Source organism: Clarias gariepinus, chromosome 8 (genome assembly GCF_024256425.1).
Source record: "Clarias gariepinus isolate MV-2021 ecotype Netherlands chromosome 8, CGAR_prim_01v2, whole genome shotgun sequence".
In the NCBI taxonomy this organism is placed as follows: domain Eukaryota; kingdom Metazoa; phylum Chordata; class Actinopteri; order Siluriformes; family Clariidae; genus Clarias; species Clarias gariepinus.
This window is the reverse complement of record NC_071107.1, coordinates 28384747-28443496: the sequence shown is the minus strand read 5'-3', so window position 1 is coordinate 28443496 and position 58750 is coordinate 28384747. Positions and strand designations below refer to the sequence as shown.

The 58750-nt window shown below is 36.8% G+C and overlaps 3 protein-coding genes across 4 annotated transcripts; 2 read left to right on the top strand and 1 right to left on the bottom strand.

The window, feature by feature from the left end:
- Window positions 1–12050: 12050 nt before the first annotated feature.
- mtrf1l (mitochondrial translational release factor 1-like) lies at window positions 12051–17433 on the top strand. The gene is made up of 7 exons (XM_053501381.1): window positions 12051–12596; window positions 12673–12752; window positions 14106–14289; window positions 14392–14555; window positions 14732–14849; window positions 15471–15607; window positions 17169–17433. The coding sequence occupies exons 1-7, from the start codon at window positions 12167–12169 to the stop codon at window positions 17364–17366; spliced, it is 1311 nt and encodes a 436-aa protein (XP_053357356.1). The 5' UTR covers window positions 12051–12166; the 3' UTR covers window positions 17367–17433.
- Window positions 17434–18878: 1445 nt separating this feature from the next.
- On the top strand, window positions 18879–21736 carry fbxo5 (F-box protein 5). Of its 2 annotated transcripts, none has more exons than XM_053502499.1 (5): window positions 18879–19069; window positions 19786–20424; window positions 20547–20643; window positions 20742–20918; window positions 21139–21736. In XM_053502499.1, the coding sequence occupies exons 2-5, from the start codon at window positions 19808–19810 to the stop codon at window positions 21394–21396; spliced, it is 1149 nt and encodes a 382-aa protein (XP_053358474.1). In that variant the 5' UTR covers window positions 18879–19069; window positions 19786–19807; the 3' UTR covers window positions 21397–21736. The 2 variants fall into 2 exon arrangements, with proteins under 2 accessions (XP_053358474.1, XP_053358473.1); XM_053502498.1 differs by having other exon boundaries at window positions 18880–19064.
- Window positions 21737–41810: 20074 nt separating this feature from the next.
- Window positions 41811–46298, bottom strand: vip (vasoactive intestinal peptide). The gene is made up of 6 exons (XM_053502494.1): window positions 46176–46298; window positions 45597–45701; window positions 44919–45023; window positions 43027–43158; window positions 42754–42862; window positions 41811–42383 (listed from the first exon to the last, which is right to left on the bottom strand). Coding segments are annotated over exons 1-6 (462 nt in total). The 5' UTR covers window positions 46178–46298; the 3' UTR covers window positions 41811–42374.
- Between the last annotated feature and the right edge of the window lie 12452 nt (window positions 46299–58750).

Here is a 58750-nt window from a genome sequence, read left to right as displayed (position 1 = left end):
TATTGACTAGGCCTTTCTTTGAAAGTCTTTATCGCATAATTGCTTCACCTGTTTAACAACACTTGTTTCTCATCACCTTGTAATTTCTACTAGTCACATTGTTATTAGTCTAGAATTGTCCCTGTCCCAACTCGTTCTTGAAACGGTATTGAGGACACCAGATTTTGTGTCCCAGTGCTAAATCCTCTGGACTCATGTCTTTTGTTTTAGGACCAGCCAGTTGTCATGTTATTTGTTTATACATTTTGTTTTCCCCATTCTTATTAGATGAGGTAGGTACTGCGTGCTTGAGAAATAGTGGATGTTTTTGGACTGTTGAGAATAATAACTTGCCTGCTCTCTACATATCATGCCACTTTTTTGAATAATATATATTTGAATAAAGTGCAGACTTTTAGTTATAATTTAAAAAATATTCCATCAGTTGTTTAGGAATTACAGCTTGTATGGTTTCCTCTATTGTCACAGGTTAAAATGTAATTGAACAACATTGGACAACAACAGACTCATCGAATAATTTCATAACAAATTAAAATGTTATTTCCTAATTAGAAACAAGGTACTGGCAAACTCAGCAACACCACAAGGTCTGTAAGTCCACAGAAGACAATGAAGATGCATTGCAATTAAGATTTTAGAATTCTTTCCTTGGTGAAAAGAAAAAGCTTCACAAAAACTAATCAAGTCAAGAACACCCTGGAGTAAATGGTCATATCACTGTCCAGTTTATAACTGTGAAATGCTCCAATGAATATAAAGACAATTTTTCTATCTCAAGATGGAATCTACTTGCAATATTCAAAAACAGAAAGAACAGATTGAAAATCTGTTTTTCAGTGATGTTATCTAGAAAGAACAGACTAGAAAACATCTAAAAAGACAGAAGAAAACAAGAGTATCTTGTAAGAGGGTGATTGGAAGAGAAGTGCTATTGATGGGGCAGGGGTAGATTAGCGGTTAAGGTATTGAGCAGAAGGTCCCAGGTTCAAACTCCAGCATCACCAACTTACTAATGTTGGGCCCTTGAGCAAGACCCTTAACCCACAATTGCTCATATATATATAGAGGCAGTGTTACAGTATGTGTTGTATGGCTGCCTGTGTTGGTGTAAATGCAGATAAAAATAACAGGATGACTTCTGAACTGCATAGAGCTCTTCTTTCTGCTCAGATTCAGCCAAACACTGGAAAATGGATAACAGTACAGATGAATATTGGACCAGGGTTTATCTTAGAAACATATAATAATAGTATATAGTATATGAATGGTATAGTAATCACTGTATTATTAATGTATTATTTTTTAGTTTGTCAAGTTACCTGTGAGCCTGTGAAAATGGAATGAGTATATAAATAATGACTACAAATCCTAAATGGCTAATGTAATATTTTTTTGTTAAATCCCTTAAATAAAAGTCTAGTTAGTCTAGTAATGACCAGACTGTATATTCAATTTGGTAAATTCAATATATTACATTGTAAAGATAAGATAAGATAAGATAAGAGATAAGATAAGATAAGATAAGATAAGATAAGATAAGATAAGATAAGATAAGATAAACCTTTATTTGTTTCATAGTGGGAAAATCTCTACTGTATGTTACAGCAGCCAAGAAAAAATTTGCAAATATAACGTCCCTACAACACAGTGTATACATACAGTAGTATACAAAAGAAAAGGAAAAACAATACAATAGTTAAACTTTAATAGAACAGATTTAAATGGTGTAATTGCGAGGGTTCACTGTGAGCAGCTCTGATTGTACAGTCTAATAGCAACAGAGAGAAAAGACCTTTGGTATCGCTCCTTCAGATACTTAGGATGTAACAGTCTTTCACTGAAGGAGCTGGAGGGAGCTCCATTGGCATCAGTCCACAAAGTTCTGGATCAGTCCACTCCATCATCATCATCATCATCATCCTCTTCCGTGATCATGCTGAATGCATTATAGCTGCATTTTAACTCAGACAGGAAATAGGAAGTCAAAATAATTTCTGTTAAAACATTTCTTCTGTTTAGATTGGGAGTTATGGAAGTTATTGTTTTTCTAGTTTCCTTTTGTCTTTTCACATGCATGGTGCCACACTCACATTCACAGAGAGGTTTGGATTTTGTTTGTTATTTTGACATGGTCAGTCTCTGAAGTCAATCTTCCCGATTTAGATAAAAAAACATACAAGTCCAATTCTGCTCCACCCACATAAACCAATTATTACTATTTTTGTATATTATGGACCCCACATCCCATCGCTTGATCAAAATCAGAGTTTATAACATAATTACTTGCTAAGTAGAACTGAGAAGCCTTTACATTTATTATTGCAGCTACAGTATGCATGTAGGGAATAATTTAATAATCTCCCACAGGTTGTCCAAACAGAAAATGTCCTTCCTGAAATCTTAAAATCTATTTCTCCAGGCCTCCGACATGAACACTGCAGCTATGTGTGTGTTGCTTATCGTTTTCACTAATTCCTGTTTCTGGTAATAACAGGTTGTTGATGACTTACATTTGTTTTCTTCTCGTATCGAATACCTTTTTTAAAATTTTAACACCCTTACACTAATGGAATAATATATAATATATATTATTAATATACTATTATTAATATACCTAGTCACTTGTTTAGCCGGGTAGTGGATAACAACAGCAAAGCACACGGTAAGAAAAGCAGATGAGTGAACTTTTTACAATTTACATTTTGAATCAGGTACTCCATGTTCGTGGGAAAATATTTCTGACTTAATGAAGCTTGTCAGCTGGGATACAGTAACAATATATTGCATAAGCCTAAGTCTATTAAAGCAAAGATTACAAAAAATCCCAGCAGAATCACTGTGCATGACATGAACAAGACAAGACAGCACAAATTCCCACTTCCTTAGTTTGGAGTCATATCAGCATTGCATGGCAGGTCGAAACAGTTCTCAAACATCACAAAGGGCAGAGCTGACCACAGCTTTAAAACCTCCAGTTTTAGTTTCAGTAAAAGTATAACATAAGCCATACATTTATTACCATACTGTATATTGCACACTTATTTGCTGTCATCATTAATTGCGCACATGTATATGGCATACAGTTTAGTGTGTAGTTGCATAATTAAAGCCAACTAGTGTTAGTGCAGAGGTGGTCGAACAGTTAAGGTTCTGAGTAACTGATCAGAAGGTTGGTACTTTAGTGAATAAAAATGTCTAATTGTGTAACCACCATCATCATCCTTTCTTATTTAACACTAATGTAAGCTAACCACTTAATGACATGACAACACTCCGACATGTGTGTCAAAGTGTGGAAAGCGTAATTAGTGTAATTTTTAACCTGTAGTCTATTCTTTATATTAAAGTACATAGCACAGTGCCAAGCGTTAACATACACCTAGGTTAAAAATATTCATCTATTCATCTAATCTCATTTTTTTTACACTTTCACTCACATGTGATATCACCATTTTTTTTTGCCAACTCAACTATGCTCTTTACTTGAGCAGGTTATTTTAAAACAATTGATTAGAACCGGAGGTCTTGGCTGAGCTGCTTGGATTTTTCCACAGTGTCAAGGGAAAAAAACACTGTCTCTAAAACAAAGGCCTGTTACAGCCAAAAGGTCAGTCCTAGTGAACTCTCCAGCATTTATTTAACACTTTCAGAGTTTGAGTCTGGCTGGAGCTATACAGTACATACCCTGTTTTGTTTCAACCTGGGTGTTAATTCAACACTGAGAATTTTGCTGTGAATCAACTCCTAATCATGGCATAAGCTCATATCATAAGCTTCTAAATGGCTGGAATCTTCTAGACAATCTGTGTGGTGTTTGTAAATGTTTGACCCACTGAAAATCTGATACTGTTAATAGGAACTTAAATAAATTTGCCCCCTACTTAACATTATGAAATAAAGCAGATACTCTAGGTGAATTAACATGGGAAATGTACACTGATCAGTTGCAACACTGCAAACATTATGCCCAGTATTTTGTAGGTTCTGGGGGTGTGCTTTAGTGTCAGGCGAATGTGGGCAGTAAATCCTTTGGTTTCTGTGTGATGTGCATCAAACTTATTTGTCTGGCACCTACCATGGGTGCATGATTAGATTGCGCTCTGTGAAGTTCAGATGCAGGGTCAACAGCCTTGAGGTCTTTGCCTACCAGACCTTGTGCACTGGCCATTTTGCTGCCTTTCTCCAGCACTGGCTTTTATCTGCGATTTGTGCGACATTGGCTTATTTTGTGTGCCCATGATCCTGTCACTGTTTGCTGGTGTATAATTGATTACAATATTAATGTGTTAATTTTGTGGCTGATAATGGTTTATGGTAACATGAAATTTGAATGTCCTTAACCTAAGAAAATGTAAACCTAAACTGCACAGTATTTTACATTATATTCATGATCCTTTAAGTGGAAGAATGGGTAAGCTTTATTACATTCCACTTTTGGTCATACTGGCTATATTATTAAATTATGGATTTAATACCTTAGACTACAATAATCTTTCTAGGGCACTGGTGGCATAGTGGTACAGTAGGTGTTTTGCCTGCCATGCGGAAGGCCCGGGTTCAATTCCCAGCCAGTGCACAAACCCCCCACCCACTGGATGCAGTGCCGGTCCCAAGCCCGGATGAAATGGGAGGGTTGCGTCAGGAAGGGCACCTGGCGTAAAACCTGTGCCTAGTTGTTGTGCGGACTGGATATTCCGCTGTGGCGACCCCTTGCCGGGAGCAGCCGAAAGACTAACAAAAACTACAATAATCTTTCTAAAACTAAGTTTATTCTCATGTTTTTCTAATAGTTGCAATCAAACATTTACATACACTCATCAAGAACATGTCATGCCAACTCAATTTCAATTATTTTTATGAATTGGCCTTTATCTGTGTGTGTGTGTGTGTGTGTGTGCGTGCGTGCGTGCGTGCGTGTGTGTGTGTTTTTTTAAATACAATAATCAATAATGCATGGGCTCCCCATGTCATGGTTCATGGTCACAACTGTGCAGTTTTAAAAGTGGAATCCGTCCAAAATATGCTCATGTGCTCTCCTCCTTTTCATGTTTTTTTTTTTTCTGGGGATTGTTCCAACATTAAGGTGGCACAGTGATGCAGCAGTTAGCACTGTCTCGCACTTCCAGGTCCGAGAGTTCAATTCCTGTCTCGGATCGGAGTGCGAGGAGTTTGCAAGGTCTCCCTGTACTGGAGGAGACATGCAGAGTAGGATAATTGGCATTCCCAAATTGTTCCTAGTGTGTGAAAGTGTGTGCATGTGTGCCCTGCTTTATTATTATTATCAAAGGTTTATCATCCTTTTTGTGTAAATGCTCCTATAAATTGCTTCAGAATAAATGAGTTTGTTTCCAGCTTGATAGAATGAGAACCATTACAGTATATAATAAATGCTTCTGAAATTGTCTTCAAAATTAACATCTGTCAAAACCTGTGTTTTGTTTGTCATGATACAGCAGTGCTGTGTTCTATAACGAGAGTGCTTTCACCCATAATACATTTTAATTCAGACCACTCAAGAGTCATACACTCAAACATTTCACAAATGCTTGTTATTGAACGCAGGCCTGCTGTACTGTCACATGCGCTCTGTCCACAGTGAATGTACCTGGATGCCAACAAGCGGCTGGTGAAGTGATTGTAAAACAACAGAAGTAATTACTTTAACATTTAATGTGGTAGTGTTTTCTGATAAGCGTTTATTTCAATGATGTTAAAGAAGCTTTTGAAGCTTGCCCAGTTCCATGCAAATTAAGTGCGGTGACACAGCTAATCTGGATAGCTAGCCAAACTTAGATAAGGTTAATCATCGAACATCGACAACTGACAAGAAAACTAAAGAAAAATCTCGACCTTTGTCTCACTTCCTGCCTCTCTAAACTCCATTCATCCAGAGGCTAGTGACCAGTGAAAGTCCTTAGGTATATTCATCGAAGCCGGACTCACTCATCATTAACAGATAATGCTAGCAAAGCACAGCTAATTGTACGCACTGCTCCAGTTTCAATCAGAGTGGCTGAATGAGCTCGCCTGATTACTTTATAAAAAAGATTACATTTTGCTCCTATAAATTTTAATTAACTCATGAAAATATATATATATATTTGAGCACCTGTCTGATTTCTTGCAAGCTCTAGCATGCGTGAACTCCCTGTGGGGCTTTTAGTTGGGTGTGGAATAATTTTCTGTCCAAAATTCTTGACATGGATGTCAGAAGCAAAGCCCAAATTTTTCTCTTTAAAAAAACAAACAAACAAAAAACTTTATATGTTTCTGAAGTGCACAGATCTTCATGTATGCAACCGAACATCCACACTGGACGTCACCTTTCTTAGCCTGTATGTAATCAACCTGCTTTATAGTGTCCTCAAAAAGTTTGTTGAACAGCCAAGACATTCATTCTCACAATAGACTGGGTTACAGCCAGAAAAGCAGAGAGATACAAGAACACTGTGCTACAGTCTGAGAAAATTCATATGACAGATAGCCATGTAGACATGTACAAATATACAGTATTCAAAGAGAAATCTATTTTTTTAAACTAATGCTTAACTTTACAGCACAAGTGGACTTTATACACTGCCTGGGCAAACATAAAAAGTCATCGCCTGGAATTAACTGAGCAAAAAATTATTACAGTGATTAATATGGTTTAGCTGGCAAAAAGTAATTTATCCCTAACTAATGAAGCAAGTAGTTTTTCATTTCTTAAACAACCATGTCATAGGACATATCCTGTGGCTGTGGCAAACACTGTGGCTGTTTCAAAAGGGTCAACTTATTGGCCTACATAGCAAAAAGGCAAACAACTAAGAAGATTTCTAATACTAATAAAATTGGGTTGAGGACTATAAAATGTGTTATTAAACCTGGAAGGTTTGTGGTGAACCATCACCTTTAAAAATTAAATGTGATCATAAAAACATCATGAATAAGTGTGATAAGAGATGGCTTAAACTAAATCACTTTTTTTTTTTAAAGCAACCAAAATAAAAAACAGCTATATTTATTAGAAAAGTATTTCCACTGCATTTCCACTGTGAGGAGAACTCAAGGGATTGGGACTAAGCCTTAAGTAGCCATAAGAGAAACCACTTATTAGTGAGGCTAATCTAAAAAAAAAAAAGGCTTTAATTTGCTAGGGGTGAAGAATGGACTGTGGAGCATTGGAAAAGGTGATGTTTTCTGATGAGTCCAGACTTACCCTGTTCCAGAGTGTCTAGTGCCTACTGTACAACTCATGTGACCAAAATATTTGGTCAGCTGACTACCTGAATATACTAAATGATCATATTTTTCCATCAATGGATTTTTTTCTTCACTGATGGCACGTGCATATTCCAAGATAAGAATGCTAGGATCCATCAGCCTCAAACTGTGAAAGAGTGATGCAATTATTGTGCAGCCCTACACATACCCTGTGTGACCAACAGCTGAATATCCAATAAACAGCTTTGTGCCGTGAAAGTGAAATCACAACACATGAAGCTTTAAAGCCTTTTAAAATGCATTTTATCTGAAGCATACTTTTGGTGTATCTTGGCTTTACTGCTTACATTTTTCATGCTCATTTCCCATGGCCCAGTCATCCAGACAGTGAGTTCCAGTGTCACATGATGCACATTCTTGTGGAAAAAAATCTGAAATCAGCCAAAGGGATAACAGGCTTGACATTTGTATCAAGTAGAATTTACAGAATATATTTACACACAGTATCTCACAAAAGTGAGCACACCCCTAACATTTTAGCAAACACTTCATTATATAGTCTTTGGGGATAATACTACAGAAATTAAAATTGGATATACTTTAGGGTATTTAATGTGCAGCTTGTATGGCAGAACAGATTAACTGTCCTCTAACAATAACTCAACATGCAGACTAAATAACTGGCAAGGAAAATGAGTGCACCATGAATGAACATGTCAAAACTGTGTGTCAATAGTTTGTCAATAGTGTCAATAGTTTGTGTGAGGACTATTGTTATCTAGCACGACCTTAATCCTCCTCGGCAAGGAATTTACCAAAGCTGCACATACAGTTGCTGGGATCCTCGTCCACTCCTCCATAATAAGATCACGGAGCTGCTGGATGTTGGACACATGGCACTTCGACACCTTCTGCTTGAGGATGCCACACAGGTGCAGTAGGGTTCGATCTGGAGACATACAAGGCCACTGACAAAATCATGAACACGATGAATAGGACATGTGACTTTGCATGGTTAAAGATGTACAGCTGTTATCACTTAGGGTGTTCTAACTTTTGTTGCTAGCTATTTTGACAATAATGGCTGTATGTTGAGTTATTTTCAGAGGACAGTAAATCTACACTGTTATACAAGCTGCACTTTGACTTATATATATTAAATGTTTGCTATAATTCGAGGGGTGTGCTCACTTTTGTTAGTGGGTATAGCAGTAAATAGCAAATAATGTTTGCATCATTATGCAAATATGTGCTGTGTATGCACATTAACTTCCATAACTATTGTACAAGGGCCATTCAAGTCAAACTGGGACATGAATAAAGGTGTAAAATCGATTGACATTTAAAGAAGGAGTCAAGTACAGTAGGGTCATGAGACTCAAACATTTAAAAAGAAACTTTATACTTTGAGGGTATCCAGATACTTGAGAAATGGTGTGATGAGTGCATTAGTGGAGCAGGGGATTATGAAGAGAAATAAAGGTAGTTTTTACTTTCATAACTGTAATAATAGAACTGTGTTCTATTATTCTGCACAACTGGGTTCGACCCGAACACTCCCCCTACTTTACTTTTTATTTCCTCTGCTTTTCATAGCCATAATAAAATTACATCTCTGTGTTTGTGCCTAAATATTTTTGTGGGAGGAATTTCTCTTGCACTAAGCATTTAATAACCCAAATCTGTTTTCACGGCTCTACACAAGTGAGGCTGTGATTGATTGAGTGTTGGCTCACTTAATACAGAGGAGAAAAAAACATCATGTGGCATGTGTCCTGGGATATGCTCTGAATACACCAGACAATAACCCTGACCTCGGTAAAAATAATTGTAGTTAAATAAATTATATTTGACTGCAGTATTTATTGGGATTATGCCTCAATACAAGAATTTGCACTGCAGTTTGTCTGGCAAAGTTAGAATAGGAAAAATATTGGGATAAACATAAAGTGAGAAGATCTAAAACTAAGCACACAAATGTAGAAGCTTATAAAACAAATACAGCAAAACCAAAGAGATTGCAACCAAAATCCTAAAAGACAGGCATCACTGCTAATGAGTAACGGCTGTTTATTAAATGATATGTGCTGCTGCCATCAACTGGTTAAAATAGGAACTGCATAGTTATTCTGATGGAGATCAAACTTGAGTAAAAGACATTGTGAAACACTTCAATGGTTTAAACATGAATAGTAGAAGGTGCACAATTCAACAGTGGATACGTAACTGGAAGTTCCACTCTTTAAAGGAAGAGCTAATCATGCATACTCATCATACTGCTACTCAAGCACACCATACACATTTTCTCTATCACAGATGCAGCAGCCAAATATGTGGACAACTAACTAATGACACCAATACTGTATAAACTTGGTGAAACCTTCTTATTAAACGTTCCTGTTATAAAATTCCACTTTTTGGGAAGGCTTTCCACCACAATAGATTCTGAGACATGTCTTTGTGTTCAATAAATTAAAAAAGGAAGAAAGCCCATCCAATGGGGTTGAGGTTATTGCTGCTAAGCCATTTCAGTTCTTTTACTCCGGACTTGATAATTGAGGAGTTGTACAGAGTTGTCGTAATGCTAAAAAGAATGATACAGCATATAGGACAAAAGACTTTCTAAATTGGTGCTTTAAACTTGCCAACTGTCCCGTATAACAAGGAATCATCCTGTATTTGAAAACATTGTTTCAGAAATCTCACTCACTCACTCACTCACTCACTCATTTTCTACATCACTTTATCCTGTACACAGGCTTATGGGGGCCTGAAGCATAATCTGCCTTGCTGTGTTGCTAGCTTACATAACATTAGATATACTTTCATATCCAAAGTTTAATTTTATAACGTTAGCAACATTAAGGCACATACACCATACACACTAGAGCCCCTGTCCGAGGGAGAAATGCCACAGCACCAGAGAAAAAATTACAGCAAAAGTCAACAGAACAGAACTTAACGCTTTGTAATCAGGAAAATAAGTCTGCAATAACTGATTGATACACTATGATTAGTTTACTAGGAATTTAAATGTAAACCAACTGAGTAGAAAATAATATTAATAAATAATATTGCATAACTATTATTATACATACATGCCATAGACCACTTTACAAGTATGTTAAGTCTATTTTATATACATAAACATTTTATATACATAAACCTTTCTCTAAGAAAGAAAAAGTGCTATTTCAAGTCAAACCGAGATTTGTTTGGCTTAAAATCTATTGCTACCTCCCATTGACCAGAAATATGATTTGACCATAAAAGAAACAGTGAGCTAACGTGGGATTCTTCTCCGTGGCATCTACAAGATCATTTCACAGAAAACTCGAAGGGCATGTGAAGAACATGTGATACTCATACAGTAACCTGAGATCAGGTCGTTTTGCTGCATCATTAAGTGCATCAAGATATAAAAAACTATATAAAAGACTGAAACATGAAGATTTAAAAAAAGTTAAATCTCCATCCCCCTCATGCTTAACAAACTGCATGGATGAATAAATAAATCAAAGGCTTTCAAACACAGTCCTATCCCATACACTGGACACTACTGTGCCTAATAGAACACAGCTGATTTTACTTATGCAGCATTCACAACCACTAGGATTTGGAATTTTCACCATTACAACTTTCACACAAACTCATGTGAAATCGAACATAAAATTAATGCTCACTGTAAAGTGTCTACAAAAACATGTTGCAATTGTTTAATTGGAGTTAGACTGAATAATTCACAGTTAATAACACTGAATTAACATAAAAGAACAATTTTTGTTTTAAAAAAAATCTGCATAAAGTGAATTTAAATAGTAAAAAAAAAAAATACATATATCATGAGGTGCTTAGCGATTTTCCAGAGAAAATCACTAAAAAAGTTATTAAATAGCCATAAATTGCTTGTTTGTTTTATTGACAATGTTTTAGGAACTTAGCCAATACAAGATCCAGGTGCAAAGCTGATGTGTAAGCTCGTTTTATGAGTAGCAGACCGAGAATAACAAAAAATAGAAAACAGAAAATAAAGGTGTGGAATAAAATAAAAAATAAGGAAGAAGGAAAATAAGTGGAGAAAATAAAAAGGCACACTATTTCATTGGTAAAAATTACCAAATAGTTTAATTAATAACAAGAATAGCAGTTACAAAAGATTAAATGTATAAGTATCAAATATGGTATTAAACGTTTTGTGACTAGTTTTGTAACACTCTGTGTGAAACAAATCTGGGAAAATCTGTCACAGAGAGGTGGCAGTCTCTCCCCTGCGTGTTTAATGTGTTTTATAGAGTGCTTTGTCTGCTCTCACAGTGTCAAAACTGTGCGCTCAAGATTGTGGCATAAATATAACGTAGTTTTTTTATTATAATTTTTTTTTAACAGGGTGTGTTAGAGCAGAGAAAATATATTTTTAAAAAATCAATACATAATGGATAAAGCAAATTTAATAATTCCAGTTCCAGGCGGCACAGTGGCTTAATAGTAGTTAGCATTGTTGCTTTGCACTTCCAGAGTCCTGGTTGATTCCCACCTCGGGTCTGTGTGCATGGAGTTTCTATGTTCTCCCCGGCCTTGGTGGGTTTCCTCCAGGTACTCTGGTTTCCTCCCACATGTCTAAAAAGCATGCAGATTAGGCTAATTTGTGTTCCCAATGAAAGTGTATATCAGATGACGGAACAAGTCTGAGTTGTCAAAGAACTTCGAGAACTTTCTAAATGGGAATTTAGACTGAGGGACACTTTGCAGCATGGCATTGTTGGGCATATTAGAGCAGGTAATAATATATAAAACTTCGATACGCAATGAATAAAGCAAAGTTAATAATCCCGTTCATAAAACTGTGACTTTTATTTTGAAGTACGACTAACACGGAAGTAAGCGCATGACCGGATTGTTGTCCTGTAATAAGAAAGCGTGGTAGGTGATGGACTGTAAACGTTATTAAAAACCTTCCCGCATGGCTGTGGCGTGTTTCACTAAGCAGCTGCTCAGACGCGCTGCGTTCCCGCCGACAGGACACCGCGCTAGAGCCGTGTTTAATCACGCGCTCGGTGGTCTGACGTACAGCCGTGCGCGTGGAGCCCCGGTTTACCGACACAGAACCTTTCACACGGCACACTCAGCACTGCTGGCGAAGCTCCTGACGGCGGACGAGCTGTTTAGCAGGAGCTCCGTGCAGGACTACCTGAGGAGAGCGCAGGCGGAGTATGAGGAGTGTCTGCGCGCGGTGAACACCGCACACCTGCACACACACGAGCAGCAGGAGGAGGAGGAGGTGGTGAGGGCGAAGCGGGCGAGGGTCACTGCTCTAGCGCCTCTTGTTCAGAAAATTAGCGAGCTGCAGTTAAAACAAAGGGATTTCGAGGAGACCGAGTCATTACTGAAAGGTACCGAGTGTGTCATCCTGGGGTTTTGTGTTTAAAGTGCCAGCTGAAGTGATGACTAACCTTTATATCTCTATAGAAAATGACCCTGACCTGCGCGAGCTTGCTGAGACAGAGAGGGAGCACTGCCTGGCATCCATGCAAGAAATGAAACAAACGGTACAGAATTCCACCACGCTTTAGGCACAGGATCCTCTCTAACACATGCACATTTGTTTATGCATTCATTCTTCCAATCAGCGTAAAAGCATGCAGGTGCAGCCAAAGAGCTTTGGGTTAATGTTCACAGCAAACATCACTCACTCACTGTCTGTATCGTTTAGTCCTGTATACAGGGTTGCTGGGGGCCTGGAGCCTATCCCAGGAGACTTAGGGCATGAGGCGGGGTACAATATGGACAGGGTGCCAGTCCATCGCAGGACACACACACACATACTCACACACTTGTTCACACACTACAGGCAATTTGGAAACACCAGTTAGCCAAATGTGCATGTCTTTGGACTGTGGGAGGAAACCACAGTACATGAAGCAAACCCACTATGCACAGGGGGAACATGCAAACTCAAACCTGAACGGAAATCGAACCCGGACCCTGGAGGTGCAAGGCGACAGTGCTAACCACTAAGCCACCCTGCCGCCCAGCAAACATCACAACAGGGAAATGTAATACGGGTGACCTGGAATGGTTCCTCAAGAAACTGCTTATCTTTGGGCGTTTCATACAGCCTGTAGAGTTTACAAAGAATGGTGCAAAAGACCTTCAGTTTTTTTGGGGGCAATGTCCAGACTGGTTTGAGCTGATAGAAAGCCTTGCATATGACATTCATTTAAAACAATTAATCAGCTTTCATTTTAATCACTGTGCTGTATTACTTGCCATTACTAATTATAGCAAAAGTTTAATTTTGTGCTCTTTTGAAAGACATTTTGAACAATGTTACTCCTAAGAGAACATCAAGACATATTGGATATTCTTCATCTAAATAATGAATACTTTCCTGTATTATATCTGTATGCATTCACTTTGCACAAAGAATGCTATTGAAACATGAATCAAACTGTATAAATCTGCTCAGATGTTTTGTGGATAAACATCTGGCAGTTAATGTTTTGTTATATAACGCATGAGCTAAATAACTCTGCTAAATTAATGTCAGCTTAGAAATAATAGGAGTGGAGCTCGATGTGGGTTTCCTGCTAATGTAGCCTAGGTTTGACACACGGTGTAATGTGAGATGCCCACCATGGTTGTTCCTAAAATGAAGAATATACTGTAACCTATTATAACTTTAAAGATTTTAGTTAAAACTTTAACTTCGTATGCAAGTTGCATGATTACACTGTTTATTACAAGCATTAGTCACAGTGTTTGATAACTGATAATTGATAATAAAATGTGGTACAATGGGTTCAGGTTTACTGGTCCTACAAACATTTAGGGGACATGTCCTTAAATATATGCTTCAAACCCCCAAAAGCTCTAATACTTATTTTTTAATTCTTATATAGATTCTCTCACTCCTTGTTCCCGAGGAAGAATCAGACTTGAGTGATTTGGTCTTAGAGGTTACCGCTGGAATTGGAGGTCAAGAGGCCATGCTTTTTACAGCAGAAATATTTGACATGTACCAAAACTATGCTGCTTTTCATGGCTGGGGCTTTGACACACTGGAATATATGCGAAGTGATATTGGTCAGTCTCTCTTAATGTCATTGTTAACTATGATAAATGGACTGGCTGCAGCTCCATGAATGCCTCTAAGACTGTGAGAATGCTTTTACCTCTTTAACTCAGGGGGTTTACGACATGCCACGGCCAGCGTCAGTGGTCCACTGAGCTATAAGAAGATGAAGTTTGAAGCAGGTGTCCATCGGGTCCAGAGAGTCCCGAAGACAGAGAAACAAGGCCGCATGCACACCAGCACTATGACGGTGGCAATATTGCCACAGCCTACAGAGGTGCTGTAAATAGAACAGACACTAAGCAATATCTCTGAACAGCTCCTTGCATGAGGTCATAATATTTTCTTTGGCTTGATGCAAGGGTGCAAGATTTCACACTGATGTACATCAGTGTTTATCCATGCTGATGTAAAAATGTTAAGGTTTATAACTATTCTGCATTGCATTCACAGATCTCCTTTACTATTAACCCTAAAGACCTGAGGATTGAAACAAAAAGAGCAAGTGGAGCTGGAGGACAGCATGTTAACACGACTGACAGTGCGGTCAGGATAGTCCATTTACCAACAGGTCAATTCTTTATTAACTTCCTTCATAAGATGCAGGCAAAAGTTTGGACACAAGTTTGGATTTTTTTTTTTTATACATTCTACAACAATGCTGGAGATTTCAAAACTATGAAATAACACGTATGCAATTATGGGATTTAGTAACAACTAAAGTTGCTACTTTAAATCGTGAAGGTCATCTGTTCTGGAATAGTTCTTGCAAAAACAGTGTTGTGTCAAGTGCATTTACAAAACTCATCAAGCACCATGATAACACCGGCTCTCATGAGGACCATCCCAGGAAAACAAGACCAAAACTTACCTCTGCTGCAGAGAAGTTCATTTAGAGTTACCAGCCTCAAAAATCACCAATAAACAAACAGCACCTCAGATTAGGGCCGTTTGATGGCTTTACAGAGTATAAGTAGCAGACACGTTTTAATATCAACTGTTCAAAGGAGATTATTGCAGATTTTTAATGATTTCAGCATTGTTTTACAATGTAGAAATAAATTTAAATCAGTTAAAATTATGGAATTAGGAGGAGTGTCCAACCTTTTGACTAGATCAGGGCAAACAACTCCGACAGGTGTGTACAATATGTTAGCCTTTCTACTGCTGAGGGTAAATGTTGGAATTGCAGGCACAGTGTCTGAGTGTCAGCAAGAGCGCTCCCAGATAAAAAACAAAGAGAAGGCCATGAAGCTGCTGCGGGCCAAGCTCTACGCCGCAAAGCTGGAGGAGGAGACGAGTAAGAGGTACCACGCCCGCAAACTTCAGGTACTCTACTGAGTTTTTTTTTTTATTGTTTTTTTTTCTTAAATGAGATAGTATCTACTATTGCAACATACAAGTATGTAAACCAAAGCATTGTGCTTTCATACTTAGCTATCACTATTTTTAATACACAGCTGTGGAAAAAAAAAAATGGACACCTCCATATTCGTACTAATTGTAATTAACAAGCTAGCCAGCTAACTGTGATGAGTCCTGTATGATTTTCAGCCTCAAAACAACAAATCGTATATTATGTGTAACGATTTTTTAAAGTGATCTAAAGCAAATACTTATACAGTCTTGTGGAAAAGTCTTGGGCACATGCAAATAACTGCTGTAAAGCAAGGATATCTTCCAAAATTTTACTACATTAAAAACCATAAAAGCTGTAAACAGTAATTAATGAAACAAAGTCAATAATGGTTGTGACGACTATATACTTAAAATATAGCCTTAAGTACAATCAGTCTTAACTGTAGGACAAATTTTTTTTTTTTTTTTTTTTTTTTTTTTGTTGCTGGAATACTAATGTGGTACGGTGGTGTAGGTGTTGGCACTGTAGCCTCGCACCTTCAGGGTGTGTGTGTGCGTGTGTGCCTTCCCATGGATTGGCACCCTGTCTAGGGTGTATCCCACCTTGTGCCCATAAAAGGTAAACATGAATACAATTGTTTGGAAACTATTTTTTTTTCTTTTTTGTACTGACTTAAGTCATAAACATTTAAAAGTTTGTTAAAAAAAAAAAAAAAAAGATTATCAGGGGGTAGGAATTCCGAGTCAGAGATTGGAAGTTATGACTTTTAATCAAAAGTAGCAGCATTCTCTGGCTGACCTCCATAATAAAGTTATTCTGCATTTCCACAGTAATAAAAAATCTTGTTTCCAGACAGCAATTAAATTAGCGAGTTTGTTGGAAGTTGCTTTGTTTACTAACCAGGATGTCTGTCATGTTGTTTTAGAAGTGTTATTTGTTTAGATATACAGAACATTATTTGATCATTTACACTGAATGACTTGTTTTCCTTCCACTGAGAGGTCTTGAAAAATCAACAAAAACCGCATAAGCTGACCTGTAAAATCACATCTGCAGCACTTTGCTTCTATCATGATCTGAGATAGATAGATAGATAGATAGAGGGATGGAATCCTTTATTAATCACAGAGTAAAATTGTATTTAAGAGAAATTGTTAAAAAAAAAAGTATTTAGTGAAACATCAGAATTTATTTTGGATTGGTTTCTGATTAAGTTTATGCAACACTGCCCTCTAGTGTATGTGTTGACATTATGCACACTGGACACAAGGTTTCTAGAGTTGGATGTGGTAAATCCTCCCACACAATTTTAATCCTAGGAAAAGCAATAATAAAATAATTGTTTGGATGCATCAAACAAAGACATCAATTCCTTGTACGAGGTTTGATGTTTAAAACTAGATTAGACTTCAAGATTGGCCACTGAGATTAAACAAAAATGTTAACTGTTTGGAGGTTCTTGTTGAAATGTAGAACTTTTTATGACTCTAGACTTACAATTTTTTCAATATTAACTTTCTGTTGTAACAGATTGGTACCCGAGGCAGATCAGAAAAAATCAGGACCTACAACTTCGCACAAGATCGGGTCACTGACCATCGGATTGGGAAAACTCTGCACGATGTACATGGATTTTTATTAGGGGAGGAGCTGCTGGATGAGATGAGCATGTTTTTGCAGCAGTTTTCTGAACAGGAAGTGCTCATGGACATTATCGAAGGTCAATAACAGAGATGAATAATTAAATGACATTGATTTAAAACAATTAATAAATGCTTTTCTTTTAAGTATTGTACCATATCGCTCGACCATTACTAATAATAGCAACCGTTTTATGTTGTGGTTTCTTGAAGGAAGTTTTTGAACAGTGTAACTCTTAAGGGAACATATTCTTCATGTACTGGAAATCAAGATCTCCAGCTTTTGACATTTATATGTGTCATATGGATAAACACCTGGCACTTAATATGTAATTATATAACGCACGAGCTTTGCTAAATTAAGGTCATCTTAGAAATTCCTGAAAAGTATGCATTGGAGAAACTCATCTCGTGCTGTAGTTTACTATATTTCAAACATCACAGGGCACAGGATTGCAAACATACTTGCAGTCATACACTACAGTTTGGAAACATGCCTTACAAAGCATATCTTTGGACTGTGGGAGGAAACACAGAAAGCACACGCCATGCACACAAACTTGAGGTGACACTCGAACCCCCGAGGAATTGTGAAGCGGCTTTTCTGAACCACCGTGCTCCCTGCAAGCAGCCAAAGTGAAATACATTCTCGAACTCGTATAAATCCAGTAAAGCTGGTTCTACGAAATAATTCTGAATGTGTAAGACAACGGCTCTCCTGGTGTTCTCTGCATGAGAACTGCTCTTTGTCATGTTAAACATCAGACAAAATGCTGCTAGATAAGCTGTGTGGGGGTGATGGCCAGCCTGTAGTTTTCTCACAGGGTGTTGGGAACATTCAAAACCACTATTCTAAGCAAAGTAAGGTTTTTATGCACTTTCCACATTCCAGCTCGAGGTGTGAAATACCACGGTAATGGCTCTTCATTTCCATTCGAGGCAAGCCTAAGTTTTAGAGACTAAGAATAGCAAAAAGACTGCTTTCATTATTATTGATACCATATATGATATCGATATGGATCCACGATATGGATTGATGCTCAAATTTTACATTGAACAAATATTTATTTGATCTTATTCATTTATTTTTTTGGGAATAGAGTCTGTAAGCGTTTATGCACAAAACATTTGCAGGCATCCTATTGAGAAAACAGTTATTAATTGTTTAATACATTAAACATTATTAATAGTAAATTGTAGCCTTGTTTAAAAAAAAACGATTAGATGGTAGCAAAAACGAGTTGCATTATTATATTTACTTACTAATTACATATTGCAAAAAAACACCCCAAAATATTTAATCTAGATTTTTAAAAAGTTTTAAAAAAGGCGCCTTCTCTCTCCTACATCACACGTACGCGCCATTTCCTTCCTCTCCAGTACGCGCTCCGAGAGTCTCATACGCCGTAAATCCGGTGTATGAAAACTCCGATTGGGGAACTTCTCGTGAGAACGAACTTGTAGCCAATTGCAGCGAAGTAGGCGGGATTTGTCTGAACATGCACTTTGGAACGCCTGGCGTGCGGGGCTCGCGGACAGCTCCTATTGGCTTTAGCGCGGTTAAAGGTACTATGCCGTATCTGATAGGCCAGCGCTTTTTTTGACGCGAAATTCAAACTATAGAGTAACTGGCGCTTTTTCCCTTCTCTGCTTTCATTAGTTATTGGCGTCTGAGTTTGACCGCGTAAAACGAATATGCTCAGTTAGTGGACGATAAGACGCGGCAGAGCAGCTCTATTCAATCATTTGCAAGGCTCTTGTAAGGACTTGGAGCTTTATTTTTGAGGTAAGGTATGTTCCTTGTCTTGTTGGCGTCCACACACACAAGTTACATTATTGCATTTACATTTAGTGCAACTGAAGATTCCGGCAAGCTTATTCACGAAATATACTCAATTTTCGTGTCCGTAGCAGAAATCAATGCATTGTATTTATATATGTTAAATAGCAGGAAGGTTATAGGTGTTTAATTACCAGCTTGGTCCGGACAATAAACGCGTAGCTAATGCGCTAAGTTAGCCTTTTAATTAGTGCAGCTGTGGCTAGCCCGTTAGCCTTCTTGGGCGCGCGCGCAAACCTTCCAGCTAGGTAATGCTTAATATAAATTAAATCAAGACTAGAATAATTATGATTATGGAAGCAATACGTTTGAAAGTGTGCGAGTGTGTGTGTATGTATAGGATTAGTCGAGGATTGAGTGACAATGTCTTTGAAACAGACTTGGGTTTAATGCATGGTAACTAGTCTCTACCAGGACATGAGGCTCAACATTTAATATAAACGTAACCAAAAATTTTTTTTTCCAAATAAAGTCTTTACACTGATTAGTTGATACGCATTGACCTACCAAAAAAATAAGGTTTTTTTTTTTTATTTATTTTAATTTTATTTGGGTTGTTTGTGGTATGTAGCCTGTTAAATGACTTACGAGCTACTTGTTTTAGTGACCAAATCTTCTTGAAATTAATAAATGCTTATTAAATATTCTGTCCTTTACTGTTTTCTAGACAGTTTTCAGACTTTAGAACCATGAAGTGCCTGAGCCGCAGCAGAGCCTCAGCAGAGAAGGCTGAACCGGAAACGAGCGCCGAGTTAAAGAGCCTGGAGAAAAGCGCGCCATCTTCCTGCGTGTCGTCCTCCATCTCTCAGCAGCAGCTCAGCGAGCCCACAGGACCTCATAACAAGGAGAACTGCAAAAAAAAGCCCTGTGCTGTAGAACTCCTGTCTGATGATGAAGCTCTCTTGGGCAGCCAGAGTCTCACAGAAGACAGCGGCTACCTCTCCCTTCATAACAGCCAGCTTGAGCATTTTGATGGAGATACAAACTGTACAGAGTCTCAGGAGAGAAACACTGAGAAAAAAGAGTGCAGACTGTCCCCGGTTCATTCTGAATCTAAATCAAGGTGCCTTCCTGTTCTCAAGTTTCAGGAGGAGGTGTGCAGACAGCTGGCCAAAGGCTACATGCAAAGCCAAAGCTATGACTGGACTGTCATTAATAAGCTAGCTAAGGACTATGGCCTCCATAACATCATTGGAGTAAAGATGGGACTGGAGTATGTAGATATTCTTTGTGAACTGTTGAAGAAAGACATGAAGCACATCCTGACCAGGATCTTGGGCCTACTTGGGGAGCTCGACTTAATAAAGTATGTTCTTTATTGCCTTATTCAACTTTACAGAATATACTTTTACAGAAATCATGCTATTCCTGTCATTTGTGTTAATAAAATAAAATCCAGAAACTGAACTGACTGAATTATTTCTACAGCTGTAAAAAAGTGAGCAAGACATGGCGTAAAATCATTCACGAAGACCAGAAATCCGTTCAGAGATGCCGAGAAGCAGAGCAATTGGAACTGCTAAAGGTAAGGATGAGTGCAAATTTTTGGAATCAGTTCTTGAGAAATTTTTTCCCCCATTTTATTGGTTTGTCACCTAACTTAAACTCTGCTTTTTGTTTCAGGACTCGGAAAGGTCAACAGGGTCTTTAACCAGAGACTTTGGCCTTAGTAGGGTGGTATTTTCTTGTCTACAGAGGTTAGCTTCAACACCAGTGCACAAACCCACAAAGAAGACCCACAGTCATACAGACAGTGTGCACAGAGCATCCAAACCAAGCCGCTTTGCAGAGTTTCATGAGGTGAGCAGGAGTTCCTTTGTACTTTGGGTGGAAATGATATATTGACTGTAAAATTTACATTTAGGGCTTTGACGGACGCTCTTTTCCAGAGTGACTTACAAAAAGTCCCAAAAAGTTTACATCAGAGATATATAATTTTTTTTTTTTAAGGTGTGTCCTAGTAGTTGGATGTCCCAGGGGTTTGAACAGCATTGCATTCAAGCATCTGTTTTTCTTTCAGGCTACTAAAAACCTAAAAGGGCATGAGTCACTGAGGAGCTGCCGTCTTTGTGGTTCTCCTGCACGGTTCGACTCGGCCATGAAAAGGGCAGTGTGTATGCGGCCCAGCTGTGCTTTCGACTTCTGCTCGACATGCCAGTCAGCATATCACGGGTCCACTGCATGCCAGAGGGGCATAATAAAGGCATCATCGTCACAATGCCAGACTGTGCCTTTAGCAGGTTCTGCTCGCAGCAAACGCAGTGTCCGACGACTCTGAGTTCCACTAACTCAAAAGCACAATTTGCACATTTAAAATTAGTCTTCATTCCTATAAATTCTTTTATGGTTGTTTTATGTGGATTTTTATGTTTCTCAGTGTCCTTAATGTGAATTGTATGTAGGTCACTTTGTCTGTTGTCCTAGCACACATTTGTAAAGTACTGAATGCCAAAAAAAAAAAGAAAAAAGATGAAAGGACTGAACAGCCTTATCCATTGACACAGAAGAAAATTTTATAAGGTTTTATAAATGTATTAATGAAATTACCATTTGTGTGCCTTGTCTAAGCAAAATGTAAATATTTACATGGCTGAATAAAGAGTTCTATATTTTTTTTATACTTGTGTTGGTTGTCTTGCTTTTGATGTAAAAACCAGTGAACCAAATGTAACTACTCTTAAGAGTTATTTTCATGTTTTTTGGCCATAGATATACTTTACTGAAAGTTAGTCCTTATGAAAACCCAATATACATATTTGTATAATTGACAACTAAGCACTGCCTGCAAGTCAATAATATATATATATTTTTTTTGAAAGATGGGTCTTTGCCAGGGTAGTTCCTATTCTTTTCTGAGCTTGAGGTGGAACTTCTTATACATTTCTATGTTTAAAACTTATCATAAAGCAATCTGCAGAAAGACATGTGACTTTACTGTATTGCATGTTGTACCAAAAGTGTCAAATGTTTACCTCCATTACCATTATTACGTTATTGAGATCTGTAGGTGAGTATAGACCTTCTAGTGCTCCTTAAACGCTATACCATATTCAGTAAATCCTATTGTATATGATTAAATAATTTTTATTACTGTCATTTCATAGTGTTTCAGGAAGTAAAATTATAATATAAATGCAAGGGGATGTTTTAAAACTCATAACCGAGCAGCTAATTTAATGTTTCATACTGTTATGATGTCAGGTAAAGTAACAAAGTTAGTATTTAGGGACATCATGCTGAATAATCTCCCTAGCTCCTAAATCCTAAATCCAACACTTCACAAATAATGGAAATAATTATTGCAAACAAAAGGTTTTTAGAAAGCTTTGCTCTTTACTTGATTGAGCAACAAATCATCAATACAGGATTAGGCATTTGTCTCACCGTCCACAGAAAATTCACCACCATGACACCAGAGAGCACCCTCCTCAAAATTTTGAACTCTTCTGCACTAGTTATATTTGTTAACTGTCACAAACTTGTACACAGCACATGGAGCTAATGTCATGTGCAAATCCATTTTCACACATTCTATGCTGTTGTTATTCTGCCTGATCTATGTTTATGACCTTGCCCTTGCCTTCTTGAATTTTAATCATATTTAATTATCAGTTTCTTCTTGTTATCTCTATGCTGTGTGCACACCCCTGCCTGTGTTTACTGACCATGATGTTTGAGCTGACTTTTGTACAGTCTTATTTGGAACCCTTTGCCTGTTGGCCATAAGCTCTTGGAGAACTACATGTTTATAATATGTGATTGTGTGTACAGTGGGCCTCAAGGATGTAGCGCTAAGGATGTGTCTTGTAATAAAGGTTGTACATTCAATTCAATTAAATTTTATTTGTATAGCGCTTTTAACAATTGTCAGTGTCGCAAAGCAGCTTTACACAATCAAAAGAATTATTTAAGTCTGTATGGAATGTAAGTGTGCATGAATCAAGTTGAGCTGATCATCCCTGGTGAGCCCCGGGCGACAGTGGCAAGGAAAAACTCCCTGAGATGGTAATAGGAAGAAACCTTGAGAGGAACCGGACTCAACAGGGAACCCATCCTCATTTGGGTGAAACAGAAAGCAGGAAATGATCTGCATTTATACTGTGTGTTAGCATTTATAACAGTTGATGTTAATTGATGCTAATATGGAGTCCAGGTAAGTATTGGAGACAATTGCAGTCTTGAACTATCAAACAACCGCAGCCTCAGAGAAACAGCTGTCAACATCAGTCGAGGCCAGAACCATCTTTATGGTAGAGTGAAATCATCCCCAGACACCAGACGCATTCCAAAGAGAGACACGGGGCATCCACGCGACGAGATCTCCAACCAGAAGCGGGGCACCAGGATGGGTCAGACAGGTCCGGAGGGCAGAGGGAGTCTGGATCACTGGCAGCTCAGGAACGACATGTGTAGCTCAACAGAGAGGGAAGAGAGAGAGGGGGAGAGACAACAGAAGAGGGAAGAGTAGAAGAGAAGAGTTTGCATGAGCCAAATTGTACAAAATGTTTTAGTCAAATTTTCAAAAGCTTTTTTCTTACATGTTTGCATATTTAAAATGACAGTCATCAATTAAATATTTCGCAATCACTTGCAAGACTGATATGAATTGGTGATGCCAAAACTTACACAGCCTAAATGACAAATAAATGTAAAATGAGACATTCTGAGGGTATAAATAAGTAATTTTTTCACAGACTTCCACATAGGTTTACCTTAAAACTTTTTACTTTTCTGATACTGACACTATTCAACAGACATTTTAAGAGGGAGCAATGGGACATTTAGGCTGACTTGCAGAGACACGTACATGATTCAGTGGTAGGTCAGTGTGTTAAACCTATAAGCAAGGCTCTTAACCCTATCTGCTCCAGGTGTATTGTATTATGGCTGACTGCAGAGCCCTTACATTTAAAGAGGCACAGTGGCATAGTGGTTAGCTCCATGGCATTGCACCTCAAAGTCGAGGGTTCCCCCCCTTAGGTCTGAGTATGCATGTTCTCCCTGTGGTTGGTGGATGTCCTCCGGGTACTCTGGTACGTCCTGCAGTCCAAAGACATGCAGATTAAGCTATTTGGCGTTCCCAAAATCCCCATAGTATGTGTGTGCCCTGCAATGAATTGGCATTTTTTCCAGGGTACCCCGCCTTGGGCCCAAAGTCTCCTGGAAAAAGCTCCTGGCCCCTGTAAACAGAAGTGGTGTAGAGGTTAAATGAATGGATAATATTTTAAGTAAGTCTTAACATTATATGAAAAATGCTGTAGTATTTTGTGTCTTTTAAGAAAACATGAACTATAAAGTATGGTATATATGATGCAGGAAGCCAAAATATTACATTGTTGCTGATAGATAGATCAAATGGCAAGTGAAAAATGACAAAACCACTAATGAAAAGTGTGAATATTTAAGGTTTCTTCCCAAAAGAGACGATATACAATCTCCTTTTATCTTTATGTTTTTTCTGATATTTACAGCTACAGTGTTAAATGACTTTGCAAATAACACCTTTTTGATTTGAACACACCCAAAATATTGAAACATGTGACTGACAGATTGTTGCCCAGGTGTGCCCAGTTAGATAAATTATTTAAATAATAAATAGCTCTGAATTGGTGTGAGCCCTGGGGAAAAATATATGTCATACCACAATAATCAAGATGGACTCTACCAAAGTAATAGAGAGGCCAAATATAGTAAAGAAATAAAAGATTGTCTTACGATCCAAAACATACAAGCTTATTGGTCAAGCATGGTGGGTGCTGTGGCATGGCTTAAGTGTGCATGGGTGCTTCTAGAACGGATTATCTCATGCTTATTAATGATTTACCTCATTATGGTAGTGATGTACAGAAACATTTGTCTGCCACTTTACAGAGAAATTTCATCTAATCTTCTTGGAAATAACTTCATCGTGCAACAAAACAATTTTAACAACTGGCCCTGAAACTCTTAACCTAATGGGCTAAAATGAATAACAACTGAATGAAGGTGTGGTACAAGCCTGGAAAAGCATAATCAAAAAATGCAGTATGCTTTGGTTATTTCACTGGATCACCAGTTTGATGCAGCTATTGCAGCAAGTCATTTATTAGCATTCAAATATTATTTACATTGAACTGCTGTTACAATTTTTTTGATCACCCAATGTTTTGTACACTTAAAAGTTGGGTCGTCCAAGATGACAGATTCTAAACCGTATCTCTCATCCAGATGTACCTATCAAAAAAATAAAAGCTGAAATTCTGATATATTGTCTCATATCTTTAGATTTAAGTGCAAAACAAAATTGGTTTTGCCATTTTAATAATTTTAGAGGGACAGATTCAGATTTTTTTCTCAATGCTGTCTCAAATAGCCTTTAAGGAGGACAAATTCTGTCCCTGAAAGCTGCAGTTATGTTATGATTTGATCTCTGGGTTTTTCACCTTATAGTAGAAGCTTTATCTATTCTGCGGAAGTATGTACAAAACTGCGAAAGTGGAATTAACTATTTACAACAAAAATGTAACTAGTTTGTAACCCTAAAATAGTCATCAGCACAAGGAATCCTCTAAGAGAAAATGGCAAAGACTGGTTATTAGGAGCACATTAAAAATAGCATTGGACTGCCATGCAAGTCATTAGAGCCTGTGCTCCACCAGCCTCAGCTTGAGATGCGTCAGAGCTGAGTGTCCCTGCCACTCTCGGCTCCTCAGGCACTCTAAGATCCATCTGAAATGTCAGTGCATAATTGACAGTTTGGTTGCCATCCCTGCACACTACATCCATTTTGTGGTGACTTTCTATAGCGCTTATGGCCATGCTATAGATGCAGAGACTAACTGTGGCTCTTATATGATTTAGTGACGCCTTTGGGTTTGTCCCTTTTTCAATCTGCTTATGTAAATGATATATTTGCATATATTCTGCATATATGCACATTTTCTTTAATAAGAAAATTTTTTGCACATGAGCTTAAAAAAAAGAATAGCAGTCAAAAAGTTTGAGCCCAAAAGATATTTAAATTTAATTTAATCATTTCATTCTTTCTCACAATTTAATTAATTTCAGTGCTGACCTTTTACATGGCAAGGAGTTCAGGGACTCTTTTTTTTATTCTATTCCATTTGATTTATTAAAATTCATCAGCTCCGATGGACCTATGTAATGGAACAAGCCATCATGGATTACTATGACTTAAAGATGCTGTGCATAACATACACACAAACACATATTCACATGTACTATACAACAGTGCAGGACAAAGCCAGATCCTGACTGATTGCTGTTTGGCCAAAGAAATCTAATTTTGCAGTTGCTAGATATTTTATGGAATTAACCTTTTAAAACAGGAGACATGAGTCTTGAGTAATTGAGTGATATTTTCTTGTGTAATTTGCCCAGTTTCTGTTGTCTGCCTGAATGCACATCCGTCGTAAACGAGCACTAGAATCATAAGTTTATATACTGTCAAAGACAGCAGGTTTTTTTCTATTTGCACTGAACTAAAAAATTAATGTTACGTAGGCAAAGACACAGCACAGATATACATGATTTTAAGATTGTTTTCGGGTTCTTTCTATAAATAATAATAATAATAATAATAATAATAATAATAATAATAATAATATGCTCATTTTGAGAGTTCTACATTTTTTTGACATCATTCCCATAATCTGGTAGTGATGAAATGTACCTATTTACCATTACATTTAAGCATTTGGCAAAACCTTTTTTATCCAGAAGTAAGTTTGATCTTCGAATGTTTTTTTTAAATCATCATTGACCTATACTGTCTTCCCAGCACAGCACGTTGCTGAGTTCCTTAATGGTCCTCTTGAATGGAGGACTTTATCTAAATATCACTCTATATAATATAAATAGAAGATTTGAAATGTGAAAAAACAAGATTTACAATACAAGATTCGAAATTTGAAAAAACCTGTTCATGTGAAATTTAATGCTGCAAGTATATCAGTAGTCAGAATTGTGTGCATTTTCAAACTCGGCACGTTCAAAAGAGGAAGTGAGGAAAGTAGATGTGTTTGCATTTTGCAAGGCTAAAGCTAGGAAGCTTTCCTGGGTTTGTTTGTTTATATGCTGGATGCCCTTTCTGACATAAGACTCCAAATTTATCCAGGCTTGGGACTAGCACTGCATCTAGACAGCTAACTTGGGTAACTGATGTATATTTCCCTTCTCAAACAGCAAACTATATTGTCTGTGTTTTAGGTTAACAAATGTCTTCATGTTGATTAACCTAAAGATTGTACATGTCCCTATATATGCTGATCCAAATTTTCAATTTGGTGACAAGTATCGAAATACAAATACTATTTTTGTCAGGTGTACATAAGTATTTTCCATATGTAAACTTTTTACTTTTACTTACTACATGTTTTTATGATGAAAAAAGCTGTATTAGTGTGGTAAGGATAGGAACAAAACAATTCCAACAATCCTAGTTTACAGAAATGACTGGCAGTATGAATGCACAGATTTGTAAGAAAGTGATTAGTGTTACCTGGGCAACGGATCTTGCTAACTTCTCCTGGATTCTTCTGGCTGCTTTTCAAGCATTTTAGACAGATGTACTTGTTGAAGGAATTCATGTGCTTTTTTGTTTCACATTTGTCTTTTTAGAAGCTTATAATGCATTTTATTATTAAAAGTATTAAAAGCTTATAATTTTGCCACATTCTTTAACCTTATTGTATTGTGTATGCAGGCAGTAGGCCAATGTTAAATTGCTTAGACTATTTGCTTTACAGAGTGGTAGCAACTAGTTAGTTTAACTAACAAAATAATTAAAGACTATAACAATGCTGCTCTCCATACTTTTAATTAATGTCAAATCTTGTCACTATAAACAAGTCATGGCATCATGTCCAGGCCTCTTTTCCATAGCTTTATTAACATATCAATCTCTCAGTTATTATTTTTCACCTGCCTTTGTAAAAACAAATAAATAAAAGCAAAAAGCATATTTCTCTGGGTTTATTTTCTTTTATTTTAAGACTTATTGACAAGCATTAAAGCACTGGCTGTTAGCAGCTGACAAACAAAGTTAATCAACAATTAATTTTTATCTTCTGATGAGCCACAGCTCCCTTGGAAGAAGACAACAGGCACAGCAGAGTAACTGCTGTAAGGTGGTGCTTTCTTTATTGATCAAACTGTCCAATGATGAAAGTTATTCAACATTCTTACTGTAGCATAATTAGTCTAAAAATCTATGCATTAATTACTCCTCTCTGTCTAGCCACGTCTAACCTAGTTAAATAATTAATATAACTTGTTAAATATTCTCAATAAACAAAAACTTTTTTAATTTTAAATACATTGGCGTAAAACATTTTAATCTCTTTTTAATGAATACAAGATTTTATTAAATTGTAAGGCATCTGATCACGCCCAATGAATTGTACATTTATTTCATCATTATTCATTTACACTTTTATACTGGTTGATTTTTTTAACAAGACTTACACATTCCTGTTATCAACAGCATCAATTTCAATTGTGTTTAAAATACAGTTAAAACTAGGATTACGAGCATAATTTGTTCTGGGAGTGTGCTTGTATATCAAAGCACTTGTATATCAAAGCAATATTTATTTATTAAAGTAAAAATAAAACAAATTAATCTGCTTTTTACCTTTGAAAAAATAGGAAGTAAGTGGCTAAAGTAAGATGAGAAAGAAGAGTGGTGTGGGGGGGGGTTGCTTTGTAGGGCGACACACACACACACACACACACAAAGACACTGCTCTGTCGAAAAACTTCTTTAACAAGGAGCCTTTCTAATGACACACGCTTTTACCTCCTTTTGAGGATTTCGCACAAATGTGACGTTACATTGTCATTGAACATATTTATCTTCTTTTCTGCTACAGTTTTATAAACTTTTTTTTTCTTTACTATGGCCAATGTGGCAGTACAGTTACTAAAGAATAGTCACTACATTTGGACAAAAAATAAAAAAATGCTTTACACACGCACACACACATGCTCACAATGTTATAATAAACAGTACATGGGCATGGATGTTGACTATGCGAGTGATGCATGCGCACTGAGACAAAGCATGAAAGATGACACACAATCTCACAGCAGGAGAGAGCGAAGAACCATTGGCTCAGTTGTGATCATGTGACATTTTGCAGACAAAGCGCATATGTACTGCTCATATGCCAAGACCTCACTGACTTATCGAGCTAATACTTATTGAAAAAATTAGCAAAATGCTTGCAGACCAAGTTACTTGCAATCCAAAGTGCCACTGTACTTAAAAAAGCTGATGTTTATCAGTAAACGGTCAGTAATTCGGTCAGACTGATTTTCAAAAAAGAATTATTGTACCTGTAATGTTTTATTTAAAGTACATTTTAGAGTATGTACTTAGTACTTCCATTTGAGTAAAAAATGTTAAGTGTTACTTTAATTGTAGTGGACTACATTTTAGGCAGTTACTTACTTATTTATTATGTACTTAATTAGTGAGTTTGTGTACTTCTGCCTCATCTTTCTGTTTACAGCAGCATAGTGTCCTAGAGGGATTTTATTTTTAGTAAACTGTTTTACTTCCATTTGGTTTGTGATTTACTCTGCATTTAAAACTAGATGTTGATTCATGACCCAGTTCCAGCTCTGCTTGCAGTGAAAATATCTTTGGGTGTAGTTTCTCACTTACAGTTCAGCTAAGAAACTGATGCATGTCGAATGTTTGAAACTGAAATACAACTCGAAACTGTAAACAACTTAAAACAACAACAACAACAACAAAAAGTCATGACAATCAAACCACAAGTCATCAGAAAAAACATGTTAAAAAATAAATAATTGATTGATCATTAAAAATTAATAATAACCAAACATTTCCCCCTCAGTTTAAGCCGTTTAGTTTAAAATTTAAAACAGTTCTAGTGGCACAATCAAGTGTTTCGCATTCACTGATTTGTTTGAGGCAACTCCACCACAGTGTCATCACTGACCTCCACATAGAAATGTTATATGTTTTTATTAATAAAAATTTGTAAAAAATGTTACTTAATTGTGCGTAAATAACTTATTTGCTAAGTCGTCCTCACTCTCATGTCCACTCCACATCTACTTAGACTCGCCCTTCTAAGGACACATCAGCTGTACACATGAAGTACTCATAAAGCACTAAAGAGTGTACATCACTTTATACTGGTGAATTTTTGCTGATCAGTTTTGTGAATTCTGAGCAAAGGTGGCAGAAGGGGAAGTGGATTGCATGCAGGCCAACTGAAGCTAGTGTTCATAATAGGAATTGCAGGGATCCGTTTCTTCAGAAAAGAATAACTTAGCTAACATTAGATTATTGCTGGATTGTCCAGGTTAGAGTAACACTGCAGGCAAAACTTCATAATTTGGTAGAGGAATAACATTCTGTGTCATGGGTGTTGGCGGATTTATTTTTAATATCCTATAACATTTCATATAGATACAATATCACACAATCATATGATTTATTCACATTAGTGTGACCATCCAATGTCTGTTGCTATTGTCATAAACGATACACTGATACAAAGTGTTCTGGAAGTGAAAGGCAGGTATGGAAAAGCAGAAATGAGCCTCAGACTTAGGAGCTTTTCAGACTGACTCAAGGGTATATCTTATCTGATATGGTGGGGCAGGTCATTCAGATCTTGCAGCATGCCTCCCAGGCAATGTCGACTGATCTGTCTCCACCCCTCCATCTCATTCTCTATTGACATAAGAGCTTTGAGGGGGTATTTGCAGCCAATTACCCATTAAAAGGATAACAGATTGTATGTTCTGATTATTATCAATGATGTGGAGTGGAGCTTTTTAATTGGCTGAGGTGAATAAGCTTCAATAATTCCAAGATGCTAGAATGCTTGGTCTTCATTTAATTAAGTCTAAAATTATCATTGCCTGGGTGACTGGGGGAAAATTGTCATACTTACATAACAGTGCCAGTTTGCCTGTGTTTTGGCCCTAGGTCATTTAACGCATCTCTAATAGTGGCAAGGGTTAACACTCCCCCTATTTCGGGCACTGGTGTCATTTCACACTTATATATGCCTCAGAGAGAGATACAGCAGGAAGTGCCCTAACAATTCTGGCGTTTGGCATATCGTATCACCAATACATGTATTGATCACATCCCTCCTTGAGTATCCAACCCTACCACCTGCCTGGGTCTGTGTGCATGAAAATTTGCATGTTCTTCATGTGTGCTTGGTGGGTTTCCTCTAGGTTCTTCTGGTTTCCTTCCACAGTTGGCAATCCCAAATTGCCCATAGTGTGTAAATGATTGTGTGTGTATGTGTCCAATCCAGGGTGTACGCTGTCTTATGCCCTTAGTCTAAGCCTTCTAATGCAAGACTTGCACCATTTTCTTATGTTACCATTTCTTTGCTGTTTTTTTATTATCTAACACCCCATTAATAAACATCTCCCTACAGCTACAAATTATCTATAGTAAAACTAACCTGTACAACTCCATTATTATTAAATTGTTTACAGGTTGAAACAACTACCACTGATCCACGCTTTGTCTGGAGCATTGTTTTTTGTTGCTATTCAATGCTTTTATACTGATTATATACTTATTACTGTATGCCATCTGTGACATCAGTCTACTGTACCTGTTTAAAATGTCATGCATGTTTTTTTTGTTGTTGTTGCAAATATGGCACTCCTTACAGAGGAATATTGGGTCAGAAAATGCAGGTTAGGAAATGGACGCAATGAAAGGCAGAAACCTAAATTATATAAAAGTTCCTAAAAGCCTGTCTTTCAACCCACAAAATCATGGTTTCTGACTGTCTATTTCTATGGGGAATAGTTTTAAGTGGTGGAGCAGCAATTACCAGAGCAGAGGGTCTGGTCAGTGTAGTGGTCAGAGTCCTGTCTATTTTTATGGGCAGCATTCCCCTGGTCCATTTAGCCAGGCAGTAATGAGCACTAATGAGCTGTCTGTGTCCATACAGCTGGGCAAAAGCATCTAGCATCTGAACTCCACCACACTATTTTATACATTGGATTAGTCTTGGGTCCATCTGAAATGCTGTCATACGTGAAAAACTGTCTAGCATATAGCTAATGGCTTTTACAACCTAGGGCATTTTGGATCCAGTGACAATTCAGATGAAGTATCATCTTAGTGAGTATCCCAAGGTCTTATTCTTATGGAGCTTGGTAGCTGACAAACATATTTAAATATGATTTTTTTAATACTTTAATTAAAACACCACATAAGAATATATATGTAATACTAATACTACTGTATGTCTACATTTAGCAAATGTATTTCTTTTTTATGTTCTTTAAGTATTTCTACTGAAATAGTACATGCTTTAAGAATAGTTGAACATAGCATTTACCAACCAAAATGATGTTCTTCTAAAATAGCTAAGGATCAAGGGGTTGATTCTGTGCATGTTTCCTTGTGTCTGTGTTGGTTTCCTTAGGGTTCTTTGGTTCCCTTTCATGACAGAAGGTCATTTAGACTAAGATAAGATAAGATGTGAATGTGGTAATGTGTAAATGTTGTCACATTATTCCTGTTTTCCTGGGTCAGGCTTTAAATGTACAGGACAAGGACAACGTGTGTACTGAAATGAGTGGGAAATCCTGGTAAACCCAAATCTTTTTGACCTACAGTACGGTATCTTACAAAAGTGAGTACATCTTTACAAAAGCGAGTATACCCCTCACATTTATTTTTTATTGTGAACATGTCAAAACTATGTCCAAAGTGTCAATATTTTGGTGTGAGCACCATTGTTATCTAGCATGGCCTCAATTAACCAAAGCTGTACATATTGCTGCTGGGATCCTCTTCCAATCCTCCATAATGATATTGCGGAGCTGCTGGATGTTACACACACTTTCCTCTTGAGGATGCTTCACAGGTGCTCAATAGGGTTCAGATCTGAAGACATACTTGGTCACTGACAAACACGCAAACATGATGAATAGGACATGTGACTTAGCATGGTTAAAGATGTACAGCTGTTATCACTTAGGGGGTACTCACTTTTGTTGCTAGCTATTTTGACAATAATGGCTGTATGTTGATTTTTTTTTTTTCAATTCAATTCAATTTTATTCATATAGCGCTTTTAACAATGGTCATTGTCTCAACGCAGTTTTACAAAATAAAAAAAAAAAATTGTGTATGAGTGAGAAAAAAATGTGTTTAGTAAATAATAATGAGATTGTCCATGATGAGCAAGCTGTGAAAAAAGCTGAAAAACTCTGTGAGATGGCAATAGAAGGAAACCTTGAAAGGAACCAGACTCAACAGCGAACCCATCCTCATTTGTGTGATAATGGATAACAGGAATTATATAACAACATTATGTGTGTTAGGCTGCTGGAAGTTCAATATATCAGAAGTTGTGTAGCTAGAGCTGGACCTTCTCTGGATGCCTTAAAATGCTCGCAGGGTTGGCCTTTGTCTATTGGAGCTGGCACAAACTCCAGATGCCTCGGGACGGAAAGAAAAATAAAAAACAGGTGAAAAGAATTAGCGTGGTTGCTGTTTCGGATATTACTGTAGCAGCACTAGATAAAATTGTGCATTTATTGTGCATTTATTGAGCATGCAGGACAACTACCTAGTAATGCATTACAATAGTCAAGTCTGGAGGTCATGAATGCATGAATCAGCTTTTCTACATATATACAGATATGGATAAAATGTTTCTGCTTGGCAATATTTCTAAGGTGGAAAAAGGCTGTTTTTGTAATATTAGAAATATGATTTTTAAAGGATAAGTTACTGTCTAATATTACAGTACGTCCAGGTCTTTCACTGTCGAGCTGGTAGTAATAGCACATCCTTCTAAATGCAAGCTGAATTGTGAGAGCTGTTGTGTACTGGTTTTGGGGCCAATAAGGAATATCTGTCTTATCTGAATTTAGTAAGAGAAAATTATCAGTCATCCAACCTTTTACAACTTGGACACATTCAGTTAATCTAGACAACTTGGGTATTTCGTCTGGTTTTGTTGAGATGTATAACTGGGTATCAGCAGCATAGCAATGAAAACTAATTTCCTGTCTTCTAATGTTACCCAAGGGAAGCATGTATATGGAGAACAGCAGAGGTACTAACTGACTCTTGTGGAACCCCATATTTCACTGGCATTACACCAGACAGTTCTCCATTCAGTTCCAGAAAATGGTATCGATCAGACAGGTAGGATCTAAACCATTTAAATGCCTGTCCCTGAATACTTTGTAAGTGATCTATGAGAATATATTATGATCTATATTGTCGAATGCAGCACCAAGGTCAAGTAAGACTAGTACCGAGTTGCAGCCTTGGTCCGAAGGTAAAAACAAGTCATTTGTGATTTTAACTAGTGCAGTTTCTGTACTATGATGGGGCCTAAAACCTGACAGAAATTGTTTGAGGACATTCTCTCTTCTTATTATTTTCTATAATGTTATACAAGCTGCACATTGACTATAAAATATATCTAAGTTTCATTTCTATAATATTGTTCTTTGAGAAGATATTTTAAACTGTTCGCTGAAATTAGAGGGGCGTACTTTTGTGAGTGGTTGTACTTTACATAAAAATTTGTATAATTGTATAAATTGTTAAATTGTGTAGAAAATTATAAATCTATTTCTGTTTATTATGCAGTATATATTTTCAAAACACAACCAAAGTTCAAAACAAAGAAAGGTACAAATGTACACCAAGGATTTTTATTTAACGTGATATATAGACTTTAAATATACAACTTAAATTACTTTTGTTAGCTTGCAAGCTCTTTATCACACAAAAACTGCCTCTTATAATCATAACTGAGAAGATTCAATGTCAGTCCACATTCATCTTAGATGATGCACAGCAACGATTTGCTTCTCCTGAAGGTGACAGTCAAATAAGGTGGGGATCCACATCTGCCCCATCCAAATTCTGCATTGGTGTCCCACAAGGCTCAGTGCTGGGTACTTCTATGTTCTTCTTCTATGCCCACTTTCTTGATGAGCTTATATCCTCACATAATTTTTCATAACACTGCTAGGCTGATGACACTTAACTTGGTCTCTTCATTACTCATTGAGACACTGATGTTTCTGATGTACACTGATGTACACGGACCTCAGCATGTCTGGCAGACATCTTTTCATGAATGACACTTTACTGAAATTAAATCCCAGCAAAACCGAGTTGCTGTATAGTCCTTTAGATGCCTATCTCAAGCTCTTGTAAATTTCCTAAAAAGCTCTGAGAGCTGGACAACATTTAGATCCCACCATCTGGCACTACAGACCATCACTTTCCTCCTTTTCTCACATACCTGAGCAGACTCAGCCTTGCTGGTTTCTCCTTTACAACATTACGTGACATTCTGGCCATTTCTATCCATGAGGCCACTTAGGTGTCTGTTGATTCCCTTGTCATTTTAAGATTGCAACTTGGTCAAGTCTGTTCTGACTTTGAGCACCATCTGAGCTCTGCAGCTAATTGAGAATGCAGTTTTCAACCTCTCCAAGATCTTTCACACCACTCTATGTTCCCTCCACCGGCTTTTGTAGCTTCCCAAATCAGATTTAAAACTCTGGTACCTGCCCGCTAAATTAAAAAATGAAGCACCACTTGCATACCCTAAAGCAGCATTTATCAAATATCATAATGTTTGTATGTGTTTGTGACATTTAGTAAAATAGTTAAAAGAAGATAAGCACTTACTTACTTTGACGAAAGTAAAAAAAGGCAGCCATTACAATATGTGCATAAAAACAACAACTAAATTTGTCTGACCCTTTAAGACACATGCTGTATGTTGAATATATGTCATGTACTGTGTGTAATGAAAGAAAAAGTTCATTGTTTATGTTATTCACAAGTAATCGTGTAGGTAGTATTTCACACACACACACACACACACACACACATCTATCTTTTTATCTCTCTCTCTCTCTCTCTCTCTCTATCTATCTATCTATCTATCTATCTATAATTAGAATCTTGAAAAAATATTTTCTTTTATAATTTAATAAGAAGTCAAGTTCTCAAATATGCTTCACTACACATGAAGTGAAATATTGATAGCCTTTTTGTTTTAATTTGAATGATTTTGAACAAAGGTACAATACTCTAAGACCCTGTAACCAAGGTTCTGACCACTGCAGTCCGGGAACATCTTCCAAGAGCTGAAGTTTTGGAGTTGATCTGTTCCCGTCATCTAGCCCTCAAAATTTGGGCCGTTTCACCAACTATACACAGAGTCACGCACATAGGGGCCAGTGTTAGCGGTTTTAATGTTATGGTTGATCGATGTGTGTAAACATAGATTCATACATACATACACTACCGTTCAAAAGTTTTAGAACACTTTCTAACTCCATGATGGTTCCTGATTTTTATTTCTTTCTACATTGTAAAGGAATGCTGAAGGCGTCCAAAAAATTCATTAATCTCCTTTGAACAGTTAATAGTGAGATGTGTCTGCTACTTATGCTCTATAAAGACTTCATACCGCCTCCAATCTGAGGTGCTGTTAATTGGTCATTTTTCAGGCTGATAACTCTAAATGAACTTCTCGTCTGCGGCAGAGGTAGGTTTTGGTCTCGCCCTCCTGGGATGGTCTTTATGAGAGCCAGTTTCATTATGGTGCTTGACGGATTTTGCAAATGCACTTGACAATACTGTTCTTGCAAGAACTGTTACAGAAAGGCTGACCTCTGTGTCTTAAAATAACCACTAACTGTTGTTTTTCTTGTTGTTACATAATTGCCTAATCCCATATGTGTTATTTTATAGTTTTGAAATCCCCAGTATTGTTGTAGAATGTAGAAAATAAATCACTAAACAAAAACAAAGAAATTTGCAAGTGACCCCCAAACTTTTGAACAGTAGTGTACATACATGTACAAATGTAGCCAAAAAAAGGTGAGTAATTTATAAAAAAGTACACATGTAGGTTTTGGGATTTTCATTTAATCAGTCCCATCCAATTGGTTTTAAATAAAATGTTTAACTCTAGCATGCTGCAGCGAAATGAGGGTTAATTTGTATGGTTTTAGATTAAGGTTTGGCCTAGGTGAAGTTTAGCGCACAAACATTTGGCTTAAAAATAATTTTTCCTGTTTCTGAATACTTTAAATTCATCCTGTATATATTGGTACAAATTTCCACTGTAAAATAGTGAGCTACTGATCATTACATAATAAGCAATATCAGTAATACGGCATGCATTTCTAGGTTAAAACTGACACATTCTGTTTGAAATGCATGTTAATACAGTTACTTTAGAGCTAGCGTTTATTGGTTACAAACATATGTAGCCAAGTCCCTCATTACCTTAGAGATATTTTAGGTGTTGCTATGTGGTGTGTATCATGTGAGTTTTTGCCACCCGGAATTTTGTATTCTAAAAATTTCTACACAAGTTATAGCACAAATACTTTGTAAATCCCTGTTAAACTATTGGATTTTTGCAACACCATTAGATTAGATTTATGCAACATAGGAATCAAATTTACACTATATTACCAAAAGTATTCGCTTGTCTGCCTTCACATGTATTTGAATTTAAGTAACATCCAATCTTTAATCCCTAGGGTTTAATATAACGTTAATCCAACATCAACGCCATCCTCAAAAATGCCCAACAGAAAATGTACTTCCTGCGCCAATTAAGGAAGTACGGTCTGTCACCTCCTCCTTTCTGGCAGACGCTACAGAACCCTGTACACTAAAAATGCTTTTTACAAAATTCTTACACCCATCTATACATTACTGTTATTTGCACTAAACAAACAGCTTGTACTGTATATTGTATAAAAGCACCACCATGCTCCTTATAAATGTCTTGCATCCTTAACATAATAAACATTAAAACGTGTAGGTAATTCATACAGAAAATGAAAAAAATCTCTCATACTCATTCTCTATATTGCTTATTCTGTACAGGGTCGCAAGAGGCCTGGAGCCTATGCAAAGGGACTCGAGACACTAGGTGGTGTACCTGCATATCTATCTATTGCAGGGCACATGAACTCTCACACACTCACTCACACACTCAAGGCAATTTGGAAATGGCAGTTAGCTTAATCTGCATGTCTTTGGACAGTGAAAAGCAAACAGTGAACCTTAACACATGGGAGAACATGCAAACTGCGACGGGCCGCCTTAATTTAGAATAAAACCCATATTTCCATATTATTTTATTGTAGCTTTGATTCTAATAGTAATGTTACTGGCTAGGCAGCTGTTCAAATTCTAATATGATAGGTGTTAGTTATTTCTAAGGTATTTTAATTCTGATTAATTCATTAGCAAACTACACTACATGGTGTTAAAAACATAAAGCAGTATTATGATGTTTTTAGTCAAAGCAATGTAGTTGCTTCAAAGTGAAAATATTTTTATAACAGTTTTAATAAAGTAATAAAAGTTACTTTTTATATAGTTTTATATAATTTTATATACACTCACCTAAAGGATTATTAGGAACACCTGTTCAATTTCTCATTAATGCAATTATCTAATCAACCAATCACATGGCAGTTGCTTCAATGCATTTAGGGGTGTGGTCCTGGTCAAGACAATCTCCTAAACTCCAAACTGTATGTCAGAATAGGAAAGAAAGGTGATTTAAGCAATTTTGAGCGTGGCATGGTTGTTGATGCCAGAAGGGCCGGTCTGAGTATTTTACAATCTGCTCAGTTACTGGGATTTTCACGCACAACCATTTCTAGGGTTTACAAAGAATGGTGTGAAAAGGAAAAAACATCCAGCATGCGGCAGTCCTGTGGGCGAAAATGCCTTGTTGATGCTAGAGGTCAGAGGAGAATGGGCCGACTGATTCAAGCTGATAGAAGAGATAACCACTCGTTACAACCAAGGTATGCAGCAAAGCATTTGTGAAGCCCAACCACGCACAACCTTGAGGCGGATGGGCTACAACAGCAGAAGACCCCACCAGGTACCACTTATCTCCACTACAAATAGGAAAAAAAGGCTACAATTTGCACAAGCTCACCAAAATTGAGACATTAAAATGGTAGAGTCAGAATTTGGCATAAACAGAATCCATCATGCCTTGTTACCACTGTGCAGGCTGGTGGTGGTGGTGTAATGGTGTGGGGGATGTTTTCTTGGCATCTTTAGGCCCCTTAGTGCCAATTGGGCATCGTTTAAATGCCACGGGCGACCTGAGCATTGTTTCTGACCATGTCCATCCCTTTATGACCACCATGTATCCATCCTCTGATGGCTACTTCCAGCAGGATAATGCACCATGTCCCAAAGCTTGAACAATTTCAAATTGGTTTGAACATGACAATGAGTTCACTGTACTAAAATGGCCCCCACAGTCACCAGATCTCAACCCAATAGAGCATCTTTGGGATGTGGTGGAACGGGAGCTTTGTGCCCTGGATGTGCATCCCACAAATCTCCATCAACTGCAAGATGCTATCCTATCAATATGGGCCAACATTTCTCAAGAATGCTTTCAGCACCTTATTGAATCAATGCCACGTAGAATTAAGGCAGTTCTGAAGGCGAAAGGGGGTCAAACACCGTATTAGTATGGTGATCCCAATAATCCTTTAGGTGAGTGTAGTTACTTAAGAATTTAAATATACCCGAGTACAATTCAGTAGCTATTTTTCCCCCTTTTCTGCCTTTTTAGAGTACATTTGTGGTTGGACATTTGACACTTTTTGCTTAGTAAGCTTGTGACATACATTCATGTAAGTACAAATTCTCAGTACTCTTTCTGTGCTGAAAGCAGTGGTACTAGATCCTTATTAAAGATGTAGTCTTGAGTTACTATATATGATTTACTAATAGAGGAAAGCAAACGTCAGTTACCTCAAAAGTATAATATGTATCAAATTTAATTCATAACCCCAAATATGCTTTGAACATCATTTGGATTAACATCAGCATGATTGACAGATGAAATGATCGAATCTGCTAATGTAGTCTCCTCCACGTACAGTATATCCATGTTCAATAGTCCTAGTTATTTAAACTGTTTTTCTGGTCAGCGATAAAATGAGCATTAATTCAGCATAATTCATCTTCAGACAATTTCTAATTTTAGAGTCTCTGCTTGGTTTTAATACTTTATGTGAATCTTTTCACTGCCGTTCTTCATCCCCTGACAATTGTGATTCAGTTTTCCAAGGCTACAGATGAGACTAGTAACCATACTGACTCACCACTCATGTCATATCAACACATTTAATTTATACAAATGAAAAGTTGAAGGTTAACTTGATTGAGAGTTCAACACCACTGAATAAGAAAAGACAGGTATGTAGACAGAGACAGTAACATGACAGGGATTGATGATGGAACCCCGGTAATGTGAGGTGGCAACATTACCACCATGTAACATCTCAATTCACTTTACTCGTCATTTTCTCACAATCTGCCAGAACTCCTTCAGTGGACTTTGGCATAGGCTCTACAAGCGGTGTCTACATCAAATCGGGACTTTTAACTCTCCACAATAACAGAACACAGTTATGAGAGTAAAAATTACTTATATTTCTCTATATAATCCCCTGCTACATTAATCCACATTTTTTAGAATTTCACTAGTGCTTTAATACCATCAAGGTAGAAAGTTCAGGCCATGATCAGACTGCCTGCTTCGCGTCTGAAACGCTGGCCTCTCAGGAACTCCTTTAATGGCCCAAACATGTGGAAATAGCTTGGAGCAAGGTTAGGACTGTATGGGGGATGTGGCAAAAACTCCTAGCTGAGTTCCCGTAATGCACAAGTGGTGTTTATGAATAAATGTATGTACAATTTTCATAGGCAGATGCGTTGGTGACAAGATATCTGTCAATTTTTGAGAATCAGGGGTTCCACTTGCTGAATGTTCATGCAAACAACTGCGGTGGGCTCCAAGCCACCTCGACTAGGACAGATGTTCAGTCTCCTTTAAAAAGATTACACCATTCAAATGTTTAACTGCAGCCAAGAATCTTAACACCATACTGTGCTTAAAGTCTTCTGTAAATGTCAATCAGTTTTACACCTTCATTCATAAGAAATTTCATCACAATTCCCAGTTTGACTTGAATATAAGTATGAGTCTCTGGACCCATACTGGAGGAATGAACAGTAATTTTCCATAGGAAAGTCTTCATGTCAGAAAGTGCTATTTTGATGATGGTAGAGTACCACACTGGTCTAAAATTTCCCACATGTGTTTAAATGCATTGACATCTAGTGACTCATTTTCAAAGACATCAAATGTTCAGTGAACTTTATGTATGGAGCATTGTCAGCTAGGTATAAACCACTCCAGTCGAGATATAAATCCTTTATCATAGGATTAAGGTGATTAGTGGGAATAACTTTACATTGATTTGCAGTTACTCTTCCCATTGAGGGAACATGTGGTTTGCAAAATGCATAATATAGGTACTATTTTTTTTCTTCCTTTAATTCATTATGTGTGTATATTTTGGGTCTTTTAGACATTTTCTTTACATTAAATCTGGCCAAGGATATGCATTATTACAATAAACTTACACTAAAACCTACAACTGACTAAAGACATTTCATGATAAATGTGGCTCACTGACACTGTTTTTGAGTTGTGCTGGAGGCAGCTCATTTTTTCTTTTTTAGAAAAAAAAGTTGGTTATAACCACAATGACTGACAATACACATATGGAATTTGAATGGCTCTTCAAAGTTTTATTATCATTGAATGGCAAAAATAAAGATTCTCCATTACCCCAATCCCACCCAGCTCTTTAAGTTCCCTTCTCTTGAGAACCAACAGAGAAGCAACAGCAATAGATTCTTATAAAATTATTCTGATTTACAAAATTCATTGAGATCAGACCATATTACATAATCAATCTTTGTTCCAACCTAATACAATACTGCTGGGATCTAATTGATGCTCCCCTTGTGGTCTTTGGGTTTAAGTTCTTGCTCTCTGATTGTACCGTGCCAGTCCATGGCTTCTTTCAATGCGTTTAATAATTACTTATTAATTACTTATTTTATTAAATCTACTACCTACAGAGAACAAAGAAGGAATGTGTTTGTTTCTGGGCCAAAACTAACTACACACACATACCTCCAGGCCAACATTCCTTAAAGTGTAATTATTATATACAGTGTAAACATTTACTTTATAGGTTACCACATTTTACATGTTTTAATGTTGAGAAAAATTGTTTCGAAATTAAATGCTGCTATCCTTTACTATACTCTGTATATGGAATGTCTATTACAGTCACTGATAATCATGTTTTCTTATCAGGTGGTCTTCAGAGTGGCTTAATGGGAGGGAAGAAAGCAGAGAAAGGGAAGAGAAGAGTAAAAAAGAAATTAAACATTTATAATTGATTGTACTGTACATGATGTTTGAACAAATCCCCTAATACAAAGCAAAACAACAGCAAGGAAATGGAGAGCAATAGACAGCGAGTCGGAGGGAACTGGAGCATAACTGATGACTGACACATGCACACACAAACACAAACACACAATTCTTCAGAGATCATCTGAAGAATTGTTACAGGCATGCTTAGTAAAATAGTTAAAAGATGATCGTGGTATGGGGAAAGGGAGAAAAGAAGCTGGTAGCATCCTTTTAAAGATAATAAATTAGTGTTTGTTACTGTTTTTATTTTGTCAGCAACTTACCATTGGTATATGATTAAGAAGCTCATCTACAGTTATGTCATCATAGCTCTCCCGGTAGGAGGTTTCTCCTCCAGTTGATTCCTCCTGCTCACTGGCAGGGTCTTCTAGGCTGAAGACATATATACAGTATGAGTGAAATCATCCAGCATAACATAATTATATAATATGTTGAAAGCACAATATTTAAATCCATCCCACTCGATGATAATGATATAGTCATATAGGTCATAACATCTTATGTAGTCAAAAGAGCTTGGTCATAGATCAACAAACCTCCGCTTTCCTGTTAAGACAGAGTTCAGGTACTTTTTCACAGCCATTTGCTTGCGGAAACGACTGTAGTTATCTGTGAATATCGCATCAGAATGACGCTTCACTGGCATCTGTCCTTCCACCAGATCATCGCTGTAATGGAGTTAGACAATAAGTTTCAGTAAAATGAACAGAATTGATCTATAGACATTAGTACTTAATATCTATATTAGTATAGACAAATTTAGATTTGGGAGAGTATTATTTGCTTAATTTACTAAAATAAGACTTATTATAATTAGTCTTGCTTAAGCTTTTTTTTTTGCATTGCATGGGTTATTGTCAGAATACTATTGTCAGTTATTATTGTCAGAATTTGACCGACAAAACTTGTCAGAACTTCAATTTAATTTTATCCAGGTTTATTTATTTAGAGCTTTTAACAATGGTCATGGTCATGAAGCAAGAAAAAAAGAAAATGAGTTTTAAAAGTGCTAGTAAATATGTGTAAATCATAATTATCAGAGTGTCAGTGATGATCAAGCCGAGGCCGACAGTGCTGCTGTAAACCTACTCAGGTCAACGACATAATGTCTATAATGTTAAAATGAATTCATCGAGGATATTAGTATTCTGTTAAATAAGATTTGTTTTCAGTATCTGTACCATTTTAGTAATTTTTGGAACACTTTATCTGATTTTTAAATGTGCTTATGCACTTTTAAACTGACAAAATTAGAAATGTTGGTTTCCATCATTTATCTTCTCGAATTATTTGGATCAGCAGTTCTCAAACATTTTCCCTAAATATTTTACATTTGCTTGTTTTGGATTAAACCCCCTCTGTTCAATTCAAATGAACTCAATAATTAATATAATAAAGTTTGAAAATGCTAGGTTGTGATGACTGTAACAAGATTACTGAATTGGATTACATGTCTGTTAACCAGTAAAATGATGGTGCTCATTATTCCTTATATAATAATGACTCTTTAAAGTTTTATTATTATTAAATGGCAGAATTAGGAGATTTCCCGTACCCACAAATCCCACCCAGCTCCTGAAATGCCCTTTTCTTCAGACCCAACATTGATGCAACAGAAATAGGTTCTTACAAAATTTTTCTGACTTACAAAATCCAATGAGATCAGACCGTATTACATAATCGCTCACTGCTACAATCTAACACAGTACTGGGGGGATCTAGATGCTCTGCTTGTGGCCTGTGCCAGTCCTTTACTTAATTTAGTTCATTCATTATTTAATATAGTGTCTGTTCCTGGGTCAAAACTCCTTATACAGTATCCCTTACACACAAACACCTTTAGGTCAACAATTTGTCTAACAAAAGTCTACTTATTATATACATTGAAATAGTTAATACACTTTTGGGCAGTAGCGTAAAGCTTGAAATGAACTTTGTAAGAAGAAGTAAGAAGACGGAGAGGATTTAAACAAAGGCTTATCTGCAGCAATCTGCATACATTGCCCAAACTATTATAGTATAATATTGCAAACATTTTGCATAAAACAGTTTGCATGCTTGGAACGGACAAAAAAAGACCGAGATACTACAAAGGTTCCCACTGGACACTCATAGGATTGTAGGACGTCTTCCGCACCATACACACCCAGAATACAGAACCTAACAATCCCCTAGAAATGTTGACACCCAAGGCGTCTTCAGGAATAATTTACCAAAGGACTCTTTAAGGATTTTTTTTTTAGGACAATTTAAATAGAATGTAAAGAGTCTTGGGTTTTAAAGACTTTCTACTGACGACCTGCTGGTTAGTCTGCGCACCTACTGGGATAAAACATTCACCCCATGCCTAAACTGTTATTCTTATGATTAAGCAGTCTGTTCTGACACGACGTAAAGCTGATTTGGAGGCTTGTCCTTATGCATATACCTGACACGTTTGCCGATCAGCGATTCCAGGTAGCGTCTGGCTGACAGTTGGCCCAGCAGTTTGCTGTAGCCGCTGGTGAACAGACCGTCCGCGTGTCGAGTGGCTCTGCACATAGGAGGAAAAAACTTTTGGACAAAATCGCTTTTCAGATTTTATTCTGCTGCTAGAAGAATCTCCACAGTGTTGAGGCATCATCATCATCATTATTATTATTATTATTATTGTAGGCTGTGCGTTATTGCGTTTTGTGTAAAAGTGTCGTTTAAACTAAGAGCAGAGTTGCAAAGAACATGATAAACAATAAATCAACCCAACGCAAACAACGCAGTAAAAAAAGAAAAAAAACATAAAAAAGTCATGCACCACATCACATCGTCCTAACCCCATTCACACGCCTTGATTTTGTTTGGAGAGACTGTGGAGGTTATTCACAGAAACGAGACTCTGTCTACGAAATTACCACACGTTTTTAAAATAGTAAACTTATTTACTTAACACCTCATTTAAACAACATAATTCTTGTAATACAACGTTTTACCCAGCCTCATTATTAGTTATTACGCATTACGCATTATCAAACTTCCAACGCTGCTAAATCAGAAAGTTCAAGTAAGAAATGATAGAAATGCATGTAAAAAGCGCTGAAACCCTATTATTGTAGTGTAGGTGCTCTCTTACCGTGTAGTGGCGAGCGGCAAACTGAGAGTCCGCGTGTAAAAGACGCCGCAGATCGCTATGAGGAACAGCAGCTGAGAGGCGCTCCTATGTAACATCGCCTTACACCTGCACGGAAGCGCACACATCTTTATTATTCTCCCCCCAGCACCACCGTTATCTCTATGTATGTCAGATGCATGCGTAAAATGCAGACATTTAGGACTGAAATGTTAAGCGATATTATCTAGGCATGGAATCTCTATAGTTTATTAAAAGAAAAGTCTTTATACCCTACACCTATTACTCAAAAACATAAAGGAAATAATATTTTTTTTCCTTTATAAAAAAAGAAAGATATTTACATGATTAGTAAAAATACATCTTAAGTTAACCTGTGTATTCCAACATTTAAAATAATCAAAGTTATTATTATTTTTTTTAAAGTAAATAGAAAAAGGAAAAAAGTAGCACAAAGTATTCTATGTGGCGACCAAACAGTAGAAAGTATAATATAAAGCATGCAAACACGTAGTCAATGCTAGAATTAAAAGCTGAGAATGATTAAGATTTTGAGGAAGTAACAAGAGAAGAAGTCCTTACATGTGCTCGGATGGATGTGGATGAGTGTGTGGCCCCTCTTGGAGCGCTGACCCTGATGCTGAAACAGATGATTTCTAATCTCAAAGAAGTTTCCTTTGCGACTGCTGTCTCTTTGAATGGCCTCACCCACCGCGCCTCGTTTTATAAGCCTGACTTTTTTTTTCTCGTGAGGAAACACAATCAAATCACATCTGGGCAGCTACGTCATCAGAGAAGTCCCACCAGACTGATGTGCTGGTCACTGGTGAAATTAAGGCTTTGCTTTGCACAGAATGACGTTTTTATGCCATGGTTAGCATGATTCATTAGACTGTGATGTATGCACTTGACATATTGCCTTATTAAGAAAGGAGAGATGGGTAAATCCAGAAAGGTTAGAAACTTAGAACATTTAATTATCCAATGAAAACTTAAACACCCAAGAAGACCTTTTTTCTAGATATTACTATTTATTCGTATTTGGTATAGAAAATGGTGTTCCGGTGCCTGATGCCAGGTATGACATTTTGTCCACAGTATGCAGAATTGTCTAGTGTGTCAGACTTCTCATTGTATAATACAGTATAATAATGAGTTTGTCTTTTATGTGATTTTTCATATTTCACATTTTGTTAGAATTACTATTACAAAAAAAGAGAATATTAAATAATCCATTTTTTTAAATAAAATACTATAATTTTTTTTTATGTATCATTGATGTGGTAATGTTCAGGGCATCATATGTGGCCTTATGGTCTACACAGGCATCCAGTATTTTTCAGCAACAGCTTTTTTTTCTAAATTGTAAACAATGTTGTTATTAGGGTTCAACAATATTAAGACAGATATTGAAGACAGTTCAACAATATCACGGGAATCTGTGTCAAATAAACATTTTATTAAGTGAATAGCCTTTGTATAGCAGACTGAAACTTGAGTAGCCATATTTTCTTTTACTGTATACATGTCTTATGGCTTGAGACTGCCAACCATTATAATCCTTTTCTTTTTTACAATGTATTGAGAAGAGTGGTGGCAGCAGAGTTGGAGACATTATGATCGATACACCCAATAGTTGAAAAATAAATTTAGTATTGCTACTGGTTATTCTCAGAAAGAGAGGAGAAAACAAATATTGATTGAAATGGCATCTAGTTCAGTTTTGTCATTTATACATTAATCTGAGGTGGTATATAAAATCTGGTCTTAATTGTCATAAATATTAAAAGGAAAATTCTTATCCTTTGAAAATATATTTAACACTCACTGGATATCAGTAAATCATGTGGAAGCAGCACAGTGCATAAAGTAAGGCTGGTCAAAAGCTTCTGTTAATGTTCACAATAAATTTAAGAACAAGGGAAAATCTGATTTATATGACTTTACCCCAGAAGTTATTGGTTTTGATGGCCAATTCTAGTACTTGCTAATGTTCTGGGATTTTCACACAAAACAATCTTGAGGGTTCACACGGAATAATGCAAATAACAACCAAAAACATAATTTGATCAGAGGGTCTGCGTTGATGTTAGTCAGAGAAGAATAACCAGGCTGGTTTGAGAAGACTAGATGTCTCTATTAACTCAAATAAGCACTCGTTCCATTGGTGGTGAGCAGCTCAGCATACACTACCATTTAAAAGTTTTAGAACACTTGCAAATTTCTCTTTTTTGTTTAGTGATTTATTTTCTACATTCTACAACAATACTGGGGATTTCAAACCTATAAAATAACACATATGGAATTAGGTAATTACGTAACAACAAGAAAAACAACAGTGAGTTGTTATTTTAAGACACAGAGGTCAGCCTTTCTGTAGTAGTTCTTGCAAGAACAGTATTGCCAAGTGCATTTGCAAAATCCGTCAAGCACCATAATGAAACTGGATCTCATGAAGGCCATCCCAGGGAGCGAGACCAAAACCTACCTTTGATAACTACCTAGAGTTATCAGCCTGAAAAATGACCAATTAACAGCACCTCAGATTAGAGGCGTTATGAAGTCTTTACAGAGCATAAGTAGCAGACACATCTCAATATCAACTGTTCAAAGGAGATTAATGCATTTTTGCCTTCAGTATTCCTTTACAATGTAGAAATAAATAAAAATCAGGAACCATCATGGAGTTAGAAAGTGTTCTTAAACTTTTGAACAGTAGTGTACATAATACTGATGTAACTAATGGCCTACAACGGCCCTGATGGCAGAAGATCACAACAGGTTCCACTACTGTCATCAAGTAACAAATCTCTTAGACTATCATGTGTATATACTCAAAAAAAGAAGTTCTAGTCATAGGACCACAAGCAGCTAGAAGTAAGCTTTCTGATCACACTGTGACTTTAAATGGCCTTTCTGTTCCATCAAGTGCAACAGTAAAAGACCTCGGTGTGATTATAGATTCCAGCCTTTTATTTGAAGCTCATGTGGATAATATTACCAGGATAGCATTCTTTCACCTCAGAAATATTGCCAAGATAAGAAATACATTGTCGCTAAACGATGCAGAAAAACTAGTTCATGCTTTTATCACCTCTAGGTTGGACTATTGTAATGCCCTACTGTCTGGTTGCTCAACAAGGTGAATAAACAAGCTTCAGTTAATCGAGAATGCAGCAGCGAGAGTCCTCACTCAAACCAGAAGATACGAGCACATCACCCCTATCTTATCCACATTGCATTGGCTTCCTGTGAAATTTTGCATCGATTTTAAAATACTACTTTTGACATATAAAGCATTAAATGGCCCGCACCGCAGTATCTGAGTGAACTGCTAGTGTCTTACGATCCGCCACGCCTACTTCGATCAAAGGATGCAGGCTGCTTGTCAGTACCGCGTATTATGAAAACTACAGCTGGGGGCATAGTTTTTTTTTTTACAAAGCCCTAAAATTTTGGAATAGTCTTCCAATTAGTGTTCGGGACTCAGACACAGTCTCAGTGTTTAAGTCCAGGCTAAAGATCTATTTATTTAGCCAAGCATTTTTGTAAATAGATTAGCCTTAGGTAAAGGAGCAGATCTGGGGGACTCATGGACGTAGAGTATTATGGTGAACTGGTATGTTTAGCTGCTGTCCTCCTCACTCTCATTGATCACTCAGGTTTGCTGACGGTGAGGTGATTGTTTGCTTTACATCTCAGGAAGCCCTCATGTCTGTGTTTCCTTCTGGCTCTCTCTTTTAGTTATGCTGTCATAGTTAGTCCTGCCGGAGTCTCTGCTTGCACTCTGCACTAAATATACATTCACCTTATACTGTACATTGTTCGACTGTGACCATACCTAACTGCCATCTCTACATCTCTTTTGCTCTCTCCTGTTCTGCTCTCTCCTCTCTCTCTCCCTCTCTCCTTGTTCCTCTACCTGTCTCTCTGCCGAGCTATACATGTCGCTCCTGAGCTGCCAGTGATCCAGACCTCCTCTGCCCTCTGGATCTGTCTGACTTGTCCTGTTGTCCTGCTTCTGGTTAGAGATCTCATAGCATGGATGCCCTGTGTGGTCTGCCTGGGATGCGTGTGGTGACTGGGGATGGTTCCACTTCAAGGTTTCTTCCTATTACCATCTCAGGGAGTTTTTCCTTGCCACTGCCACCCTCGACTTGCTCTTCAGGAACAATTTTATCATTTTGATTCATACACATTCACATTTTAAACTAACTTAAATAATTCTTTTGATTGTGTAAGGCTGCTTTGTATAGCGCTTTTTGATCAATGTCAATTGTTAAAAGCGCTATACAAATAAAAAATTAATTGAATTGAAATAAAACTTGACAGTTGAGACTGCAAAGAGACAAACCATTTGTATTTCTTCTTTTAATTTCCGACTGTCCAGTTGGGAGGTCTGACATTAACTGGTGCTATAGACCTGCATTAGTGTCCTTTGCATTGCACCATTGTCACATGACTGGCTGATTAGATAACTGCATGAAAATGAACTGCAAATGTAGAGGTGTTCTTAATAAAGTGGAAAACAAATGTATTTTTTGTAACCTATATTGCAGAGGTCAATAATTATCATTATACATTTTTAATATTTCCTACATGTTTAATAGTTTCCCCTTATAAAAATGTAATACTCTCAAGTGATGCAACAGTTTGTTCTGTGGCAAAATTTGACACAAGCAACATTAGACCATGGAACCATTTTGTTTGGGCTTAACAATTTATGGTCCTTCTCGATGTGTGATTGCATATGATGAAACACATATAAAGACCAAATGGTTCCAGCAACACGGCAGTAACTTTTTATCCCCTCAGTGCCTTCATGGTCTTCAGCTCTAAGGTGAAAAACTCCGTATGTAATAAGATTGTGTTGCTGCCCATTTAGCAGCAACAGTGAAACACAAAAATTTCCAAATGATACACCATTCATATACAAAAGATTAAGCAAAAAAGCTAAGCTTTGCCAAACATCTAAGAACCCACCACGGTATTACAGATATTATTCTTAAATATTTGCTCATACATTTTGAAAATAGATACCTTGTGCTAAATTACAGGATTGATAACTCTGTTGACATGATGTTTGTCATTACCTCTCATGTAAGGAACAACATGGATATTGTGATGATTTATATGCAAGCATTTTATTGCTAAATCTTTTAAAACAAAATCTCTAAAATAAATAGTAGACAGAAGTAACCATATGGAATTTGTGATTATCGAATGGTGGATGATTTTACAAGTGACATTTAAGTCAAACACAGTTATGAGAGTATAAACTCCCATCCAATCCTCTGCTTCACTAATGCACTTATCAGAGCATTTCACTAGTGCTCACTAGTTGTAGTCGAGAGTAGCATCTCTTCTGCAAGTTGGGGACGTTGGGAAGTTATTCATTAATTCTGAAGGATCACACATTCCACTCTCTGAATGTTCATGGGCATGAGTGCATTGGGCTCTGAGTCACCTTAAACAGGACTGTCATTCATGGACATACCACCTTCTTTAAAATGTTTACACCATTTAAATAGTTTATTGCAGTTATTAGTCTCATCACCATGCTATGCTTGAAGTCTCCTGTAAATATCAATTGGCTTTTCACCTTTAATTATGAAAAATTTCACCAGTACCAGTTTGATTTGGATGCCCCTTTAATTTTCATCAGAGTAAAAGGTTGACTGGAATATCTATATAAATAAAAGAAAGATTTTGTCTGTACGTTGGTCAGAACTTCCTCTTTCACTGATATCTTTACATTTTCTGCACCAATATATATTAATTACAAAATCTAAAGTGAATATTTTTTGTGGGATTACTTAGTATTTTCACCGCTGAAATAACAGCACTGAAGTGGTATGAATTTTTTTTTAAAAGTCTAGTCTAGTTTCCTTTTTTGATTTTTCATCTGTGATTCACTCTCCGATTACGGAACAGGGAGTGTATTTGACTGTCGATAAAAGAAGTATAACTTAGCATATCAGCTTTTTTTTTGCTTTTACCTTTTAACTAATTTTACCAAGGACAGACACTTCCACTAGCATTTACTATTCTAAGATACATTATAAACTATTGATACCATTAGTATAAAATTCATTACTAAATTTAGATACATAAATAAGGTCTGAATAATCATACACTGTATAACCAAATGCCTATGACCATTTAAGCATCGCATTCATGTGTAATTTCAGAAAATTTCTTCATTTGCCTGTTACAATAACCTCCACTCTTTTGGGAAGGCAATCAACTAGATTTTGAAGCATGGTTTTTGGGATTTGCAGATTTAACCACAAGAACATTAGTGAGGTCAAGCACTGATTATGAGTGAGGAAGCCTGGGTTGCAATCAGCACTCCATTTCATCCCGAAGCTGTTCAGTGGGTTTGAGGTCAGGGCTCTTTTCAGACCACTCGAGTTCTTTCACACCAACTAAACATAAACATGTACATTTATAAGAAGCATTCCTTAACTACATACCATTTTAACCGATTCTTTTTGTTTCTGTAAATGCATACAGTAATACTTACATGAATGATTTACAATGAGTATGAGTACAAAACATGGTTTCATGACTGTTGCATTGTGCACAGGGTACCGTCATGCTGGAACATGTGGCCCTTTTTCCAGTGAAGGGGAATTGTAAAGGCTAAAGCATACAGATAAATTCTGGACAATTGTGTCCAACATGTTGGAAAAGACCCACTTTTGACATTTTTTGAATTTTCTTTGTATTCCTGAGACAACTGGAGCTGTGGAGTTCTTCAAGTGAGGTATATGCTTTGTTACTTTGTAAAACATAACTCACAAGTAATAAAAACTTTCCTAAAGGTATGGTTCATTTTAATAATTAAGCAATTTGAATGTAGAATGTCTTTCTCTTTTAATAATCTTTGTTGCAGGTGCGGAGCCCTTTCTCAGAGCATTTTAGCCATTTTTTTATTTTGCTGTTTTTTTTAAATATATATATATAGGGTTCAGGAATGTGCAATTTTATTTTATTTTAACCAACTATAAAAACATAACTGAGCAAACAAAATGGGTCACATACTGTAGGTAAAGAAATAGCACCGATACACATAATCACATGTTTTTCTGGTTGCTTTCTGTTGTTTCTATGATCAAAATAATAATAATACTAATACTACTACAACTACTACTACTACTACTACTACTACTACTACTACTAATAATAATAATAATATGCTAAATTTGAGAATTAAACATTTTTGTGACATTATTCCCATATTCCTGTTGTGGTAAAATTTACACATTATAAAAGTAAAGATAACGTTTGTTCTACCTGACATATCTGAAAACCCAAATGCACAGTCTGATGCCTGAAACCTCCCCACCTTAACACACACTGGCATTGCTTTCATTACACACAAATAAGTTTTTAACCATCATTGACCTATGTTGTGTTGCTGACACAGATCTGTGCCGCTTGGGTTTTGAGGTTATTTAAAAAAAATAAAAATTCAATAAACAAGTACATTATTAATAAGTATTTCTTAACGTCATACCATTTTAATAAATTTTGCTCTATTTCCTTAAATGCATACAGTAAGACTTACGTGAATAATTTACAGTATAATGCCATGAGCTGGTGTCACCCATTAGAGGATGGGTTCACTTTTGTGTCTGGCTCTTCTCACGGTTTCTTCTTCATGTCATCTCAGGAAGCCACAGTCATCATTAGCCTTTTTCATTAGGGATATGGATCTACATCCAGGTTGCTGTAAAGCTGCTTAGTGACAATGTCTGTTTGTAAGAGGGCTTTACAAAAAAAGTGAATTGACTTAAATACATCACAATCTTAAACTAATATCAATGATCAAGCACTTTACTTTACTTTACACTTCAAGCACTAGCACTATACTGCCTGGAATTGAGCTAGGAACTGTCCAGTGGATTATTAGAAACTGTAAGGATAACTGTAAGGATGTTAAAAAAAAAATATGAGTTGAGATCATTTAAACACTTGGTGAAGTTACATCGTTAAAAAAAATCAACAGTAAAAATCAGAGCTATGTTTAAAAGGCAGAGTAAGAGCATTTCAATACACACAATGTGACAAGAAGTCACATAATAAACAGCTGTGTGTCCATAAGAAGAATAAAAAAAGCCTTTGGAGGGTAGGACTGATGAGTCTAGATTGACCCAATTCCAGAGCAATTAGTGTGTCGAGGTAAGAAGGGAAGCACATGAAGTGATGCAGCTATCATGCATAGTGGACACTGAACAAGCCTCTTGGGGCAAGGTAATGATCTGGGGTTGCTACAGTTGGTCAGGTCATTATGTGGCAATAACATGAAGTCAGCTGAGGACCTAAATGCAATGATCGGGTTATGACCTTTCTACATTTTATTTAGTTTTTATTTTCTGGTGTGGAGAAGACAAATCTCTGGACTCAAATTGTGAAAAAAGTGGTTCTGGGAGTGCGAGGAATAATTTTCACATATGAATTGCCCAACATATTGCACACCATGATCAAGGCTAAAGGTGGTGAACTAAATATTAGAGGATGTGACTTTGTTGTCCAGGCAGTAAAATAAATTTTAAGATAAACTGGACAGATTTCAACACTAATATTTTATAGCAAAAGAAAGAAAAATAATTTAACTCTAGACACTGAACAACAAACATTTTTACAAACACTGGATTTTCAGCAAGATCTGACATACATACAGATGAATGGGTTTCCCATGTTTCTAAATCTATATTATTAATGTTGTAACATGGCTTGTGTGTTAGTGTGTGCGTGTTTAAATCAGAATGCAGAATCCAATATTTATATTCACACACTAATAGTTACACTCTCTTTTGGATAATATACAGTAGCCATAAGACTGAATGTTTATAGATTATTTTGTGAGAACGGGCCAAATTTACTCATATGGTTATTTCTGTTTTTTTTTTTTTTTTTTTTTTTAGTTGTGTGATTATATGGAAGTCTGTGAAGTTGCAGGCTTTTAATGAGCCTCCAGGGTGCTTCTGGGCTGGTTTGCTCACACCAGACTACTGCAATGCAGTACTCAATCACAGCGGTAACAGAATCACTCAAGACATTAAATACATTAGGGGCCAAACTGTGGGGAAACATATTTTATTCCACTGTTAGGATGATTTAAACCAGATATTGTCACAAATCCAACATGCAGAAAATCTTATATTAACATGATTTCTGCTTTTTAACATTCAGTAAAATGGCAGGCTGCAACTGCATTTATGTCAGTTGTTTAAAAGATATATTTTTACAACCATAAACTTCCAGCAAATCAATGTGTTTGCATGTACATACACCTGTTGTGAGAAGGATAATTTTACATTGCTTTACATCGCATTGCTAATTGCTAAATGCCAGTGAGGTATGAATTATAAAGCTTGTGGCCTATGGGGTGAAATATGTTGACAAATTGGCTCAGATACAAATTGGTTCTGAGTAAAGTGCTCGCTGAAGCATCTAGCAATGAGCATGCCCACAGGATGAGTCAGTTTTACGCAGTTCTCAGCAGAAACACTCAGTACTCGGTTAGTGACCTTAACAGCATCCCAAATGATTTCATCTGCTCTGCTCTCTTCCACGGTCAGGCCAGTTCTCTATAGCATGATTAATGAGAGAGGTAAAGAATAGAACCGACTTTAATAAATCACACAGATAGAAGAGCTTAAAGCAGAACAGATAGAAGAGCTGGTCAGAGTGGTGACTGCTCTAACAATGACGCATTTGTGCAGCAACTCATCAAAACCTACAGATTAACTGTAATTGTTTTATGCATGTGGTATATAAATAAATACTTAGAGCTGAACTGGTTCCGGCACCTTGCCCATTTATTCATGATTCACAGTATATGATCAATATGTTAAGTGCTAAATAGAATACAGTAAATTCTAGAAAAAAGGACAAAAATATTGCTTTCTATGGAGTGTATTATAAAAAACCTTAAGAATAACTATAAAACCAGGACGGCAATGTCTAGTGCATTACATAGACTTCAGGGGGGGAGGTGGAGTGGTGGCTGCGGGACTGAAAACTGTTGATACATAAAAAGTATAAAATAGGTTCAACATTTGTGTTCAACATTCTATGGCTGGGCAAATTAATGCATTGGTGCTAGCAATAAATGAGGATTGTTTAATGTGTTAGAAACATTAATGTCGATAATTAAAGTATTCTTTTTTCCCCTTAGTCTTTGCTCTTGTGGTTGAATCAGTCATAGTTCCTCTGTGTGGTAGTACCACTATTGGCTGCAATCACCCTCTAATGCACCGATCTCCATTCAGCTTGGCAGTGGCCACTGGCTCTCTGCTCAGCATTTTAGTCTGGAATGTTCATTTACCTGCCCTGTGTCCCTTCGTTTCTAACATTTCAACTCTTTATAAGCCTTTATATCTTTTTCTTTGACCAGCAATGGCAAAGTGATTATTATTATTATTATGATTTGTATTGGTATAGGGTTAAGGCCCTTTGGTTAAAAGTTAACTACTGATTAATATCAGATATAACAATAACTAATTTTCCAGGACTTGACCATGGACACCTGACCATAACACATTTATGTGTCTTTTGAACCTCTCCATTTCAGATTTAGTTCCGTTTTGTTACTGTAACAGCCTTCATGTATCTGGAAAGGCTTTTCACCAGATTTTGGAGTACGACTTTGGGGATTGGTGCTCCATTCAACCACACATCAGTGAGGTCTACACTGAATGTTGAGGAAGCATAGTCAACCCTGTATACAGGATTAGGCAGTATAGACAATGAGTTAGTCAGTGGCCAGTGGTGCAGTGGTTTAAGAACCTATCCTGAGATCTAAAAGTAAAATAAGTGTTGCTTTTTACATGTTTTTGGAGCTTTGAGGAAATGAGAAAAAGCACATGGAATACAGTGTGTGACCTGTCATATCAAGTCAGGTCACAAGAAGTGAAATGTTTCACATCTACAATTTCATCAAAAATATGTTATAATCCTGATCCTTTAGCAGAATCATTGTTTTAGAGCACTTTAATAAACACTATGCATGCTGGTTACTCCAGTTGTGACAGAAAAAACAGATTTTTTTACTATAAAACCTTATAGCAGGGAATAATGCTCTAATAAGGCTGAGGGTTCCCTCTTTATTACTACGTCATGAAATCCTCATTTTCCAAAACAAATTTTATGCCCATCTCACATTGGCCATATTTCAGCAACCTATCCAATGTTATTTCTGCATGTGTTAAAGATCATTGCTAGCATAATACATAGTTTACCATGTTCTGTGTTAAAATTTGGAAGCACTGCTTTCAGGCTTTACAAGAATCATGTCTCTGATATCACCCAAAAGCCCTGTAACACATCAATTAAGACCCATCTTCAGTGCAACCCTTACTAATGCTGTAAACACACATCTGGATATCTGGCCACACGGAGGATATTAGGTTCAACTATGCTTTCAGAGCATCATTAGGACTTTAATCAAGACCAAGGTCTGTTGCACATTGCTCTTGGGACATTGGTCATCATGACCAATAACATTAAGAGCGTGGTCCTTGCATACATGGTTGAAACACAATTTGGCACTAACAAGATAAACTACGGATTTCAAGTATGTGAAGGGTCTTAGTTTGGAATATGAAATAATTTACTCAACATTAATGTTGTTAAATATCTTATACAATTCTATAAGCAATTTTATCCCTTTATAGTAACCTCTTATCTTCTTTAGGATCACAACAGCCTGAAATCTATCCCAGGGAACACTGGGAACAATGGACAATTTGAAAACACCATTCAGTCTACACAGCATGTATTTGGAAACCCACCAAACTCCATGCCCACAGGCTGGAGACAAGATTTGAACCCACAGCCCGGCATTTCAAGCTTTTTACTGGTCCAAGTGGGATAGAGATGCTGGAATCCAATAATATATCACACATCATTTGTGACACCAAGACACGACTGAGAGGTGCAACTGTCATATGTGAGAGGGCGGAGCTTTATTGAAAAATAATTGAGTAAAATGAGCGCCTGTGAAGATGCACCTCTCGTTCCACATCTTTTGGGAACAAACAGAACAATTGCCAGACACATTCATCTCTATTTACTCTTTCAGTGCACAAGGCACAAATACATCACAGTACCTTACAAAAAGCCACAGAAAAGTTTATTGTTTGATTTATTCCTATTTCTGTTAATAAAAATTATTAGATACAGGAAACTATAGGAAAAATTATATTTTCTGTTAAGTGTGTATGCAGTATTGTATTGTTCATATTACACCCTATAATTATTATTTTACTGATATTTTTGTAAAAGCCTAGTGGACATTGAGCAGTACTTGGATTTAAACTGTGGCATGAAGAGTAATATTCAAATGTATTGTTTAGTGAGGCAGTCTGTCACACTTGGGTTTAGATCAAAAGCAAACATCTGGAATATCAACGTTAGAGCTAAACTCTAATCTAAGAGATCGACGTATCTGTTTATCTGTTCATGAATTTTTCTCTCTTTTGTCTTTAAGTTCTGTAGATTTGTTCTGCATTAAATCAGAACAGGTTTTGGTCTCTCGTGCTGGTAATTGTTCTGCCACTGGCTCTACACTGGGAGGACCCAAGTAGATTCTTGTTATTAAACTAAGAGATCGTGACTCCTCCTGTCCCCTCAGACACCTGCTCATGTCACCAAACTGATTTGAACACAACTAAGCAACCCACTCTCTCTCTCTCTCACTCTCTCTCTCTCTCTCTGTGTTTCTCTCAAGATTCAAAAATTCAAAAGTTGCTTTATTGGCATTGCCAAAGCTCAGAAAAAAGTCACAAAATAACAAAAATTAATACTAGATAGAGAAAAATATACACATTTAGCAGAGCATTTAAGAAACACCAGTTACAAAAGCCATCAAAAAAAGACAGAAATGTAACAACAACAACAACAATAATAATAATTTAAAAAATAAATAATAATAATAATAATAATAACGATAATAACAAAAAAAAATAAAATAAATAATAATAATGAATAGAGAAAATATGCTTAAAGAAGAAACATTAGTGATGCAAAAAGAATGTGTGAAGACCACAAAAAGAATGTAAAAACAATTGTGCATGCATGTGCGTGTCATCTGACATGATGTATAGTCACTCACTGCCCCCCACCTGCTGGCAGCTGACTATGTA

Excerpts from the sequence above, each read along its gene's own strand:
- mtrf1l (XM_053501381.1), top strand. The coding sequence starts at position 12,167 with ATGGCTGTGGCGTGTTTCACTAAGCAGCTGCTCAGACGCGCTGCGTTC. Across the intron at positions 12,597-12,672 it reads GACCGAGTCATTACTGAAAG|AAAATGACCCTGACCTGCGC; the intron begins GTACCGAGTGTG and ends ATATCTCTATAG. Across the intron at positions 14,850-15,470 it reads GATAGTCCATTTACCAACAG|GCACAGTGTCTGAGTGTCAG; the intron begins GTCAATTCTTTA and ends TTGGAATTGCAG.
- fbxo5 (XM_053502499.1), top strand. The coding sequence starts at position 19,808 with ATGAAGTGCCTGAGCCGCAGCAGAGCCTCAGCAGAGAAGGCTGAACCG. Across the intron at positions 20,644-20,741 it reads AGCAATTGGAACTGCTAAAG|GACTCGGAAAGGTCAACAGG; the intron begins GTAAGGATGAGT and ends TTTTTGTTTCAG. Across the intron at positions 20,919-21,138 it reads GCTTTGCAGAGTTTCATGAG|GCTACTAAAAACCTAAAAGG; the intron begins GTGAGCAGGAGT and ends TTTTTCTTTCAG.
- vip (XM_053502494.1), bottom strand. Across the intron at positions 43,159-44,918 it reads CTGATCGGCAAACGTGTCAG|CGATGATCTGGTGGAAGGAC; the intron begins GTATATGCATAA and ends ACTCCATTACAG. Across the intron at positions 42,863-43,026 it reads GTCTTAACAGGAAAGCGGAG|CCTAGAAGACCCTGCCAGTG; the intron begins GTTTGTTGATCT and ends ATATGTCTTCAG.